At 38.9% G+C, this 72,089-nt stretch overlaps 2 protein-coding genes and 1 pseudogene across 4 annotated transcripts; 1 reads left to right on the plus strand and 2 right to left on the minus strand.

The window, feature by feature from the left end:
• Positions 1–3,019: 3,019 nt before the first annotated feature.
• Positions 3,020–20,501, plus strand: SERINC1 (serine incorporator 1). The gene is made up of 9 exons (XM_080938120.1): positions 3,020–3,151; positions 7,277–7,438; positions 10,032–10,201; positions 11,088–11,167; positions 11,399–11,536; positions 12,058–12,318; positions 16,595–16,739; positions 16,830–17,060; positions 19,020–20,501. Exons 1-9 carry the CDS (start codon positions 3,113–3,115, stop codon positions 19,153–19,155), a joined length of 1,362 nt encoding a protein of 453 aa, XP_080794246.1. The 5' UTR covers positions 3,020–3,112; the 3' UTR covers positions 19,156–20,501.
• A 3,704-nt stretch (positions 20,502–24,205) lies between these two features.
• Positions 24,206–48,883, minus strand: HSF2 (heat shock transcription factor 2). 2 transcript variants are annotated; one of them, XM_080937908.1, is made up of 13 exons: positions 48,694–48,883; positions 41,064–41,172; positions 40,791–40,918; positions 39,530–39,654; positions 37,641–37,716; positions 35,958–36,019; positions 35,138–35,225; positions 32,776–32,921; positions 32,151–32,384; positions 31,395–31,500; positions 28,641–28,694; positions 25,704–25,785; positions 24,206–25,307 (listed from the first exon to the last, which is right to left on the minus strand). In XM_080937908.1, exons 1-13 carry the CDS (start codon positions 48,784–48,786, stop codon positions 25,012–25,014), a joined length of 1,599 nt encoding a protein of 532 aa, XP_080794034.1. In that variant the 5' UTR covers positions 48,787–48,883; the 3' UTR covers positions 24,206–25,011. The 2 variants fall into 2 exon arrangements, with proteins under 2 accessions (XP_080794034.1, XP_080794035.1); XM_080937909.1 differs by lacking the exon at positions 28,641–28,694 and having other exon boundaries at positions 48,694–48,882.
• Positions 48,884–58,010: 9,127 nt separating this feature from the next.
• LOC308436574 (peptidyl-prolyl cis-trans isomerase A-like) lies at positions 58,011–58,687 on the minus strand (annotated as a pseudogene). The gene has a single exon. The product of its transcript is annotated as a peptidyl-prolyl cis-trans isomerase A-like (transcript).
• Positions 58,688–72,089: the final 13,402 nt, after the last annotated feature.

A 72,089-nucleotide genomic window follows, 5' to 3' on the forward strand; every position in this document is an offset into this window, starting at 1 on the left:
GGAAAATGTCTTCTAAATCTTGGGGCTGGAAATACGTTTTGAACAATAAATGACGTCGTTATGTAACTCAAAGGACAAATGTGCTAATTATGACTCTTAAAAATGACTTTAAAATTATGTCATGGTAGTGATTGAAGAATGTTATTTTACAACATGAAAAAAAGTAATCTCAGACCAAGGATTGAAATATATTTTTATAAAAGACGCATATTTAAAATTTATATGAGACTATCCATAAATCAATAAAAATAGGCAGATAAGCCCAATTGTAACTTTTTAAAGACTTGAAAAGAAACTTTATCTAGAAGAGTATGTCTCATGGGTCAGTAAGCAAAGGAAAGTTTTCAGCGTTCTCAGTGATCAAGAGTGCCAAGGGACAGCATGAAGGGTTTCGTCTTTGCCACAGTAAATGTGATAAATTCATGTTAACCAACAGCAGGGCATCACACGCACAAGTGGAGAAAGAGTGCATTGAGGAAGTTAATTTTAAGCACAATTTGCAACGTGATGGCAGTAAACTGAAGCTACCACAGCATAGACTGTTGGCTGTACACTAGCTGTCTTCATTTCTAACAAGAAAGTGGGGCATATATACAACCAGGAACAATTCTATTTGTAATGGTTTATTTCTTGAGGACAGAATGAGTTAATGATTATGACATTTCTCATCTTACTATGCTTCTAAAATATCTTGAAATGTTTAGTTTTTTAGTAACACGTAATTTCCTCTTTAAAAAAAATATTTATTTATTTTTATGTGAGGACACTGTCGCTGTCTTCAGACACACCAGAAGAGGGCATCAGATCCCATTCCAGATGGTTGTGAGCCACCATGTGGTTGCTGGGATTTGAACTCAGGACCTCTGGAAGAACAGTCAGTGCTCTTAACCAGTGAGCCATCTCTCCAGCCCAGATTTCTTCTTTTGATATGGCACATTTAAGTATCTAGTAGGCATCCATAGGAATCATTTTGTGTATGTAAACTTTTTCCTTGAAAAAAAAAAGATTTATTATACCACCAGTCTCTCCTCTGCTACCTCTCTCCTGATCCTACATAATTGCAGTCTCCAAAACATATTTGTAGAAGTCATTTATAATTAACATATCACTCTATTATCAAATATAGCAATCCATATTCTCACATAAATTATTATAGTCTGAGGAAAAAACATGACTGAGACCAGAAATCACAACTGAATAGGAGGTTTCTACATCAGCAACAAATATTTAATGATATCTGGGTCTCCCTCAGAAGTGTATCAAATGTCTAGGAAGAAAGCTTCCATTTTATATGTTAGCTGATTATATCCATTGCACAGATATAGACAAGGAAATGTAAAGGAACATGGAGACATCCCCTGAGGAACTGACACAACCTGTTGGGTGGAGGTTGTGCCCAACCTATTTTGGCAAATCACAGACAGCAGTTTGGGTAGGGAAGAAAGTAGGGAAAATAGCCTGTGTTGATTATTTATGGGTTCCTGTATGTGGTGCTAGCCTTTGCATTTATAACAACATGTGTCATATCATTTTCCCCTTACAATTCTATAATTGATTTTCATACCTGTACAGTATTAATGAAGACACTAACCTTTTGAGAAATTATTTTACTAATAGTATCTTGGCTTCCCTCCCTCCCTCTTACCTTCCTTCCTCCCTTCTTTGTGTTGTTACAGTGATAAAATACTCTCACCAAAGAAGCTTAGAGAGCAAGGGCTTATTTTAGCTCGTAGTTCCAGGTTATAGCCTGTCAAAGCTCTGTTCATAATTAAGGCCCACATAAATTAGAGTAATCAGGATGATTCCTCAAAGGTATGACCAGAGACGAATCTAGATCCCATCAATTGACAAAACTAATCATAACAACTGCTGTTTTTGCAACATATAATAAGAACTGGGTTTAACACATGGGTAAAGGAGAGTATAGAGGTAACATTATCGACCAAAGGAGGTACAAAGGATTGGTGTCTGTGTGATAGTTATGACCTGAAATGTTGTGCTCTGTCTCCAGGACTTCGAACTACAATGTTTCCCAGTGGTGATCATCTTCCACATGCATCCTCAACTACAAATGGAATCACTGTACACTTTGTGGCTCACCTTCTTTCAAGCTTGAAGTTCCAAATACTAGGGGACTCATTCCAGAGATTTTACAGATTGGCATGCTCAAAGCATTCTGATTATCTTTTGTTTGTAATTTCATCCCCACTTTTTGGTCTGTGTTAGTTTAACAGTTGTAGTTCTACCAGATTGATGAGGGTTACTCCGCCCCTATCTATGCAAATTTTGTCAATTTGAGACATCTTTATTTTAAAACATTTATAGTAATGGGTATTTCAAAGAGATGTCTGTGTGCCAAACCCTTCTCGCAGAATACTTTTAAGGGCAAATTGCAGAAAAATAAGAATCAACACTTTCCGAAGGACACATCCCAAACATACGCATCGGAACAAGGTTGTCAATCGTTATGTCCAGACAATTGTCAATAAAACCCCTACACTATAATGAATGTCTTAACTAAGTGAAGCATTTTCCAAGTACATAGCTTACTAGAAAAAAAAGCTAAAATGTGCATCAATAGTAAACAAAAGAACTATACTTGGGGAAAATAATATGCATATGTATACAGCAGTAAAATTTGTTTCACTCAGTGGCTGCAGCCATAAAATGCGTATGTGATTAGAACAACAAAAGGAACACAAAACTAGAAAGTGGAAATGAGATGGCTAAATCCCAAGAGGGAAGCAATGTCTCAAAAAGCAGTAACTGCTCAGAGTTCTTCTAAGGTCTTCAATAGTGGTAAGCACGGGTCTTCCCTAACACAGTCTTCTTTACTTGGCGAAGTAGGAGCACTCTACAAATCTATTTTTTTAGCAATGGTACTCGAAGGTCGCATTGCTGAAGACCACGCCCTTCCTCCCGGCAAACGCAGTGCGTACGCCCAGCAGCCGACTCCAGGTCCAGGACTGAGCGGAAGTGACGCACGCAAAGCTGAGGGGGCGGGTGCGTCTGCGCCGGAAGTGCCTGCCAGACAGTAAATAAGCTCAGAAAAAGCAGGAAAGAAGCTTGTCTCCATCTTGTCGGCACGCGCTGGGCTGGCGACGCGGCGACGATGGGGAGCGTTTTGGGGCTGTGCTCCGTGGCGAGCTGGGTAAGGCGGCCTGGGGCTTGCGGCCCGTGCAAGCTGGGTTTATCCGCCCTTCCCCGGTCTACGGCTCCGCTTCGGGGTTGGAGCCTGGGGAGGGCAAGGCCGGGCGGAGCGGGGCGTCACCCGAGCAATGGCTTTCGCTCTGGTGTGAGCCTCGGCCGTCGCCGGTCCGTCTCCTTCCTCCCGCGGGCCCCGAGTCTCTCGCTGTCACCCGGATTCCGGCGACCTCGCATTGCGGCACTGTCATTTCCCGAGGCCTCTTTGTTCTGATACGCAGCCGCCAGGGAATCGGGCCCGTTATTTTGGACAGCTTGACAGCAGTGTCGGTGTAGTTAGTCTTTTTGGTTTTGTTTTAAAATACAGTAGTCTAAATTGCCTACTGCCTGCCTTCTTCGACTTCGGTGGTTTGGATTCTTACATTTCCAAATTTATGTTTTTAGAAAGGGTGTTCAGGTCTGTGGTACTGAATTTATTTATTTATTTATTTTGGTCACAAGACATGAGCGTGCAATCTGAAAGTCGAAGCTATAGGATGGGTATGTTGCATTATTTGTGAGACAGTACAATCATTAGAACAGTGGCAAGATTTCATAACTCAGATGGCACAGACGACCCCGTTCCCCAATAGACAAAACAGTGGCAGTGCAGTTTATAATAAAAAGCTTCATTGCTTTCGACGAGGTATTTGGATTCAAATCTTATTGGTTGGCCTATGGTTTCTAAGTTTAACTCTTAATTCGTAATAATTTCTGACTAACCAAATCATCCCATTGCGTATATGTTAACCAGTGAACTGGCTAGTTTACATTGCCTCATCTCTTGAAAAATGCTTTGGTATGACTTGAATTATAAATGCTTAGTTTTTATTCAGTACTGCGTGGAAGCCCAACAATCTATTTGCAGCTGGATATGGAAACTTGACCTCAGAGATTAAGAGAGCCTAATTGAGTCCTTTGATACAAAAGGCAAAACTTGATGTAATAAAAATTAATAAGTAGGAGTTGAGATGATTCAGCTTGTTGCTTTTGCTAAATTATGGAGTTTAGTTCCTAGCACCTACACATTGGGCAGTTCACAACTGCTTGTAACTCCAGCTCCAGGGAATCTGACGCCCCCTCTGCTCTCCACTGACATTGGCTCCCATGGGCACATACTCCCACACAGACACGCATGCATGCACATAAAAATTGTAAGTAGTTATTATAAAGTGTATCCTTGTTTTGGTTAGGATGTTGAGTTATTTAATTTGTAATACTAAAATCAGCTTTGCTGCTTGGTTGTGGTGTGGTGGGCACACAGCAGTTCCATTGAGATCATAGAGCTAGAGGGATATGAATTTTCTCCATTTTATTATTTTCCAGTTTTGCCTCTTTTTTTTTTTTTTTTTTTTTTTTTTGGTCTCAAGGTCGGTATTTTTTTTTTCAATATTTTTTCTTTTTTATGTTCTAAGGGTTTTTTTTGTATATGTGTATTTTGAGTCAAAATAGCTTTGGGGAACATCACTGGATAAATTACATTACTGTGTCTACAACTTAGATTGACACTTGCAGTCACTAAAGGGATGTCTTGGATGAAACTGGTGCTGCCTTGCCAGTATCATTTTATTATACCTAAGTACACTGAAAAGGTGGTAACAATAGCAGGGTTAGGTATGACTGAAGCCAGTGAGCATCTCTGCACCTTTTATCCAACTGTAATACCTCCAGCCACTAATTAACATGCCTTTCCCCAATATAAAGTCAGCATTGGTGTTCTGAATGGATTTTTTTTTTTTATAACTAGACCTTGTAAACAATCACAATCATTTCTTCACCCCAAATAGTTAATATAGTTCAGTAATTAAGAAAGAAATAGGAATTACCAATATCCATTTCATTGCCAAGCTCTGTTCCATTTTTGTTTTGTAATGAAATGATGGTCGGTTTTTTGTTTTGTTTTGCTTTTAAGAAATTATTCCTGGTTGCAATGAGATACAAGACTTGTCAGCTTTGACTTTATGATGAGCTGACCAGTTTCACATTTGCAGCAGAAAGTTTATCTGAGGCTGTTGGTGCACCCAGAGAAAACTTGAAGGTTCCTGTCTGGATAGGATATTTGGGGAGCCCAGTGAGATAAAGTGTCACCTGCATATAAAGTCTGCTTTTATATAGTCAGTATGTTGTTGTCAACTCCCCTTGCTGGTCATCTGTTAAGAGTCTTGGGTTTTTTTTTTCTCTTCAGTTTTGTCTTCTGCTCTGAGTTTAGCGTCTTCTATTCCTGTCTCCTGTGTTGACTAAGCTCCTTGGTGTAAATGTGAAAATCCTTGTTGTTCTGCTTTATGGTATTGAGTTGATACACCTTGTTTTTATCTCCAAATATTAATAGGTTCCTTTAACTTATCTTCCATGTCTCCTTTCCATGCTCTAGTCCCCTCTACTGTCTGGACTGTAAAGTGTAGTTAACAGTATTAAAGGTCATTTGTACATGTTACCTTCCAGATTGGTTTGGACTACTTCGTCCTCATTGGTTGTGCTTTCCTGTTCTTCTGCATGTGAGGTTTTACCTTGATGAAGGCTTGATATACTTCCATGCTTAAAAACTGTTCTTGGGCTATATTCTTGGATATAAATGAATTACGTAGAGATGTTTATGGCTTTAATGTTTGCTTATAAGTAAAATGAGTCCATCCTGTTTTAGAGCTGGGATTCTGCCCTAAGAATGCTAGCTGCCTTCCCTTCTGTGAATTCCCAGCTCAGTCTCCTTAGGTAGACTACTGTGCTATTCTTAGTTAGAAAGATGGGCAACTTCTACGGTCTATACTAACTGCTTTCCAGAATCACTACTTTGCATTTCTTCTTTCCAGTTTTATTAGTTCATACTATATCTGAAATAATTGCTTGATTATTTTTTTTCCACTGTTAAGGCAAAGGGTAAGTCTGATCACTGTTACTTCATCTTGGCCTGCATTTAGGTAGTTATTCCAAGTACATCTCCATCTGCAATTCTGTTATCAGCAGTGTCTTGGTTCCTGGATACTATGCTTGTTCTTTTGTTTTTACCTTTTTTTTTTTTCATCATCTCTGATTCCTTTCATTCTAATTTGCTATTTTCTCATTTCATTTCTAAGCTAGTGTCTCATTCTCTGTCCTTTCTACCCCCCAGGTGCCCCTCTTGCCTCTTGATCCCTCCCCCACCTTTCCCTACCTCTCTGGCTTTTGTTTCTTTAGCTCAAGTGCACTGGCAGGATTTGTCCTTTTCTCACTGACTTATTTTTATATAAATGTCTTATTTATCTTGTAGCCATAGAATTCTTCTGTGTATGTTTGCATAATTTGCTATGTCATCAATCTCCGTTTCTGAAACATAATGTAAGCTGCTTTATGTGCGTCTTAGTAGCTATATTTGATATAGAGATTTGTTGTCTACAACACTGTTTCCTTGGCGTATCCTTGGTTCCTTCCCCCAGAGCTGCAATACTCTGGTACATCCAACCTAAAGTCTGACTGATGGAGTTCAGTTCAGGTTATGCCAACCCTTGTGAGATACTTAAACTTTGCCTTTTTGAGATATTCTTTATAAATGCCTAGACATGCTAAGCTCTCCTGGTCAAAAGCCTTCTTAGTAACTAGTTTAGCAAAGAGTTCATCGTTAACTAGTTTAGCAAAGAGAAAGTTTTCATTAGAGAAAGTTAGCTAGTTAAGCAGTTGTTGACTTACCCTTAAAAAACAAAAAACAACTACTTTTTCTAGTGATAATTTTATTGCTATTGACAGAAAGGTGGAAGAGGAAAAAGTAAGAATACCAATTCACTTCAGGGTTGTGGGTCATGTATGCTCCCCATCCCTCACCCCACCCGCTAGAGTTGAGAACTCCCAGAAACCTGAAGGTGGGGCCTGGAGGTGAGCTTAGTGGCTGTGCTACTTATGAATCTTCCATTTCTTAGATAAGTCTGGGTTGCTGATGGTTATTTCCCATTTTTTAAATACTTTTACTTGATTTCGAAGACAAAGGCTATTGATTATTTGACCTTGTTCCATCTTTGCTTTAGGTTTTAGATCATGTAGATAATGTATGCGAGCCAAATACCATTAAGCTTTTTGAATTAATGTCACTGATTTTAAACTATGCTGGTGTTTAATATTTTCCCAGATTCCGTGTTTGTGTGGCAGCGCCCCGTGTTTGCTGTGCCGATGCTGCCCTAGTGGGAACAACTCCACTGTGACTAGATTGATCTACGCACTTTTCTTGCTTGTTGGAGTATGTGTAGCTTGTGTAATGTTAATTCCAGGAATGGAAGAACAACTGAATAAGGTCAGCCTTTTGTTTTATGTTGATGAACTAAAATTGTAGAATATGCATAAAATAATTTTGGGGGTATTAAGCGTAAAGTAATATAGAAGTACAGTAATATGTAGTCCCAGTTTTCGTAGATTATAGTCTTATGATGACAGCATGATTGTTAGTTCCCACCAGAACAGGCGTAGATTCCATTACTGAAGGCAGACATGCTTTAGTCTCGGACTATGAGAAATGAGTCTACAAGTGGTCTGGGCACTTCTTTCTGCGACTGGCCCTCATCATAGCAGTAGCCGCTGTGCAGGCTGTTGTTGACTGTACACTTAATAGTACCAACCAGCCAGGCAAGATGTATCCAAGGGTATAGTAGTGAGAAGCCTGTTAGAGAGGCCCCTACACTGGAAGGAATTTACATGTTATTGTAAACTCTTACTATAAGCCTCGTCAAAAGCCTGCACTAGAGTGTTGAGCCTCCTGGGGACTACCATCGGATCTCCTTCTCAGTGACTGCTCTTCATGTACAGCTCAGTGGTACTTAGCTATGCTCAGAGAAGCTTGTGTTTCACAGTGGACTCCAGTACCTACAGAAGCCTAGAAACCAGTTAGAGTGTAGAAAATAACTTGATGATTGAATGTAGATGGGTTATCTGTGTCACTGCGCCCAAGGCTCAGGGAACATGGTTTATATAGGGGCAAAAAGAATGTAAGAGCCAGAGGAAATGAAGAACCGTGTCAAATTCTCACTTAGAGGCATAACATCCTACTTGCAAATTCACAGCGTCTATGATGTACAAATGGTTGGACCCACTAACATCAGGAGAAGGGAGGAGCTCACAAGGTTCTACACTCTTAGAATTCACATATAGTTAGGTAGTTGCTGGGGGAAGAAAGAGTGACTTCATTACTGTAGCTTGTGGTAAGGTGCCTGTGGTCCTGTAAAGAACCCTTGTGGGAGCAACTGTAATGAGAGTGTCATTGGGTCAAAGGAAAAAAATAAATAGGAAAACAGCAGGGATCCACAGGAGTGGGAGGGAGACAAGAAAGGATGGTGGAGTGAATACAACCAGGGCACATTTTACATAAGAAGTGTCATATGGAAGCCATAATGTATTAATGTATATCAATACAAAAGGAAAGAGCTGTACTTTGGGAATGTCATTCATTGTAACAGGAAAGCAGACTGTTTTCATTTTTGTCCCTGAAAAGGGGACATTTTAAAAATAAGTAAAACATAAGTGCAATGCCTGAAAGTGAAGCAGTAATGACTGGAAAGGTTTTGAGCAAAATACTTCTGAAGGTTGCCTTGGTAAAGACAGAAGTCAGGCACTTAGATATAGTGGCTGTTGCAGTGATAAGATCCTAGGGAATGGGCCTCAGGTGGATTTTATGGATGTTGTAGTAACTGGCATTCAGATATTGTTATTGCTAGGCTCGTAGCAGCCAGGGTCTAGTTCTTGGAAAGTAGGAGGAATGTGCTGCTTTTATCCTCAAATCAAGGGCTGGAGAGTGGGTTCAATAAGTTGGGGGCTCACAGCTGCCTGACCTCCACTTCCTCTTCTGGCCTCAGTGGGCCTCAGTCATGTGCACATACCCACACACAGACACATAATCGAAAATAAATCCTTTTATAGATTAATAGATTAGTTAATTATGTATTATATAGCACTGTAGAAAATGACTCAATGTCAGCAGTACTAGAACTTGATCAACAGCTCTCAAGGGTTGACAGAGAGGAAGGACAGTACCTGAAGAAGCAATGAGAAAACTGACAAGGATGTAGGAAGACTGTCAGTATACCAAGGATTAAAGGGGAGGAGTTAAACAGCTGCCAGATATGACTGCTTCAGAACTGGTATCTAAAGTGCAGTGTCCTTGTAGTTCTGTGACTAGATGTGGGAGAAATGGTTTATTGTTACACATGTGAACAGTGTGTGAAGTTCTAAATAATACTGCCACTTACCTCACAAAAGTTTCTTCTTTGTATTCTGAGTTCAATGTGACCTGTCTGAGAGTGTATGTTGGTGGAGATCAAGCCCTGGGCCTCTCTACTCCAATGGATTGTACCTCTCTGAAGTGGTCCCTGCTGTTTCTAGACATTCTCAATTACAATATAAATACACCGTCAGCAATAATCTCCTTATGATCATAGATGACATGTGTGATCGTATACTCAACATTAATATAAATAGCCTTGGCTTTAAAAGCCACTTTTATTGTCTAGTCTAAGAGGCGACTGTTTTATGTGATTCCTTAAGCTTTTGCTCGCTTCTTCCCACCTATTTTGCTGCTATAATTCAGCATGCCACAGTAGAATGCAAGTCTTAGGAAATTTGAAACTATGATAGTTTAAGTATGTACATTTTCTTTTTAATGTAACATTTTAAGTTACATATTTAAAGAATAAAAGTAAATCTTGAACTCAAAGTAATCATCCATTTTAGACTTGGCCACTGTTAGTTTATTATTTGCTCACCTGGAAGTTTGTGTGTGTGTGTGTGTGTGTGTGTGTGTGTGTGTGTATGTGTTATAGCCTGTAAAGCAGATTACAGTTTACATGGAACTTTCATTTATGAAAACTGTTGATCATAAATCCATTATGTTTATCTAGATTCCTGGGTTCTGTGAGAATGAGAAAGGTGTTGTTCCTTGCAATATTCTGGTTGGCTACAAAGCTGTGTATCGCCTGTGCTTTGGCCTGGCCATGTTCTACCTTCTCCTCTCTTTACTAATGATCAAAGTGAAGAGCAGCAGTGACCCTAGAGCCGCGGTCCACAACGGGTAAGCCTTGATGACAGGGAGGACATCTATCTATATAGCCTTTTCTCCCAGGAACTTCGACTTATCTAAAGACATTTCAAAGCAGACTTATCTTTTTTATTAAAAACGTTTTAAACTGTTGATTTTACTAGAGAAAGTCTTGTTTTGGATATTAAATAATAGTGGTGGGTCATTTATTGCCATCACATCTGATTATGTATTTTAATTTCAAAGGAAGCTATATGTGTGATTAAAGGAAGAATATTGGTGCCCCCTTTTTAAGCTTTTGGTGAACCAGTCCTATTATATAGATCTCTGAATTCCTAGATCTACAAGGCAGCCAACTAGAAAGAAAATTATTTATTTTTTTTGTAGATGATTGTTTTCCACAAACTAGAAAGAAAACAAAAGTGCTAATTTAATGTCTCCTTTACTATTATATCATCTGGTATTTTATTCGAATGATTTGAATTTTATCTGTTTCTTCTTATAAATTAGTTTTTCTTTATACGTTTTATTGTTTATTTGTTGACATGCTATGCCAAAGACAGGGAGTGAAAATGTAATGTTAGGATAATAAATACTGTTCTATAGCAGGTTTTTACCATTTTAGTCATTAGTTGTTTTAAATTACTATTTTGGATGTAGGCATTTGTCCTAATTTATTAAAGTCATTTGTTTGTGAACTGATAGTACTTTCTATACACACACTGTGCAGCTCAGTGCTTTGAGAGGAAGCCAGTCTTAAATGAATTGGTGGCACATCTTCTTAGGACCATCTTTACAATAGCCTACATGATGATTTTTTATGTTCAGTGTATGCTTAGAACTGTTGTAAAGTTTAACTGTTTTCTAAGTGGTTCTGAGTTGTGTTTGGGGTTCTTAATTGCCCTTGTTTCTGTCCTAGATTCTGGTTCTTTAAATTTGCTACCGCAGTTGCAATTATTATTGGCGCATTCTTCATCCCAGAAGGCACTTTTACAACTGGTGAGGAGTTTTTCAAAGTTCTGTGATAATCTTTTGTTTTGTATAGGAAACCATAGTAACTGCCCCCAGGAGTTCTAACTTTTTCTTGTTTGGTATTTCCTTTTTTACCCCAGTTGCAAAATTAGTTTACTTACAATTTTGTTTCCCCTTTTTGTATTAAGATTACTAAGAAAAATAATAAATATGAAAGCAGTCGTTCCTTTCCTTAAAATTCACTGTTTCTCCTTTCAGTGTGGTTTTATGTGGGCATGGCAGGCGCCTTCTGTTTCATCCTTATACAACTAGTCCTACTTATCGATTTTGCCCATTCTTGGAATGAATCGTGGGTTGAAAAAATGGAAGAAGGGAACTCAAGATGTTGGTATGCAGGTGAGTGTTTCTTCTGTCTTCAGTGTAGTCAGTGTTGGTGAGAGCAGTGCAGGCTGCAGGCACATCACTGAGGAGTTTTGTGTTGGAATGTCCTCTGAAGAGGATTTCAGTTGAAGTTTATGAGTGACTGTATCAGCAACTTGTTGAAAATTTTGTTCTTAATAACTAGGAATTTATCTAGGGACCAGTAAAGAAACCAAACAGTGCTAGGGGTTTATTTCTTAAAGCTTTATTTTTGCACCCAAATTTCCCAGTAGATTAAAGGTTTAAAGGGAAGACTACTAGAAATAAACAGTTATGTAATTGGTCAGCAGCAATACATAGCACAAACAGGAACTTTGGAACACTATATAAAAGTATAAAGGATGCCTAACAGCTAAGGAGATTTCTGTACTAGAATAATTATAGCAAGCTTGAACTGATTAGTTATGTAAGATGTAAGATTTATTTAGAACCAAGTGCCATGCTGAATTCCTGATATTTTTATAAAATCTATTAATTCAATTGTATTTCTTTCACAGCCCTGCTGTCAGCTACAGCTCTGAATTATTTGCTGTCCTTAGTTGCCATCGTCCTGTTCTTTGTCTACTATACTCACCCAGCCAGCTGTTCAGAAAACAAGGCGTTCATCAGTGTTAACATGCTCCTCTGCATTGGCGCGTCTGTGATGTCTATACTGCCCAAGATCCAGGAATCACAACCAAGATCTGGCTTGTTACAGTCTTCAGTAATTACTGTCTACACAATGTATTTGACATGGTCTGCTATGACCAATGAACCAGGTATGTTTTATTTGTAATGAGTCATGCAGTGTTTTTTAATTCAAACTTGTCATTTTAAGAGGTGAAGTTACTTAATCACTAGTAGAGAGGTAAGGCAAGTAGGTAGACCAGTTCACATTGTCTCACATTTTTTGTAACTATCTTGCATTAGATAACTGGCTTTGTATGGGTCTCTGTACTCCAGTTAAGGTGAGTCCCATGGGAAATAGAAACTGTGTTTTGAAGAAATAAAGAAATTACAATTTTTAGAAAATAATTTTTTCTTTTCTGTAAAATAATATTCATATAAAATTTTTGACTTATTTGCAAACTTAAGTTTGTCAGCTGTTACAGAGACAGGGATCTTAGCATGTATAGAGAATCTTCTCCCCTCCCTCCCCACAATAAGTAATTTTAAAAGATCCTAAATGATTTGCTTGAGAAGTTACCATTAGGTAGTTTTCATTAATGAAGTAGAGATTGGAGATTTGGATTTGTTGGAATTTCAAATGAAAATATACTGGATATTTGTTAGTGCCGTGGTTCTTAAACCTTCCTAATATACTGTGACTTTTTAATACAGTTACTCATGTTGTGCTGATCCTAACCAAAACATTATTTTTGTTGCTACTTCCTAATGGTGATTTTGCTACTGTTATGAGTCATATGTCAATCCCTGAGTTTCTGTGGTCTTGGGTGACCCTGTGAAAGGTGACCCACAGATTGAGAATTGCTGCTTTGGTGGATGCTTATCCTTTCAAAATGGTAACAGAAGTGGTAGAAAGGCAGTGTACTGTGGCTTAAAACACTGGCATTGCATTTCTTTTCTTTTTTTTCTTTTAAACATATGATGGATTTTACTTTGAGTTTTCTGAGGGTGATATGTTATGAACAGGGACTAAAGTCGTAGATAAGCCCTGATGCCTTAAGGATTCCCTGAGCTCTGAGGAGACCTTCCATTTAGGCTCTCTCCACATAGTGTGTGTCTGTGGGCATCTGTTCCCATCTGCTGTTGGAGGAAGACTCAGATGATGACTAGATAAGACTCTGCGTAGATCATGAGCACAGCAAAGTTTTGTTTGGTCTTCCTGTATGTCTCTGGATACTCAAGCAGCGTCAGGTATAGGAACTTCCTCTGTTGGAGTAGGCTTAGGTAAGAACAGACATTGGTTGATTACCCATTGGTTGCATTTTCCCTTAATGGCTAAGGATGTTGAATATTTCTGTGTTTCTCAGTCATATGAGTTTTCTCTATTGAGAATTCTGTTTAGATCTATCTTTACCCCATTTTTTAATTGGATTGTCATTTTTTATATCTAGTTTTATGTGTTCTTTATATATTTTAGATATCGATTCTCCATTGACTATGGAGTGGGTAAAAATCTTTTCCCATTCTGTAGGCTGCCAGTTTGTCTTACTGACAGTACCCTTTGCTTTCAGTTTCAAGAGGTCCTATTTATTGTTGACCATAGTGCCTGTGCTATTGGTGTTCTATTCAGGAAGTTGTCTCCTGTGCCAATGCATTCAAGACTGTTCCCACTTCCTCTTTTATCAGGCTCAGTGTATCTGGTTTTCTTTTGAGGTTTTTGATTGACTTTGTGTTGAGTTTTGTGCAGGGTAATAGATATGGATCTATTTACATTCTTCTACATGCAGACATCTAGCTAGACCACCACCAATTGTTGAAGATGCTTTTGTTTCCCCCCCATTCTCTATTTCTAGTGTCTTTATCAAAAATCAGATATCCATAGGTGTGTGGATTTATGGCTGCATCATTGATTTTATTCCATTCCATTGCTCGCTCAGCTTGTCTGTTTTTGCCAATACCAAGTGGTTTTTATTATTATAGCTCTGTATAGTGCTACCTCTTCTTGTTTTTTTTTTTTTAATTGTATAGGATTGTTTTAGCTATCCTTGGTCCTTGTATTTTCACATATGAAGTTGAGAATTGTCCTATCTAGCTAGGTCTATAAAGAATTGCGTTGGAATTTTGATGGGGACTGCGTTTTGGTAGGATGTCCATGTTTATTACTGAGCTATTTCTCTACTAATTCATGAGCATGGGTGATCTTACCATCTGATATCATTAAGTTTTATCACACAGATCTTTTACTTGCTTGTTTAGAGTTACCCAGGGATATTTTATATTGTTTGTGGCTATTGTGAAGGGTGTTATTTTCCTAATTTCTTTCTCAGTCTGTCATTTGTATATAGGAAGGCAACTGATTTTTTTTTTTTTTTTTTTTTTTTTTGAGTTAATCTTTTATTCAGTTATTTTTGAGTTTTGGCTGTAGGTATCTACTGGTAGAATTTTAGGGGTTACTTAAGTATACTATCATATCATCTGCCAAAAACTGTACTTTGCTTTAGTTTCTTCTTTTCCAATTTTTATCCCCTTGATCTCCTTCAGTTGTTTTATTGTTCTAGATAAAATTTCAAGTATTGAGTAGATATTTATGGACAACCTTGTCTTGTTCCTAATTTTAGTGGAATTGCTTTGAGGGTCTCTCTGTTTAATGTTGGCTATATATAGGCTTGTTTCAATGCCTTCATTATGTTGAAGTATGATATAACCCTTATATCCCCGATATCTTTAGAACTTTTAGGAGTGTTGGGTTTTGTCAAAGGCTTTTTCTGTATCTAATGAGATGATCTTGTGAGGTTTTCTTTTTTTTCAGTTTGTTTATTTGGTGGATTACATTTACTGATTTTAGTATATTGAGCCATTGAGATTTCTTGGATGAAGCCTACTTGGTGGATGATTGTTTTGATGTGTTCTTGGATTCAGTTTGCAAGTATTTTTGTAGATGTGTTCAAAGGGGAAATTAGTCTGTAATCCTCTTTATTTGTTACCACAGGGTAACTGTGGCCTTATTAAACCAACTGGGCAGATGGTCCTTTTGTTTCTATTTTGAAAGTCTGGTCGAATTCTGTGCTAAATCCATTTGGTCCTGGGGATTTTTTTCAGTTGGAATATTTCACTAGGAATTATAGGTCTTTTAAAATCTCATCTTTGGTAACTTTAGGAAAAGTTACCAATCAAAATTATCCATTTCTTTTAGGTTATCCAATTTGGTAGAATATAGGGTTTTAGTATGTTCTTATCATTCTCTGGATTTCCTTGGTGTCTGTTATAAACCCTTTCATTTCTCATTTTGCTAACTTGGATAGTCTCTACATTTTGGTTACTTTGGATAAGGGTTTGCCTATCTTGATTTTTCTCAACCAACCAACTCTGTTTCCTTGACTCTTTGTATCCTACTTCTGTTTCATTTCTGCCCTTGGTTTGGTTATTTCTTGCTGTCTACTCCTCTTGCATGTGCTTTACTTCGTTTTGTTTAGGACTTTCAGGTATGCGCTTCCTTCCCAATTTTTTTAAAATGTAGGAACTCCTCTTAGCACCCTTTTGTTGTGTCCCAGAAATTGGGTATGCTTTATTTTTTTTTTTTCATTTAATTCTAGAAAAGTCTTAATTTCTTTCTTGTTTTATTTTCTCATTCACTAGAGAGTTCTGTTTCTACGAGCTCGTAAGCTTTCTGTTCTTGTTGCTAATATCCAGTTTTAATCTGTGATGATCTGATAGGATGTAGGGATTCTAATTTTCTTGTATCTGTTGAGATTTGTTTTGTCTTCAAGTATGTGGTCAGTTTTGGAGAATGATCCATGAAGTGCAGAAGTGTATTCTTTTCTGTTTATGTGAAATGTTCTATACCAAATCTGTTAGGTACATTTAGTTTGTAACGTCTGTTAGCTACAGTACTTCTGTTTAGTTTTTAGGTGAGTGACCTGTCCACTGATTAGAGCGGGGTATTGAAGTTCCCATTAGTATGTGAGGGTCAAAATGTGATTTAAGCTCCAGTAGTAGTTCTTTTAAAAACTAGGGTACCCTTGTATTTGGGGTGTAGTTGTTAAGGACTGAAGTGTTTTCTTGGTGGATTTTTCCTTGTTGAGTATATAGTGTTTTTTCCTATCTCTTGATTAATTTTGGTTTGAAGCCTATTTTGTTAGATACTAAAGTGGCTACCACAACTTGCATTATATTTCTAAATGTATTAACTTTGGATAAGATATTGAGATTTTACTCATTTGTTGACCAAAGGATATCTTGGCTCTAAAATTGGAAAGAAAGTGATTTTAGTTTTTTAAGCACTTTTCTAAAGTCTCATTAGTACGTTCAAATTATGTTTATATATTGTTAATTTGTGCCTTTTAAAACCCTTTTGGAGGTTCCCAGAGTTAAATATGTCATAATTTTTTATATTACTGTAACATTTAGTGACTTTAATGTACTTTATAGAAACAAAGTGCAATCCAAGTCTACTAAGCATCATTGGCTTCAATACCACAAGCCCTATCCCAAAGGACGGGCAGTCTGTTCAGTGGTGGCATCCTCAAGGAATTATAGGACTCGTTCTCTTCCTGCTGTGTGTGTTTTATTCGAGGTAAGACGGGATATGAATCCCCTTTACAGGAAGTGTATTTATAGACTAAGGAATCATTTAAAAGCCTTCTCTATGAATGTCTTCATGCAGCATCCGTACCTCCAACAACAGTCAGGTCAATAAGCTGACTCTAACAAGTGATGAGTCAGCATTAATAGAGGATGGGAATGGCAGAAGTGATGGATCACTGGACGATGCCGATGGTGTCCACCGAGCTGTAGATAATGAAAGGGATGGAGTCACTTACAGTTACTCCTTCTTTCACTTCATGCTCTTCCTGGCTTCGCTTTACATCATGATGACCCTCACCAACTGGTACAGGTACTTACATTTCATGATCATTTCAGAGAATTGTGGATTTTTCATGATACATGGCAGTACTTGAGTATATGCATGTGTGTATGCATATGTGTGTATGTGTGTGGGTGGGTGCATGCATGCACCTGGTGTGTGAAGGCTAGAGAGGGAACTTGTATGTGTTCTTCAGGCACTGTGACCATTTCCTCCTACTGCTCTGGAGCACTAAATAAACTCGCTAGCAGGCAAACTCTAGTGAATTCTTCTGTTACCACAGTTCTGGGGATCAGACTTTTCAATCCTGGTGTTTGCAAGGCAAGTACTTTACCTCCTGAGCCATTTCTTGAGCTCCAGAGTACTTTTTAGTCCTTTGATGTATTTCAGTGGTTAATACGAATTCTGAGACATACAGACTTACTTCTTTGACAGTTATACAAACATAGTTGTTCCAAATCTTGAGGAAGCTTAAATGAAAAACTTCACTAAGCACAATTTTACAGAAATGTGTGTCAACTAAGTTGGTTTAACATACTAGTTTTAAAAAATTTTAATACTGTAAATTTATTCCTAACATACTATAATAACAGCATATAGTTGTTTCATATAGTTGTTTAAAAGAGAATTCTTTAAAATGATATTAAAAGATCTGAAAAACTGGGCTAGCAAGGCAGATTACTAAGAGCACTGGCTGCTTTTTCAAAGGATGCAGGTTCAATTTTCAGCACCCATATGGTACCTCACAATTTTGTAACTCCAATTCTAGAACATCCAATACCTTGTCTAGACATGGCACCATAAGCATAGATATATAGGATGCAGAATATATCACATAAAAGGTATCTGAATTCTTGATGCAGATGTTAATGTGAGTTGATCTTTAGAACTTCTAGTTTCTCCTCCTTCCTCTTACCCCAGTGCCTATTCCCCCACCTCTCCAGTCCGCTCCCCATTTTTTTCTTTAGAAAAAAGGGTATCAACCAACCATGGCATATTAAGTTGTAGTAAGACTAGGCACCTCCCCTCACAGTGAGGCTGGATAACCCAGTAGGAAGAAAAGGCCCCCAAAGCAAGCAAGAGTCAGACAGCCCCTGCTCCCACTTTTATGAGTCCTACAGTAAGACCAAGCTATTAGGTATAATTTTTGTTAATCCTTTCAAAATTAATATTTTTCTGATAAAATAAAAATAACTTTATAATTTGCTTTTAAAACGACTTTTACTTAAATGATTGCCAGAAGAATCTACACAAGGTTGACACTGACCTGAATGGTTAGACAAGTCTGTTTTATTCTTTTATATGTCTTTAAATATTAGTTATAGAGCCAGCAAAGGATGGAGAAAAACATTTTTTTCTGATGTATTTGATGCTAGTATTTACTCATTTTTATTATGAAAATATTTTATAAAACTAATTATATCTTATTAAGCTAAGAATTAAGTAATTATCAACAATTTTTAACTTAGTAACTATATAGCAAATATTGAACATTTAATCTAAGCCAGGCAGTGGTGGAGCACACCTTTAATCCCAGTACTCGGGAGTCAGGGGATCTGATTCTAGGCCAGCTTGATCTATAGAGTGAGTTCCAGGAAAGCCAGGACTACATAGAGAAATCCATGTGTTGAAAAAAACAAAAGTAAAAATAAATGAAAAGGTGTGTGTGTGTCTGTGTGCGCATGCTAACAGACAGACCAGCTAACTTCAGGATCTACTTCCTTCCCCATTTGTCAAATCTGAGACGGGGAGGGAGCTGAGGTAGAGAAGGGAGGGCCATAAACATTCCAACCAGGTACAGAAGTCAGATGACTTTACTCCATTCTCATCTACTCCTGTGCCTCAGGCTATGTGAAAGAGTATGAAGTGTGGAGTGTATGGCATGTTGCTGTCACAAACTTGTACAAAGGAAGCTTAAGTCAAGGGTAATAGCCTGATGGCTTAGTACACAAACCATTGACCTCCGGTCAATTTCTTCTCCAATTGCAGATATGAGCCTTCCCGTGAGATGAAGAGTCAGTGGACAGCAGTCTGGGTGAAGATCTTCTCCAGCTGGATTGGCATTGTGCTGTATGTTTGGACACTGGTGGCACCACTTGTTCTTACAAATCGGGATTTTGACTAAGTGGGGCGCCTGGCATGAGTCATTGTTTGACAGTAACAGTATTCCCAATTTTTTGTAAAGTTGTTTGTGTGTTCTAACAGTTTTCCTCTTGCATGAAATAGATTTACTCTGCCATTTTATCTATGTTCTTTGCTAAGTGTATTGATGATATGAATTGCAAAGGGAGAATTTTGAATATGGTGGCAAACTAGGGAAGATGGATATTGATAGGCATATCATCTGATCTGTACATATAGTATTAAAACTGCATACAAAAGTTCTTGACAATTGGGTTTCAAAATTATGTTAGAACTTATGCTATTTTAGAAACATTAATTAAGTGTATGGCTGCCTTTTGAAATACTCGATGTGTTGTTGCCTTACAGAGGACTACAAATGCAAATAGCTGTTTTAAAATTATGTAAATAAGCCACAAGCTAGTTGTCTGGAAACTGTATGTCACTTTAATTTTGTCAGAATCTTTTCTTACTAGGTCCAGGACGCTCCATGTTTGATGGAGAATAGCATAGAAGGGAGGGAAGCTAAGCAATAGACAAGAGCCTTCACAGGTCACTGGTAATGGGTTTTCAAGTAAGTGCTTAGGTCAGGATTTTCTCTTTAATAAAGTATGGCCTTCACCAAAAAAAAAAAAAAAAAAAGGTTTGCTCTTTGTGAACACACAATCATGGATTTCATGGAGGTGTTAACAACTCTGCATTTAGACAAGGTTTTGAAAAGGATATCGTGTTAGAAAAATTTAAAACTAAATGTTTCTCAAACAAAATGGGAAACCTTAAGAGGATATAAATAAAACATTAGGTTCAGGTTAGGTACTTTAGTCCAGTTTTTATTTTAAGTCAACTAGCTCAAAAGCTAGTTAGTGACAAAGTTGGATACCAAAAAAAGCCAACACTACAACATAGAAACTTTGTACTCAAAATATACAATTCACTTTATAACTTATTAATGGTAGTAATTTGTATAAAATGAATTGCTGCTGTCCAGCATTTTTTTTTTTTAATCCAAACGCAAGGCCAGAGGGATAATTAACTTGAGGAATAGACAACTCACGACACTACACTACACTACACATTTAACCATGCTGACAATGTTTGTGTTTACTGCTGTGCAACTGTGTAACAATTCCACCTGAAATCTGTATGCCAATTAATTTAGATAAAAATGCTTGGTTATTTGTTAGTATCTAGTAAAAAGCTTTTAAAGATCTACATGCTTCTTTAAAAAATATTTATTGTGCAGATGGAATATAGCAATTCATCTTAATTTTCCAATCTCGTTCTGTATTAACACTTTGTTTCACAATTTTGAATGGCTGTGTTCTATTAAATAAACGAATTCAAAGAAAATGTGGTGTTAGCTCTTTAGCATTACAAATTTAGGTGGATTTAACTCGATTTCTTTCTTCCTTCCACCATCTGGTCAGCATTTTTCTTTGGCCAACAGTTTGACTCAGGATTCCTACTGCTGTGATAAAACAATGACCATACGTAATTGGGAAAGAAAGTATTTATTCCATCTTACAGTCTGAAGTCCACCATCCCAGAAAGTCAGGGCAGGAACTGACTCACAGGAGTGCTGCCTTGGCTTGTTGCCTATGACTTGGTCTGCCTAATTTTTATACACCATTCCAGAACCACATGCCTGGGGGCTGGAGGGATGACACCATCTCAATTGGCTGGGCTCCCCTGTCAAGGTGATTTAAGAAAATGATCTTTAGGTTTGCCTACTAGCCATATATATAAAATTGGGACATTTTCTCAATTGAGACCTTCTGTTCCCAAATGTCTAGCCTATTTGATAAAATATTTCTGTCCATGAACCAATACATTAACTTCTGGTCTCTATAATGGAACACATAAGAAGACTTAGGAGGTTATTTTGGCTCATAAGTATGAAGACAAAGTGTCTTTATTTCTTTGGACTGTCAAGGGACTAGGATTATATCATCTTCAAAGTCTGCCCACAAGGTCTCACTTTCTGAAGTTCCCTGGGAATAGGCTGTCAACATGGCAACATTTGGCATCCAGTTCTAGCAGTTGCCAAACTTTGGTATATTTTACTTGTAAATTCTTTATAGTTTCTAGAGTGTTTAGGCAAGCAATTTGTATGTGGGTGTGTGAGAGAGACAGGAGGCCAGAGGAGGGCATTGGAGTACCTGGAGCTAGTGAACGGCCTGATGAGAACTGAACTCTGGTTTCTAGCCATGAGCTTGTAATAGTGTCTCGGTGGGTGAACTATTAAACATGGGCTGTAAGCTAAGCTGTAAGGAAATAGCTAATTCAAATTCTGGGTTAGTGAAAAAAAGTCATGAAATGTGGAAATGGCTTGTCTAAACTACTACTTGTAGCTTGCCTTTACAAACCAAACTTTAACCTGCGGACAACTTAGTAATAGACTTTGAGAACATTTAGACCCATGTGCTCATCACATGCTGTATACCAAGGCAGGTTAAGATTAATGTCTAACAGACAAATGCAATCAATTTTACTATACTTTACAACCCATCGATATGTACCATATTCCTAATTTTTCTTTTGTGGTCCACTCAGAATATTATACATGTATGTAAGGTGTGGTGGCTAGACCAAAGGTTATTTGCTGGAAGCAACTGTAAGCAACACTCCATTATATGAGTTGTAAAAGTTATTTTTTTATATATTTTTATGTATTTTCCACAATTTTTTTTTTTTTTTTTAGCTGTACAGTCACCTTTATTGGAGCATGACCTGTTTGGGTTTCCAACCCTTAAGCTCCACAGGTAGCTGGGGCAGGGATATTGTATCAAAAACGGAAAGGGTGAGCTGTGGGGACTGGCTGCAAGCTGCTGCAGGCTGGAGCTGCTGGGGCCCTGGCAGGTTCAGACTGAGGTACAGCAGCGTTAATAATACTCTTGGAGCGTTAATACTCTGGAGGGGGGCAGGCACTTAGGGGCCCTAGGATGTGAAGGCACTTGGGAGTCAGGGAGAGGATGCGGCTTGCAGTAGGACTGGGCAGGGCCATACCCAGGGTTTGGCAGGCACTTTGGGGGAGCTTGGGCCCTGAGCAGCCCAGAAGGCTTTGGTAGTGGCGAGCACAGTCTCTGGGCTGGGTCTGCATTAAATACACGGGGTTCCTTAGTGCTCGTCCCGAAGCTCCGAAGGCAAGAACTTGTACTGCTGCTGCCGGATCTGGGCAAGCTTTTTCCGAGCCTCCTCCAGCTCTCGCTCCTTCCGAAGCATCTCTTCCTGGGCTGCGATAATCTGGGCAATGCCGCCAACCATTTTCTCCTTCACCACCACTGTCTCATTTTCCTGGTCTTCGAAGGCTGCAGCCTTCTGAGCCGCCTTTACCAGTTATCCGAAGCCCTCTTCACTGCATTGCCAGCAGCCTGAAGCCGTTTCATTGCCTCAGAGTCCTGATCTGCTTTGACCTTGCAGGCCACCAGGAGCTGGGCTGTGGAGGCAGCTACCTGCTTGGCTGAAGAGATGAGCTTCTCCTGGCTAGCATGACCCTGCACAGCTGCATTGGCCGCTTCACACAGATTGTTGGTGGCCGCAGCCACCATACGGGCAGCGGAAATGAGGCCCTGTGACCACTGCCCATCATCCAGTGCATTGGCCGGAATGGCGCCCACCTTTCCCTGGGCCACCAGCTCCCTCTGGGCTGTGGACGCAGCCTTCACCAGCGCACTGGTCGCTGCGGCAATGGACTTAAAAGCTTCCAGGATCTGCTCCTCGAAGTTCAGGGACTCGTCGGCCTCCTCGATGTAACAGTTTCCCCAGAGATCAAAATATTGCATCCTATAGTAGGATGGAAGACTCAAAACAGTTTCAGGAAGTTTCTGAAACTGACCAGATTCACTAGGCAGAACCTATCAGATAAGCCCCAGCTGCCTGGAAGTAGAAACCAGGTAAGCTGATTTAAGGTTTAGATCAACTTGGAGTCACTTGGAAAGAACACTTACTCTGTAACTTAAACCTTACTCATATTCTGTACTTTCTGGCTGTTCATTAGTGATGATCTTTATACAGGAGTAAAGATCTGAATAAACCAGGCCCAGACTTGAGTAGATGGCATCAAGGGTCAGTTGAATGTTTTGTCTGTTACTTTTCACTGTATCTTTCTAATATTTTTCTTTCAAAAAAATTAAACATGCCTTGATAAATAGCTGAATATTCTAATGTAGAATTATGAAAGAATTCAAAGAATATTTACTATAACAAAAATTTATATTACTGCTTGTGATAGCAAAATCGAAACCAATGCTCCAGAGCCATTATTAAACTCTGAATCTTATTTACCCCAATAAAGGATGTATTTGTGGGGGTTGGGGGAAGAAAAAACAAAAACCTTTGTCTAACAACTTACAAAGTTCCGATTATTCTGTACCAGGGAGTACTAAAAGCTTTCAAAGACCAACCTAGAAAGCTCAATCAAGATGGTTAGTGTCAAGTATGCAGGAGGGACGTGTGGCTCTCCTATAAGCTGATTTCAAAGCCAAGTCAGTTCCTTTTTTAGAAGTCATGTACTTCTCCAGTCAAGGAAGGAAGGAAGCCAGTGCAAGAATACAGGAGGACTGTGAGGACGGTCAGAAAAGTCTGGAACGCAAGTCTTCATTTCTCCCGCAAACTTAGAACTCTAATTGACCACCTAGAAGAAAAATTCTAATACCTGGGACACAGTATGGCCCAAAGAAGCATTCTCGAAATACCTTCCTGCATAATTGTACAATTTAGGTATTAAACCCACTGCTTCTAGCCCTCTTGCCAGAATGGAGACTTCTCCAAGTTTTTAAGTACCCTGGCCTTAAAGCCTCTCCAATTCTTGAAAAGGACAACTTGATTTGATTCTCTTGTCCTATATTGAGGTAAAAAAAAATGCTGGGATTTGGTGGCATCCAGTGGTAATGTTCTCATTTTATTTGTAAGAACAAGAGGAATTTTTCTGTTGGTTCTTTATTAGAAACATAGAAAGCAAGCTAGTATACTTTAAACAAAGAACATGAAACACATTAAGGTCAGAAGCATCATATTCCTCCAGTATTCAATAGTCTTCCCCCTCACCCCCCAGGTAAAGCATAAGACCCTGATGTGACTACAGTGTGATAATGGACAACACACAGTTTAAAGCCACCTTCTTTCTATGAGAAGGAAAAATCACTTCATGTGGGCATCACTTCCAAAGACGACTCAACAAACAATAGTACTCGACATTCGCCATATTTATTTTACTAAATACCATGGTTCAAAAGAACACAAACCAGAAAACACACTTAAACTAGTCTAAGTGGGTGGGGTTAACCACACCTCGTCTCCACATTCTATGTGTATGTGGAGCTAGTACCACGCCAGAGTGACTGATTACTCATGTACACTTAACCTTTTGTTAATATGAATACATTTCTCTGAACATAAAAAAAGAAAAGTTCTCTGAACCAACAAAGACATGAAAAATTACAAGATACAGGCACTTTATGTTCCCAGTTTTAGAAATAAGCCAAGTGAAAAATATTTAATAAAAGTAACTGGGCCAGAGTTTTCTACTTTAGTTCTAGACACTTAAATTCAATTGAAAATAAGCAAGTTTATCTGGGATTAATGGTCATATTTGTTAAAAAAAAAAAAATCCAACGGGAGAAAATGGTCTTTGAATTCAATGTAAGATATTCCAATAATGTGCACTGAAGTTTATTTGCCTAGGCAGCCAAGTACCATCTGAAAGCTTTGTAAGAGTATGGTTAGGGAGAAAAGCAAAAGGTGCTTTTATTCCACAGTATCTGAGTAAACAAAAAGTAATTTACAAAACAAAGTACCAAATGATACTTTAAAATAAATATTTCATCATTTTGATGAATATATACAGTGTCCACTTGGGAGTTTAACTATCTAAAAGTGGCATATCACTATCCAGAGGCGCAGGGGCAAGTTCACACAAATAGAACAGCGTGGCTTCACTAGCTTCGGCTTCAGTCAATGGTTCCAGGCGGACAAGCTTACTTTGGGTTGGTTCTGGGTCCAGGCTGCTATCCAGGAGCTCATCAACTTCTATGGGTTTATCTACAGAGGATACAACTTCTGATGCTGCTGCCGAACTCCCCTGTTCAATAGCAGATGCAGGGTTCCCATCAAGGAATGCAAGAAGTGGAAAGGCAGTATACTGGATAAGCTGTTTATCTATAAAGATCAGAAGAAGTTTATTTATAAACCCAAATAAATTATTTATTTTATGTTACTATGTTTTAAAACCTAAGAAAAGCTAGCCTTTCATTCAAACAGCAGGTAACTGTGATATTTGTCTTTTAACGTTAAGGGGAAAAGTTTCAAACTGTAAGAACCATTACTTTACCATGGAAGTTTTAAGTACTAGAAGCCTGAGACACCATGCACACAGCCTCGTTGGCTTTCACTTGTTTATGTGGTTAAGCACTAGGGCTGAGCCAGGACTCTGCTATGCCAGAGCCTGGCTGTCTAGCTGCTGACTGACAATTTCTTTCACAGTTTGCATTAAATTCTATACTGAAATTCTTAAAAGAAAAACATAAAGAAAATTAAGACTACTTCCATTCCTACCTGGTTTAGATTTAGATTTTCTTCCCTCTTCTGAAACTTGTTGAACACTGCTCTTGGTAGCTTCTAATCCCTTATTGTCAGACTAAAAAAAAAAAAAAAAAAAAAAGAGAAATTACTTTTACATTCCTTAAAATGTTAATTATCAAATAATTAAAAATTAATAAAATAACTTCAACACATCTGAAATACACAGCAAAGGGAAACATCAGAAGAGAAATCTCATTGTAGTTAGTCAAGAAACTTGTCTGCAACCAGAATAAAGTTCCAAAGTAGGATAAAGGAAAGGACATTTCAGTAACAGGACAGACAGAGCTGTCACAGAGATGGGAGTAAATCAGGTGGTTTCACACGATAGGAAAGATGTAATTCAATCCCCATTAGAGATGCAGCACACACTGCTCTTCATGAACAGGACAGCCTGCAGACATGAACACGCTCAGGTCGCCAGGGATGACAGGGACACCTCTTAAACTGCCCCCACTCTTGGAAGCCTCAACTGTGATGGTTTCTTCCTGTCCTTAGGTCATTCACTTCATTCCAGTTGATTTTCCAGCCAGTCTTCCTTCCTTCTGGTTATGCTGTGGAGTTAAATCTACAATGCTGCTGACATGACAGTGAACTGGAAGTGCCCCAACTCTGAGGGAGATGAGCTCAACTGTCTCAAATAACCCTGCGTATCAGACACAGTCAGCTACTGCACCCCTACATGTTGCTCTAGCGTGTATGGAACAGTGCGCACCTGTGCAAACCCTATAGTCCCCGATAGCTGTAATAAAGTGAACGATAATGACCCTAAGATGAAAAGTAAAACATTCCAAATTAAGGAAAAAGAATTCATCATTAAGAAGTTGTAATACATAAATGTTAAAACATTTTTATAAATCTTAAAACAGGAGTTTCCCAAGAATGCCACTATTGATATTCTAAATGAGAACCAAGATTATAAATGCATTTTTTCCCATGTATGTTTTTGTTCATTATCAGTGGCCACTCAGTTACACTGTAAGGTACCTAGACTAAGAAAATATTGCTGCATGTTATATATGCTTGTCATGAAAATGAGATAAAAATACCAATAATTTTCAAATCTCAGAACTGTAATAAAACATCACCCTTAAATATATTTTTATAATCTCACAAAGAAATATGTAATTTTTTGTGTTAGTGGTAATTTTGACAATTCTACAGTTATTGGTTTCTAGAACAGAGTATATAATTAAAGAACATGAGCCAGTTTTAGGAATAAACAGCAAAGCATATTCACTTAAGGATGATATGACTTAATATTCAACACAATGACAAGATCTTACACTGTATACACAGGTAAATGATGGTGAAGTCAGCTTACTGCCTGTTTATTAAAAAGTCTACCAAAACAAAGCCACACATTCTTTTATGTATTATCCATATCTACTTCATCTACAATTATAGCATTCACTGTTGGGACGTACAGCTTATAAAACCAAAAATATCATGGACTGGAGAGATGGCTCAGTGGTTAAGAACACTGACTCCTCTTCCAGAGGTCATGAGTTCAATTCCCAGCAGCCACATGGTGGCTCACAACCATCTGTAATAAGATCTGATGCCCTCTTCTGGTGTGTCTGAAGACAGCTACCGTGTACTCATATAAATATAATAAATCTTTTAAAATAGCCTCTATGAACATCTAGAAAACCAAAAATATTTACATTTGGCCATTTATAGAAATATACATATGCAAATAACCCAACAATGCACTCTGAACCTCCTACTCTACAAGCTTATTAGTTCTGAGTCAGCCAAGGTGAACTTTCACTGGCCAGGCTGTCTCCAAATACAACAGGAAATTCTAACTCATCAACTGTATAAGCCTTCACATCTACTTGAGATGTCTTATTTGTAGATTACAAAGGACAAGCTCGTAACTGACTTCATTAATCCAGAAATTGAGCTTAATTTTAAAAAAGTAAGGAGGGCTAGAGAGATGGCTCAGTGGTTAAGAGCACTGACTCCTCTTCCAGAGGTCCTGAGTTCAATTCCCAGCAACCACATGGTGGCTCACAACCATCCGTAATGGGATCCGATGACCTCTCCTGGTGTGTCTGAAGACAGTGCCAGTGTACCCATACTTAAATAAATTAAAATAAAAATAAGAAAACAAGAATTAAACAATTTGCTATACATATTAGATACGGGAGTAAATGAGCCAGGACAATTAAGATGTACAAAAGTAACTAGTATTTTAAGTATCTGCCATTAAAGGCTGCCCTTAAGAAATCTGTCAACTTGCTAAGTCTAACTGGCTCTTTTGTTGAGAAAATTCTTACAGCATTATATATATATATAGTATGTATGTGTGTGTGTGTATGTATGTACGTATGTATATATGTATGTATGTATGTATGTATGTATGTATGTATATATATATATATCCCTACCTAGTAAAGTTGACCCTTGCTGTAGTTACTGCTTTTGTATGTATGTATGTATATATATATATATCTCCCTACCTAGTAAAGTTGACCCTTGCTGTAGTTACTGCTTTTAATGCTAACAAAGTAAAGAAACTTACAGAAGTAATAGGGATCAGTTATTTTCAACTCAAATTGAGAAAGTGTGAAAAGAAACAAATATACAGTGTAGAAATTATATTTTAATCTTTTTATTTCAAAGAAATATCTGAAAGAGCTGAGGCTAGGAGACTTTCCAGCACTACAAGGCTGGTTTCATACTGTGAATGAATTCCACATGTGCCAGAACTGGGCATGGAAAGACTAACCCATAACCACCTGCAGATTTTCCACCTAGCACTGTACTATCTCAACCACACACACAGGTGAGAATATGAAATACTTTTTGTATCTGAGAGTGATACTGCTTTCTTCCTACAGATGTTTATAGGACTCTTTCTATTTGTATAGCTGTGGGCCCTGAGCAACATGGATTAAAACTTACTTTTGTATTATTGATGGAATCTGTGGGATTCATCTGCACAGAACTAGTGAAAAGCTGAAAGACCAAACAAGAAAGATGATAAGTTTAAAAAATATTTTAAAAGATCTGTGTGTTAAAAATTTTTATACAATCATGGTGAGTGAAGAGATGTCACTCCTACATGAGGAAGTTTCCACAGATTCAATCAAGTTTGGAAAAGCAAGAAAGCAGAAAGAAAAACAAAGGCAGAACAAGCTGGCCCATGCACTGAATGGAATTTTATCTTGTAAGGATCTCTCCACAGTGGGGTAAACAGTTCCCCATAATTCTTATCCGTTCATTAATCCCCATTCATTTTAATAACTTTTATTTCTCTCTCTAAATGTTTGTTCTTGGCCATATGTAGCACCAAAGGCCAAGTCCCACGTCTTGATGCTAAGCATTTACTAAATATCTACTTATCAATTAGGTGACATATTCATCAAATCTACTGACAGTGGAACCTAGCATTCACATCAAGTGGGGCCTCCAACAATATGGCATACCTACTTTATTTCCTACGTAGCAAAGGAAGTTAGTAAGTGCTAAGACAATGACAACAGTCTAGCCAATTTATAAATACGACTTTGACGTCATAAGCTTCAAAATCCTAGCAAATCCCTTCCACAGGGTAAGAAATCTCTGGCACCATAAAAACATTTATCTCTGCTCTCCAGGAGCTTACAATCTAAAAGACAATATGGACATTACATAGCCAACTTATATACGATCCAGTTTTACAATTATAGAGCTTAAAAGCACTAATGAGTTTGGAGACCAAGAGGAAAGGAAAACATGAACACAGGCAGACACAGGACGAAACAAAAGGGCTGTAATAAGACTAGGTGCTACACATCATCAATCTGAGAAAACATCAGGAATTTGGTAGATGAGTATTTAGGAATAGTAACACCAAGAAGGTAGAGCATATTCTAGAAATGGTTGAGACCAATTCAAATAACAGAAGTTCTAACTTACAGTTCTATCCAACAGTTAAAAACAAAAGCTGAGCGAAGCTGTGAGTGGTTCAGACCTGAGAACAGCCTGAGCTCTGAAACAGACGGTAGGTTTGTACTGGATGAGAATGAGCAAAGCAAGAACACAACGAAATGCAGAGTTTAGTTCCTTCTGCTTCTGGTCTCTTGAGACACGGACTCCTTTCTTTAAAAGACCAGAGTTGTCACTGAAGCATCCTTGACTCTCTTTCCATTTCCCTCTCTTATCACAGGCTGCTGAAGAAACGGAGCTAAATTCCTGGTGGTAGACAACTACCATCTATATGCCAACTCAGCCTGTTCCTACTTCAGAGAACCCTGATACAATTCTACACCTACAGGCAGGACAATACCTGCTTGAAGCCAACAACACAAGCATCCTATTTAGGCTTGAGAGCACCTCTTAATACTCCTGGAAGGTAGATAGGGCAAAGTATACACAACCAAATCACATATAAAGGAACTGATGCAACTTAAATTCTAAGGCCCAACAGAGAGAACTGAACATTACAAAGTGAAGCCAGAATTCTCAATGGTTTATATCTTGAGCATCTTCACCATTTCAAAGAATAAGGCAAGCCAGAGCTAAAGTTAAGACTGGGGTTCATGGATGGACTCAGGGAGAACTGTGAAGCCACTGCTATCAAGCTAGAATGGGATATCCACATGGAAGGCCACTTAAATCAGTTACCATGGTAACAAGAACAGCATGTGAAGGAATCTTTAAAGATAATAAAATACAACCTTGTGTAGTATTGATAATTTGAGAAGGATGTTCATACTCTTTGATGGACTAATTTCATGAGATGTAATGATTAGACAGAAGAGGAGAAAGGACTAATTCCTTTTGGCATCACTAAGAGTTTCTTAAAAATGACAATGCTACAGAATCCTTTGATATGAAACAAAACTCCCTGTAAGGCATTTTTCAGAATGAAGAACAGATCTTAGAAAGAGAAAAGAACAAGAGTTATGTGAGCAGGACAAAGCCAAGTGAATCTAGAAAGCTCTGGAGGCCAAGAGAAGAAGGCCACAGACAAAAAGCAAACTGTCAGATCCAGATGCTCAGGGCCTGAAATCAACGGGAAAGATCATCATCGCAGACAACACTGGAATTCACAGAGTCGGGGACAAGGACTGCCACAGGGAATCAGATTCCACATTAAAAATATACAAATCAAATGAAATGTATTTGCTAGAAAAAACTAATTCCCTAAGTATTAAAAAGGTCTTTATGAGGCTAGAGAGATGGCTCAACGGTTAAGAACACTGACTGCTTTTCCAGAGTGGAACTCCCAGCAACCACTCACAACCATGTGTAACGGGATCCAATGTTCTCTTCTGTTCTGTCTGAAGATCGCATCAGTGTACTCACATACATAAAATAAATGTTTTTTAAAAAGTGTCTTCATGCTATTCCAACTTATATTACTAATCTCCAAAGGTCTTTATTAAATTTGTCCTAGAGAAGAATATACATACAGTAACACAACAGCAAGTCCGGACTAAACCTGTTTTTATTAGTGGTAATGTTGAAGAAGTGGCCTGTTGTTATAGGAGCAACTGCTCAGAGGCAGACAGTGACCACACGTCAATGTCCAGTGCCCATCTGCCTATGCTTCCTAGTAAAATCACTTAGAAAGTAAAACACAGAAATGTAGACCACAAAGAGTGTTGATTTAAAATGACACATGTAAGTACACAAAGCACCAGTATAGTAAAGAGTATCCAAAATACCTACATCAACCAGAAGATCTGGGTCTATGCTAAACTGTCTTCCTGAGAGCATAGCTTGGAAGTCCTCTAAACTGCAATCAATGCTGTCAAGGTAATCCAGCAACTCAACCCTAGAGAAAAAGAGTAACAATTTCATATTCATTAGGTGTTCTCATTCTTACATTTAAAGCCACTTTTGATAACCTAGCTTAAAAACCACTTTTGATAACCTAGCTAAGCGCTACAAAATAATCTTGGTGAGTCCTAAGTCCGTAACAGTTCTTAAGACATGCCATTTAAAATGTGGAATTTCTGAAAATTGACAAACTCATTACTTTTACACAAATGCTATTACTTTCAGAAAAGAGTTGCTGCAATAACAGTGTGCTTTACCTTTTCTATGCCACCTCATTGCTCCAATCCTCCTAATAATCAAATTACTATATACTATAAATTACTGTATTTAATACAGTGAGTCTCTTAATAGAAGCTATACCACTATATAAAACTGGCAGTTAAAACAAGAATTTCATTTTCAAAATCTAAAGAATTGCTCACCAAAGTTCCAAGAGTACTCATAGACAATTAAATCCTAAAAGTTCAGTAGAGGGTTCACCTTTGATCAATAAAGACAACACAGGGTCCACATCTAAATGGACCTTCACTGTACCACTTAAGCAACTAATGTTACTTTAAATGTATAGAAATGTAAATATTACTTTAGGTGCATTAATGAACTGAATACAAGAAAGTAATTTAAGACATCTGGGTGAACACTCACTTTCCTAAAAGGTTAATGTTGTCATTCAGAATGGAATCCATCATGGTCACAGGGTCTTCTGAGGTCATGTTGGAGGAGCCGTTTAGCTGGACAGCGCTAGACATGAGAGGGCTGCCACCAGCACTCCCCACACATAAGGACTCTCTGGCTGGCTCAGTATGCTCTCCACTCTGAATGACAGGAGCATACTCATCCTCGTTGTCATCTTCAACAATGACAATGTCTGGATACTGGCTATGGCCATATCAGCAATATGCGAAGACAAAACAAAACAATCACAGCTCAGATTTCCATTCTCTGGAGGATCCCCAAATCTATTAAAAGGTTTCCTTCTCTGGAGTAAGTAGCTTAAGCTCAATTTTTGACAATTCGTAAGAAAGAAAACCAGAGAACTAAGAAAAAAGGTTTAACTCCAAATAAAAGGCATCAATTTTTATTCCTTTTTTTAAAGGTAGGTTTACCTGCTTCAATAATTCCAAATATGTGAAAAAGATTAGTACTTCAAACCAAATGTGAGAAAAGGATTAGTTTAAAAACAAAACAACAAACAAAAAGCAGGGCTTTTCTATCATCTCATAAGAAAAATGGCCAATATTTTCCCAAATTTTATCTCATGATTCCTTACTTGGAGGAATCAACTACAACATCCTCATTTGTTTCTGGAATAACTGGAATATTTTCATCCACATTGTCATCAGTAACATCATAAATAATTATGTCATCTGAAATCCGTTCTCTTGACTTTAAACCTTCAGTCCTGCTGTGTGGAACCTAAAGAATCAGGAAAAAAACAAAAACATATAAACTACTACAAAGGACATCAGTTTAAAAAAAAGGACTCATCCTATTTACTAAATGTTGAGGACTCAATAGTAAACAAAACAGCTTTGTACTTCATTCTTCTAGGACTCACATTCTAGTAACGTATCATTTAACAGAGATACTAAGTATATGCCCATATTCTACTTAACAAACTACAGAAGAGACCCTGAAGATGAGTGACATGCCCAAACGTGTTTTTCTATGGAGATGTCCAAATTCTAATGTCTTTTTTTTTTTTTAAACAGATAAGCAACACACAAGTTCCAGCCTTCAGAAATGCCAATCATGATCACACAGCCACTGCACTGCAGTGGGTGTTCTATCTGAACCTTCGATGTCTAAAAAGGTTTCATTCTGACTCATACACTGACAGAAACACAGCACTTCAACAATCCCACAGTTAAAGGTCACACTGCCTATTTTACCAACAGCTGGGTTGTTTTAATCTTACAATGCAGATACACAGGTCCGACTGACTGTGTAGGCCTGTAACCTCAATTACTCAAGAGGCCGACACAGGAAAATGTTGAGTTCAATGCCCGCCTAGGCTACAGAGTGAGTTCAACAGCAGCCTAGACGGCTTAATGGAGCTCCCTCCCAAAAAGAACAAAGGTAGCAGGGGTAGCTTAGCAAGCAGTGGACCCTAGGATTGATACCCAGTAACACTAAAAGAAACTAAAATGTATAGGTACATTCAGGTCAGTTACATTGAGAAGTTCAAGTCTCTAAAGCAAAAAAGTCTCTAAAGTCATTACTATAATGCAAAAAATTTAAAGTCTCAACAACAGATGATACAAGCAAGAGAAGCAAAAAATTTTAAATATATAAACTCTAGGTGGACAAAAAAATCTAAACTACATGAAACCCTTCAATACTATATGAATGTCAGTTAAACTAAACCAAACCTTTACTTTATATAAGCTTTCAAACACTCATCCCCCACAGGTTTACAATATATATATATATATATGGTTTAGAAAGAAAAGGGGGCATCAACAAGGTGGGATTAGATATCTAACAGTCTGCCTATTTAAAACACAAACTATGCTGTACAGTTACAAAGTCATTGCCTTTATAGCACAGTAAAACATAACAAGACACACACCCAAATTAAAGAAAAAGAGTCTGTTCATCATGTAAAATAAAATCATGTCTATAAAATGTGGCTTAACAAAATTAAGTTGCCTTGTAAGTAGTTAAATTGAGTCATATTTTATAATACTGTTGACAACATGAAACATATCTAAATTGTAATATTATTATTGTTAATTATTGTTATTTCCCCATAAAATAAAAAATAAATGATTTACATATATCAAAGAAAAGGAAGGGAGGTGAACACTGAGATACGATGGCCCAGGAGGTAAAGTAAACTAAACTTCAATAGTTAATCTGACATAATCTTTGAAATTCTGACAGTTTAAAATAACAACAGTAATTTAGTAGGACCGCATTTGCCTTGCTGTTCAAAAACTCAGCTCTGATCTCAAGCACATCAAAAAATATATATATATATATATCAATGAGAGAGCAGTATCATAAAAAAGGCTTCACCTAGTTTGATGGTAGACTAATACACGGTTAGATGTTAAGACTGACAAATTATATAGTCTATAGCAAAAACAAAAGCATACAAAATATTTTGAAATTGCTAAAGAAAAGCACTTTAGTTGGCACATAATTATCATAAAAGATGAAAAATAGCAGAAAATTTTATAATCATGTTACACTATGATGACAACATCACACACTCTCCAACTTACACAGCATCACAAGAACTATACTTCTCAATTCTAAAAGTAAGGAACGGCCAGCCACACTGCTGAGATACAGCTCCCTGGTAACCTCCAACAGCACACACTGCAGAGTACCGAAATAACATCATCTCTATCAAGTTTAGATTTATGCAAAAGAACAGTAAGTAATATTTCTGAATTCAGCAAAAACAGTCATGGCAATAACACATATGAAAGCTTAGAAATACGCAACCATATATAAAATGATATTTCTTAATTACTCCAAAGCAAACAATGAAGCTGTCATGATGTAACGTAGCTGGGAATGAGCACTTACATTATTATTCACTAAACGGCTTTGACTGCATGAAACACTGCCATAATAAAATTTAGTTTGAGACAATAAATATAAAATACATTAAAATTTACTTTATGATGGTGATTATCAGTTGGTTCTTTGACTATGTGCTGAAATAGATTCTTCTTTGGGGCTCCATTTGTGTTTAGAAGTAGAGGCCTGTAAATAATAATTGGAATATTTAATTCCACCCCAAAAATGAAAAAAAAAAGGTTTCTAATAATTTACTCATCGCATATCAAACATACTTAACTTCAATAGTGAGAACTTTCAATAAGGAAATTTCAATTTCAATAGAAATTCTTTAGAACAGAACTATTCAACTCCATACAAGGTATACTCAGTTTATAAAACAGTAGTATCACAGAATACAAGGTGGTAGAACTTTTACTTATCAACTATCAGTCAGCCATACAGCTCACCATCATCTCCTCCCATCTATGCCCCTGTCAATTATCCTTCTAGTTTAGACGTGACAATGGCAACAGTAGCCAATATAGTTATTGAACTAAGGGACTATAAGATGAAATCTTCTGAGCCCTTTTAGCTGTACAACTAAACTATCTCATGTACAAAAGTAATATATATATATATATGTAAATATAATATAAAATATATAATTCTTTTCAGACTGTATGCACACAAAACACAAAAATTGGAACTCCAGACATAAATTTCATCATACGTTTTCAAATATCCCAAGATTGAAAAGAAAAATATTTCTACTATCCTAAGTAGTGTAGAACCTCCCCCTGTTAAGATCACTCTTGAGATGCTAACATAATTAACAAGGGAAAGCTGTTCTGTGGTACTAGGCATACACTCAGCAAACAGTTGAATTCACGATTCAACACTAAAGCCATTTGTAAGCCAAAACTCAAAAAAACTTACCTTTTACGTTTTAAACTCACAAGTTGATTATTCTGAACCAATGTAACAATAAACTGTACAATCTGAGAGGAAAACGTAAATAAAATTCTTTTATCAAAAACTGTGCAGATTATATCAAATCACATTAGTAAATATTCAGCTTTCTGTCCTCATGCATGTGCTCAATAAATGACTCTAAACACACACAAATAATGCTAAGTCATTATATTTCCCACAATCTAATATATGAGATTTACTTTTCCAGAAAGACAGCACCTCGAGGCAAAAAAGACAAGCTAGTGTTTGACAAACGTTTTCTAACAAAGCTAATATAATTAGAAGCAAAAAGAGTTACTAACTCAGAACAGATCATAAACTTCAGGTTTGAAAGAATGCACTGGCCAGTTTTATCATCCATGGAAGACTTACCCAAACTACAGACACAGTAAATCTTAAATATCTGCTTAAACATAGAGGAAACTTTATTACACAGACAGACATAACTAGCCCTGCTGCTGGAACACACGGCCAGCTGAGCCCATCCAGTTTCGTCTTAGACATTTAATCCTCACCTCACTACACAACTGCTCCATGTGAATTCTGATGGAGTCCAGCAATGTATGTGTTAACTAGGTGTTGAGGAATCCTTCTAGGTAACCCTTATGAAGCCACTAAAGCTTACAGTATGACCTGAAATTTTATCATCAGCTTCCTACCACAGATGCCAAGTAGAAGTGAAGCCTTCACGTGAGTAATAATGACCAGAGTGTTTTGGTGTCTGAAAACTCTGTAGGGTTTTATATGCTTTTTGCGATTTAATTACATGATTACAACAGAATATATCAACTAAGTCTATATTATACACCATATTCAAACTTCAAAGTTGAACAGAAAAAGTGCTGGTCAAAAACTGAAGTCCTGTTGTAACTTTACTAATTATTTTTGTTTTTGAAAAACAAGAAAAGTGCAGATTAAGTCAATATTTAAGCAAAATACCGTCTTGTAAAAAACTACCAGACTTTTCAAGTACAAAATTAAGGACACCTGTTATTTTAATGCTTAACAATTAAGGCCATGCATTAGAACTGCCTTCAGAAGTTTAAAACACAGACACGACTGAAACACTGGGAATTGAATTCAACTATATTTAACCTTAATGTTATTTTATAACACTAGTATACTGTTTTGATCATAGGCCACATGTGACAACTGTTCCTAAGGCTGGTTCACTGCATCCAAACCCTGTCAGTCATCAACTTATTTTTAGCTCAAGTGCCTTTTCAGGCAAGAACAAGATTCATCACTCCCTGCCCTCCCTTCAAAAGACCTGTTGCTATGAGCCTAGCATAAGCAAAAATAGATCCCTTTATTGCTCTCATGTTTCTTTTCTTAATAACAAATGGAAGTTGGGATACACAGATGAAATGACAAGGACACAATGCCAGGGGCAGATTCTAAGTCTTCTTTGAATCAACTCAGTATACTGAATTTATTTTATTACTTTAACTACACTATATAACAGACCCAATTATATAGCATGCACTGAAAAAAGCATCACTGAACTCCTAATCTGTCCAAATGACCTAAGAATTAACTATACCTATCAAAGTAAAAAGCAACAAGAAAAAGTCCACAAAACAGCCAAACAGAACACAGAACAGAAACAAGCAAATGCGGAGGACAGGGCGGGCCAGAGCTTCTTACCTTTCGGATAACTTGCTGCTGCTGTGCATGCTTTGCCCTCAATTCCGACACCTCCTTCCAAAGGGATTCATTCTCACTGTATTAAATTTTATTTTAAAACAAAAAACAACAAAACAAAACAAAAAAAACAAAAAAAACAAAAAAAAACAAGATTGGGTCAGAAGATCAAGTCTCAATAGCTTTTAATCAAGAAAGCCAGAGAACTTGAACTCAGAGGTGAGAGGAGGCAGGCAGAGATAGGAGAGCTACAGGTTCAAGGCAAGCTTAGGCTATGCAGTGAGTTCTTGTCTAAAGAAAGGAATACTAGGTAACTATACTACTTCTACACTATGACTATTTCTTAACTGTATTATGTACTAGTCACAACAATATGGGAGGGATACATACTTACATGTATATAGTAGTAGGTAATGTACTCCTTTTGATAACTGGGTTTGTTACTATTTGTTTAAATATATACTAAGTTTCAACAGGATAGCAAATATCTTCAGGCTTTGTTAATTGCTTCAGGAAACAAAGGAAAGTAACACTGACCAGCATGTGATGTTCTCCAGGCTCTGTGCTTAGCATCTTACATGTATGATTCACTAAACTTCCATAAGCACAGTCAAGAAAAGAATCATGTTCTTCACTGCATAGGTGCAGACACTGACATATGGAAAAGAGAAGGGACTTTGCCCTATATCATCGAGATAGATCTATAACTATTAAATATGAAAGTCTATTAGACCCAACAGCTATCTGAAGGTCTGTCTCAAACCCTCTAAGGAAGCAAAGGAACACCTCTAAGTGTTTTTAAGAAGAAAATTCAGTAGCTTATCCAATAGCCATAATTCCTTTCATTTCTCTCCTGCCTTGTAAAACTGAAGTTGTACTATGTAAATATTAGCAGGATTAATAGATAATCCAACTATCAAATACATGCATTCCTATTTATCTCTTAAGAGTTATCTTTCTCAATCTGTACTATTATAAAAAAAAGATAGCAAGTTCACATATGGAGGTATCAAAAAAGGAAATTGCTTTAAGCACTTACTAAACAATCAGTTTTAAAAAAATCAAACTTAAAAATGCTTCTAGCTGTCTACCAAGAAAGAAGATGATTACAACTAAGAGTTAAAGGGTGATTAAATGAGCGAATGCTTGAATTAGGTTAAAGAACACTGCTGACACAGACAAACAGAGCAAAGACCACAGCTGGTTAGATAAAATAAGCAAAATCGGAACGCTTTAGGCTTTTTCAAACAAGAAGTCAAAGTCCAAAGTTACTCATCATGAATATATTTGAGTTAAAAACGAACAGCCAAAATATAAGAATGTGTAAAATAACTATTCCTCGGGCTCTTGTTATTAAGAGAAAACCCCCCGATATATAAGAATAAAACATACCTAATCTGTATACATTATTAGTATGGCAGTAAGAAAATGCTCTTAAGTAATGCAGTGAAGACAAGATGAAACGTGCTCTTGAAGATACGGGGTTTGTACAGCCTCTCCTGCATCTCTGCAGCATCAAGTAAGGCAACTCTCCTATGTGTACTTTTTTATTCTTTCCCATGCCCTACTTCTTCCTAAGCCACAGTAAGACATACATTTTAACAAAGTCATTTATGTATGAAGGCCATATGAAAACTAATCTATGTATACTTTACTACACTATCTTAAAGATCAAAAATAAGACCTGCTTCATGGCTTGATTTATATACTCTTCTTACAGCCATATCATTGGGACAAAGTCTACAGCTACAAACTAAAAGTAAAGCAAACAAACAAACAGCATTGATCTTGGCTACCGAAGATTACTTAAAACGCCAGACAGTCTCCAAACCACAATACATATATCCCAACCTCTATAATATTAGGATTATATTTGGAAATAATATTTTTACCTTTTTAATTCTGAAAGCCTGGACTCAATAGTTTCTTGTTTTATTTGAACCTTCTGAGCACTACTAATAATTTTTGTTAAATCTTCCTGACGAATTTTACTTTCTTCTGGTTTTGAAGATGAAACCTTCCAAAATACAAATTTAGAAAATTAAATATATACTAAGCCCCCGTGATCATGATCATGAATCAAAACTTCCTGTTATAAGAAGTCTCTGTAGCCTATTAAAGAAGTGAGATGTGATTACAAATTTCTAGGTAAATTCTAAAACAAGAATATACTTTATAGCTCAATACAAGAGAAAGCACGGAATGATCATTTAATTTTTCCCTAGCCTACTTAGGAGTAAGCCATCTCATTATAACAAGATGAACAGGAATATGAGGGTCTTTGTTTATTCTCTCTGCCAAATTCCTTATCATTCCCAAGCCTCTTTATTATCACATTCCATATTTAATTCAAACGTGTGGTAATATAGATGCACACACAGTAGGTAACTTTCTTCCATGGGCTCTTCACCGTTTCATATTATTCTGCACAATTTAGGATTGAGTGGAAGACTTAAGCATGTTAGAGGAGACTTACAAATTTCAGCTATTGAGCTATGTGCATTCCTTTGCCTGCCCCCTCCCCCACCATCTCCCTTGTGTTCCTGATGAGAACTGAAGCCAGGGTTTCAGGGCACTGGTCAAGTGTCTTACTAATGGACTATATCCCCGTTCTTTATATCCACCATTTAGTAAAGACATTCATTTCAGCAAAAGATACTTGGTTCTGATTTTTCTCCTCAGGCAGCTCAGAAGCAAGTGCCCAAGATTTGTAGTCAGCCTCTGGCTCAACAGGGTAAACATTTCCTTTCCCTTGTTAAAATGAAGACTGTACCACTCTCAGCATCACTGGGCTTAGAAAATATGTGGTAGGAAAAGTCAGAGGACTCATCAATGGTATTATTCTAGTTTGTCTCAATGAGGAATAGTGCTGTATTCTGTATGTTCCTTTTCATTATGTCTTATCTGCTGTTATTGGGGGTTACTGAGACGGGGTCTCACTCCATTATCCAGGCTGGGCTGGAACTCACTATTTAGTCTAACCCGGACTCAAACTTGCATTGGTCCTCCTGCCTCCCAAGTGCTGGGATTACAGGTGTGCACCACCACACCCAGCTTGCTCTATACACTCTTATTTCATTTCAGTGGCTTAAAAAACATCTCGCCTCACATCCATAACCTAGTTATTAGTTCATGGCAGCAGCAGTAGCTCACCTTCCTTTTAATGTTCTCCAACAAGTCGTCCTGGCCTTGTCTGAAATAAGGATGCTGAAATTCAACAGGGCCATCTCTTTCCTGTTTGACAATTCCAGATTCGATATGTACTACTTTACGGAAGCCATCTGACAAAGATTCAAATTTATATGACTAACATTAGACAAGTCAAAAGTTAATGACGTTTATACAGAAATACACTTATTTTAATGAGAAGAACTGGCTTATCAGTGGTTGTTAGCAGCTCTCCAAGCAAACCACTATCATACTCACACATATTTAGTTGTCTCACAAAGCTCGCCATGTTATTGTGTTTGAAGTACTTGGGAAGAATTTCTTTTGCAAATCTTTGCTCATCCAAGACCAGGAAACTTTGTCCATTCTAAAAAGTCAAATGAAGCCCAGAAATGTCAATTAGTTAAGATCCTCTGACAAAAATCTAAATCAGCTCTGGTAAGTGTTCCTGAAAACCTCCACACCAACACTCTTTCTGATAAAAAGAAAAACAAAACAAAAAACTACAATTACAAATCAAATTACAAGAATGTTTTTGGTGTCAGCTTCAACCAAAAAGCTTCATCATATTCTGTGATGAAATATTATAAGAATTTCTATTAGGAAAGCAAAAGACCTAATAGATTAGCCAGTACTATTAAGTTATTTAAAAGCTAAATAAAGTAAATAGACAAAAATAAATTGGTAAATCACTATTTTACCCCTAGCCATAACATATACAACTACCTTTTAGCACACGACACTGAAAAACTATAAAAAAATTCAGGAAGTTTACTGGTTACGAGATGAATTCACTAGAGTGTGGCACAGGGACCTGGATTTGAGCTAGGCAACGCACGTACTTACTGAAATACACCTCTAGCTTGCTTTCTAATTTCTAAAGTAAGATAAGTAAGATTTCCTTAATTATAGGTAAGTATTTTGCCTGTATGTAGACCACATATATGTCCTGCTATCCACAGAGGTGAAAAGAATGTTTCAGATCACCTAGAACTGGAGTCACATACATGTACGTGAACACTGGGAACTAAAGTGCTCTTAAGCAGTAAGTCTCCAGCCCAGTGTGTCTGTGAGTCTCAATAGCTGTCCAGGCTGGCTCAGCCCTCTGCAGTCGGCCCAGGCTGGCCCCAATCAATTTGGTGATATTCATGACTCAGCCATGAGGAGCAGCAACAGGATACAGCACCACCACCACCAGGCCAGGCTGCTTTCTAGCTAAGCGTTAAAAGTCACTAAGTATTTTTCATCCAAAAACATTAAAACAATTAGAGCCTTAGTACAAAACTACAATAATCAAAACAGCATGGAACTGGAAGAAGAGCAACAGAAACAAACTAACAAACAAAAACACCAAACAAAACAGCCTAGTAATAAAATCTGCCAAAGAATTTTCAAGTTTCACAGTAACTCAATGGAAAATAACAAGTCGTTTTGGCAAATGGTATTGAAAAAACAAGATACACATATGTAAAACAATACAGCTCAACTCTTACCTGACATCATTTACAAAATTTAACTCAAAATAGGTTTAAAAAAACCAAAAACAACCCCAAACCCATTAGTATCAAAAACCTTATGACAAAAGAAAAAAAAAATCATGGCGTTGGATTTGGAAGTGATCTCTTGAATAGAACACTGAGATTAGGCAACATAAGCAAAACCAGAAATAGGGGACCGTATCGAGTTTAAAAACTAGTATATGTGGAATATCAGCAAGAATGTAAAAAGCAAGCACAGGATGGGAAAGAAAATTGTAAATCATATGTGACATGTATGTGTGACACACACAATGGATATACACCATCTACAATCCAAAAGCCAAAAAAGTTCATTAAGAATAAGCCAGGACTTTAAGCAGCATTTTCCCAAAGATTCATTAATTGCCAATAAACACACGAAAGATGCTCCTATTCACCAGTCATTGGGAAACTGAGACTGAAGCAGTAAGATACTACTTCCCAGCAATTCCGAATGGCTTTTATCAAAAACCACGTTAAAGGAATTTGAACTATTATGAATTGCTAGCACAACAGAATATAATACAGCTCTTGTGGAACTATAGTACAAAGGTTGCTAAAAACAACACACAAAAATTAAGTAATTACTAAATCAGTCAATAATTCCTTTCTATATAAACACTACAAAACAGAAAAGGAACCTGAAGAGATGTGAGTCCACGTGATCCCTGTAATATAAGTCACAAAGCCAAAAAGTAAAAGCTACTTAAGTGTCCATCATTTGATTAATGGCTAAACAAAATGTGGTGGTATACACATGCAATGAAATATTCAGATTCATTTGACATGTTTTACAAACTGGATGAATAGAAAGGACATTATACTACATGAAATAAGCCAGTCCAAGAGTGATATATACTGTATAATTCCACTTACATAAAGAATTCTTAAAAGTCAATGTCTTAGGTAAATAGAATGGGACTGTGGGTAGTTCAGGATGAGAGGTGACTACTGCTGCTAACAGGCAGGCACTCTGTAGCTGTTTAAATGAAAATGGCTCATAGACTTGAGTGATGGGTCCCCAGTTGGTAGAACTGTTTGAGAAGGATTAGAATAGAATGTGTGGTCTGGTTAGAGGGTTAAAACCAGAGCTTAGAAAATCCCAGCCACTAAGCCATAAGGCAGGTTAAAAGTGATCAATGGTTGTATCTTTTATCCAAGGACCCACCCGCAATTCAAAGCAGTGTAGACAAAACTACACACTACACCTTTTGTCTTTGTCTTCCCAAGTACTTTCTTCCGGCCACATGACTTTATTCTCAGTATTCACTGTTTCCACTGGGATGTCCTGATGGGAGCCATGCATTCAGAAATAGTTCTGTTCCTAGTAGTACATGTCTTCACTCCTTAGGATGCTAGGTATATGCATATGACTAAAGGTGGCCAACCAAATATAACCAGAATAAAACAATTCTCAAATATGGGTTGATATACCTTCTCCAAAATGTTTAGGATCAGAAGAGTTTCAAATATTTGTAAAAACCTCTTCAGTTGAACAGCCATATTCCAAAAACACCTAATTAGTTTATTATCCATGGACTTGTTATGATTCCAGAGAAGGCACACTTGTTCTACTCTACAGTGATCTCTTTAATTTCAAACATAAAATGTGATCATACAGAATCTGCAACTAACATGCCTCCTAATCTTTCACTATCTCAGGGCAGGCCAAATCTGAGTATCCTTTCCCTTCTGACTTTCTTCCCTCCCTTTCTTTCTGGAGGTGGGGAAGTAAAAGACAAGGCATTGAGAATGAAATCCAGACTAAAGCATGGAAGCTCCCTTTACTACTGAGCTATACCCTCCTGCAGGAGCTATTCTTAATCCTATTCAGTTTCTTCTCCAGTGAATTAATCCCCCACCAACCCTGGAAGGGTTGCCTTTACAATAGGTATCCAATCAAAGAATTTCTCTCACCACTCCAAGTGGTCTGGAAAACTGTCTCTAACTGGTTCCCTCACCTACAGTTTCCTTATGATACAGAAAGGTCCTTAAGATAAGACCCTAATGTCTCTTCTTTTGCCCACCACAACTTCACCTTCATCCTAAAGACAAGACAGCTACAATCTATCTGCTTCTCCAGTAAGGTACAGTGGCAAGCCTTGTCTTCACTACTTCAGCCTCACCCATCCATCCTAGCTAGCCTGGTCTCTAATTACATGCTCTTTTAGATTGGTCTTTCCCTTACCTGTCCTAAACTATCCATAGTTTCCACTCAGCTTATGTGCCAAGTTGTCAACTTCTTGCTGTAAACTCATTTATACTCTCTGATGTACAAACAACAGGGTCTCTTACATATCATTTTTGGTCACAATCTAACTCTTGAGTCAGCAGGGGATAGTGACAAACTCAGAAAGAATGGACTCTTCTTAGTTCCAGTGTATTTGGGAGCATCTTGTGCAATGCAAACAGGCTCATGTATGGTTAAGAAGAGCTAAAGCAGCATCTTTCCTGTCACCCCCTCTCCCTTGGGAGGTCTCAAAGCCGTGTTTCTAAGAAGGCGCCTCCTCGTTGTTTTCTGTGACGCTCTAAGATGGAGAATGGCAAACTTTTCAAAATGAAATCAGCATCTCAGATGTCCTAATCTCCAAAGTCCAAACTCAGCTAGGGCAGTATGTCAACATACTTGGCTATAAGGCTAAGGGTATGGCTTTAAGACAAAGAGGTTGCTTAGCAACCTGAGCATTCCCAGCACCACAAAAATAACAGTTCAAACAAATGAGCTTGGGCATGGGTACGTCCCAACTAAATTATATTCATCAAGCTGGTGGTAAGAATGATGGTTAGTTTTCTGTTTTGTTTTGGTTGTTGTTTTTTTATTGTGACAGGGGAGCTTCAACTGAGAAAATGCCCTCGAATGACCTCTAGGCAAGTTGTTTTTCTTGGTTGACCTTTGAAATGGAGGACCCAGTTTCCTGAGAACAATGCCTCTCCTGGTCAGACAGCCCTGACTGTAGTTCAGAGAGCATGATGAGGCCATAGGGAGCAGGGCAGTAAGCAGTGTCTCTGTAAGGCCTCACCCAGCCTCAGTTACCTCCAGGTGCCTGCCCTTGTTCCAGCTCACAGACCACAATGGCCTAGCACCCGGGATACATAAGCCAAACAAACCTTCTCCCTGATCATCACAGCAATAGAAACCAACTAAGGAAACAAGCCTGCAAGTAACCCCGCTGTTTTGTAGATTTCCAGTTACATTCCAACAGCATCAAATTAAGTGATTTTTTTTTTTTGGGTCAGTAACACAGGAACGTACTTTCCCCAAAGGTTTGCATCTTAGCCTTGTGAGAAGGGATCTTATCTCTCTCAATAGTGGCTGCTCTTTCTAACCAGTCTTATACTCTTTTGAGTCTGCCATTTCCATAAGCTTAATGTAGTAGGTCCACTGTTGAAAATATGACTTCTATGATGTGGCTCTACCTTCATTGCGAATACTGTGCTTATCCAACATTATTTTCATGTTTTGTACTTATTACCACCCAAGACTTCATTACTTTCAGAGAGCTTCACATAGAAAATGTTAATAAAAATAAAAGCTCTTCTTTGTCAATAAGAATTTCGACCTAACTTTCATCAACCCTTTCTGTATTGAAATTTCCAACTTGTTTCCATGCTAAACTGTTTGGGACAGTGTTTCATTAAAACATCTTCAGGGGGTCTAAAATTATTGTCTCTGTCCTAGATTTTGTTTACCAAAGCAAAAGACAGAACCAAACCCCCTCCCCCAAAACAAAACAACCCCTGCCGCACAAAACAGCTATGGAATACTCTGAAGCTCCAGGACATGTTAAAAACAAACGCCATAAAGGAAACTTTGTTGGGGAAGACTGAAATAAATACATTAAGAAAAAAAAGTCTAATGCCTACTATTTTGACTTGATAATCCATCCAGTATAATTTTCATAGAGCAGACTATCATAGTTTTATATTTAAGGACAATGAGAACGTTCTTTTTTCAACTTTGTCACGTAACAAATTTGTAGGAAAAGTGAACTTAAGCAGACTCGTAGGAGTCAAGGGTCCAGAATACAGGTGAGAAGGTTTCTTCCCTTGGTTTACGCTCTACTGTTGGAGAGGCTAGGGATCACATAGAGGTTCCTTAGTCCCCAAGCTTCTGCTTTTAAAAGACCTTAAAGTGACAGCCACAAAGCCAGTGTAAATGCTAAAAATCACGTCTTATAATTCAATACAAATGTAAAGGAAGCTAGGCACACAAATAGAAACTTTCACAAGACCACAGTAGAGCTTGAGAGAAAGCTCAGCAGCTGAGAAGAGTGACTGCTGAGAGAGAACCCCAGTTTTGTTCCTACCTCATGTGGGTAGGCTCAAAACAGCCCCAAGTCCAAAACTTGCAAGTCTGGCCCCTTCTTCTGCCCTCACTCAAACATGTATATGCACACACAGACAAGGACACGATTAAAAACAAAATCTTTTGAAAAAGAAACGAACAAAAGGCTTATTTTGGCTTTCCATCAACATGAGTTGGACCTCTCAGTATTGGCATTCCAAATAATCTGGGGTCTCCTTACAATATGACTTTGTTATCTACAAATGTTTTGAACCATATTCATAGCTACCTTAGGACACCTGTTAATCCATTCCAATCAAACCTGTTACATTTTCTAACTCAAACATTAAAGCACCAATTGTGTCTCTAGAACCAACACCCAATGAGTTTACGCTTTGACTGTCCAATTAGTGTATTAGAGATGGGCAGTTAAAAATATAAACTGAGACTTAAAATGATAAATAAAAGCAATTAAGTAGCTTGTTTCATTTAGAATTAGTAAGATTTCACACTTATGCACTAGTTTAAATTCTCCCCAGTCCATATCGATCAAAAGCAATAAAGTTATTAAAATGTTTTGGCTAATATCAGGCCATTTTACTATACTGTTTGATTAGAACCAACTGCCAATACATTTGTGTAGAACTTTTAAACAGTGCAAGTAAACGCCCTTTTCCACGCTCAAGAAGCTCAATGAACTCAGCTTGGTTGAGGGAAAGAATATATTTCAGTCCAGTTTCTAATGTTAAAAGACAGCTGAGCAGCAGTCTGGACTGATCCAGCCTGGTCAACCTTTAATCCTTATGACTGATGAAAAGCATGAGCCTTCTGTTTATTTTAAGTTCAGGCTGGTAGCTGCCTTTCTCATTTTCACTTCTTTGTATGAATGTATCAAATTAATCAATTGCTTAGTCTACACAACCAGCAGGGGGTGGGGCACCAGTGTGACAATACACAAGAAAATTAAATCCTAGAAATTTCTAAAAATTGTCACTAATACTCAGCAAAATTCAGCAACATGGCTGTCAAAATATCAAGTATGTCCTATTGCTGTTACCTATTAAAAGCACGAAAGGCTGAAAACTAGTTTTAACAACAGAAAAGAACTAAAGAAACGGAAGAGGTAGCATATATTTGACACATAGCTAGGTATTCCCCACTTACTCATCTCAAAAACTGTGAACATGAAAATACCCCAAATAAGTGATCAACTCCAGTAAGAGCCGATCCCCTTTCGAACAATCCAAGAATTGCGCATCTAGTAAATCAAAGGCACAAGTGATGTAAATAATCACTGTGCAAAGAATCTTTGTGTGGAACTGGGGGGAGGGGGGTCTTGGGTCACCTAGGCAACGCACCCATCTAACGCATAACTTAGACCAGGCAAGATACCGGACTTGATTAAGGTCATCTTTATTTATAAGGAGAATCTGGATCAAACTGATCAAGGCAACCACATACCACTCTGCCAGCAACTATTCTGTGAAATTTAACGACTCGTCTTTTAACTCCCCGCCGCTAAGTTACTAAGCGTGGTCTACAGGCACTTTTACTAGAATAATTATTTTAAAAGAAACGATTAAACAAATGACCCAGCCTCCAAACAATAACTGGGAAATTTCTATGTCAAAACTACGTAAAGTACACAGATAAAATTAAAAAGCTCACGGTAAGAGCAGTCTGAGTCTGCACATTTTTTCCCTTTACCATCATAAAAGATCCCAGACTAGCAATGATTTCTTTAGATAAGCCCGCTCGCCCGCCTGGGGTTCAGCAACCTCCGCTCCCCGCGGCGAGCAGGCGTCGGAGGATGAGTGTGCAGAACGCGCGGCCGGGGCCGGTTCCGAGCTCCCGGGGCCGGCGGGACCGTTACCAGGGCGCCCCTCCCCCACGGCGCGCGGCCCGAGGCGAGCGGAGCCTGCGGGGCCCGGCTCGCCGCGCACACAAAGCCTGGGGTCCGCGCGAGGTGGGGGAGGCCGTGCGCCGCCGCAGGCCGCGGGAGCCACCGAGCCCAGCCCAGCCCAGCCCAGCCCAGCCGAGTCGGTTCGACAAGGGGGACCCGAGGCCACCGCGTCCCCGACCGTACCTGGCTCCAGGTGATGAACTCGTTGGTGTGGGTTTCCTCCACAAGCGTCCACAGCTTGCTGAGAAAAGCCGGCACGTTGGAACTCTGCTTCATTGTTAGCCGGGCGCAGGGATTCCGAATTCTATTCCCGAACGCGGAGGTCGCGGCGGCGGCGGCGGCGGCGGCGGCGGCGGCGGTGGCAGCAGCTGCTGCTCCCGGGAACGCACACCACGCAGGCGCGGCGGGTCCCGGGCTCCGCCCCCTCGGCGCCGCGGGGCGTGCGGGGAAGGCGGGGAGACCCCGCGGCCGCACGTGATGGACAAGGCTTCGCGCTCCACCCCTGTGCTCCGCTCCCGCGCCCCGCCTCTGCGAGTCCAATCCAAGGCTCCGGGTGCAGCACGGAGCAAAGCGATTGGCTGCTGCCTCGAGGAGGGGTGGGTCCAGGAGTGGTTCAGCCTTCTCTGTTACCTTTTCGGCAGGATCCTCTGTAAAGGGAATGATGTTGGGTCCAGAGAAACCTTGTTTAGTGGGTTCATGTGCTAAAGGGTTTGGGTGCACCAGCTGTGTCTGGCCGAGTGCAGAAACGCCCAAGGGCAGTTGACTCATAGGTTTGGCGGGCGAAGAGTAATTTGTTCCAGTCTAAAGGAAGAAATACATCATATGGGGCAGGGAACTGCTTGTGAGCAAGATGTGCTAGGCCCCTGGTTGAAAAAAATCTTAAAGATATAGAGCCCTTTTAATACATTTTTTTATTGGGAGAAAATGGTTTATTTAAGACACTTTTATCAAAGCCTGAAGCATCGATAGTAGCTTGCTATTTGCAAAGTACTTGCTATTATATATAGTAGAAGTCAGCATCTGTTAAGGGCGTCTTACATGCTATTCTCAATTCAGCAGGAATCAGGTGCCCACCATAAACACAGTTCAAAAGCAACTAGTCTAGTTTTGGAGTATCTGAGTCAAAATGATTGTTCTGAATGTACTTTACAGAGGTTTTCTCTGGCAAAATGTGATTTAGAACAGCTTCCTTAGCACAAATTCCTATTCATTGACAGTAAGACTTTCTACCTATTAAAAGTAGCTGTAATAACGTAGATCTCTGAAAAAAAAAGATCTTTTTAAACCTGTTTCGCTTGTTTATAGTTGTTCATAGTGTCCTGATCCTGTAAGTCAAGTACTCAGGAGGCTGAGGTAGAAGTGTGGAACAGGAGGCCAACCTGGGTTAGATAGTGAGCTCCCGGCAATCCTGGGCTAATAGCAGAACACATCATATACTATACTGAACATAGTTATATTTGTTTGCTACATAAAAATCTGATATATGATGGGGTAATTGTGATGGACTAATATTTGATAAGATCTTATTTGACAAGGGCTATACGTGTCATATTTAATCCTCACAGCAAACCAAAAAGGAAGCTTCAAAGGGTCTAATTTAGGTTGCTACAAATTCTATTCAACCAATTACACAAAGCTAATTGGGATCAACTCTGTAACCAGATTCCCAAAGTGGGTTGGCCAGAAGTTTCCAACTACATTCCAACGTGATGATGTGTTGTCTCACCTCAGTTTGGGAATGTTTTCAGTCCCAGAGCCTCATAGATAAAATGTCAGTGAAAATCCTACTCTGGTTCCATGACAAGGTAAAGGCCTAAGAAAGTGTTTCTTCTTCTGGTCCTACATGCTTACAAATATGTTTCTGAACCACAAGTCTGAACAACCACTTCCAGACTGGAAACCACTCAGTGACCTTCCATGCCTTCCAGAATAAGTCCTGCCCTGTTAAAATGGCACAGATTTTTTTGTAACCCCATTACCACCTTCCAGAACTTTCATTGTCAGTCTCTGCTCATGTCTTTGATGACTCCCCCCTACCCCTCGTCTCCCCATCCCCCTCCCCCCCTCTATCTCCACATCTTCATGGCTGGCCTCTACTTCTCTATTCTCTCTCTCTGCACCTACTACCCTCTTAACTCCCCCATGCCCTGAATAAACTCTGTCGTGTGGCTGGTCCCTCAGGGGAAAGGGATTCTCAACATGGATCTCCCAGAGGCACCCCCTTTGCCCCCATCTCTCTGCACCACCATGGACCATAAGACATGCCCCCTCTTCCATATTTGGTGATGAAACCCAGGACATCTTCTTTATATACATATCACCAATGAGGGGTTTTTCTTGATCGAATAATCTGAGGTGGAAAGATGTACCCTAAATCCAGATCTTTTGAAGTGAGAGGATCCACCTTAAATCTAGGCCAAAACTTTTGCTGACAGCTGAACTAGCATATGGAAGATGGAAGGACTTGCTGCTTTCTCTGCTAGATCTTGCTTTTGCTGGCAACTTCATACTTTGGATTCCAAAGTAAACTGAAGACCAGCTAAGATATCCAGCTTCAAGGACGGAACAACTAATGAAGTCTTGGACTTCACTGAGGTAGAGAGCCATTTTGGACTAACCGGACCATAGCCTGTAAGCAATTCTAATTAATCCCAAATGTATGCTTGTGTGTGTAATACATATATAAGTCATACATAATGTATATATATATATATGATGATGTACATAAAATATATAAAATGAATATATGTATTCATTTTATCAATTCTATTTTTCTAGAGAACCCTGACTAATACAGAACACATGTTTTTGTAAAACCTTCTTTAACGTATCATCCCGTTTAACATAAAGGCAAATTTTTGTTCATATACTTTTTTTTTACTAGATTTACACTAGATTATAAAATATTTAATAGAAACAGGGTCCATAATGTCTTGTGTACATTCACCTCTCTAATATTAGTTAAATAAATCAATAAATACATAAGCAGACAAATGCTAGCCATCTGCTCGGTCTTCCATGACCCTCAACTCTGGATGAGTTGTACATCCCATGGGCTCCCACAGCTTTTGGAACCTTGACTTCATAAAGTTTATCATACCGCAGTTGCTCATTTACCCCCCAACATCCTCATTAGTCAGACAGACTGCTTACTGTGTGCACCCTGTATTTATCACATAAATAATCCCAGCTTTAAAAAGTCATTTGGATAAGATATAGTCTACCTAACCACCAAGAAAATGCCCTTTTAATCTATTGCCAGTCAGTACATATCTTTTCGTTCACCAAAGAAGAAACTGGGGGTGGGGGTAAGATTAGTTCATGTTGGAGTTATATGGTCAAGGAGCTATTATCTCTGAGAAAATATCGGATTCTTGCAAAGGCCAGATAATAACAAAATGTCATTGAAACCTAGGTTTGAGGTCATCTGTGGCGTCCAAACAAATGGCAGTGTAAAATGGTTAAGCACCGTAGGGAGGCATTTCTTTAAGCAGTGAACTCAAAAGAAGACTAGTCAAGTTCACTGAAAGTTTTCAAGAAGGCAGATGCCTCTATTGCCGTGATTAACCACCATCACCAAAAGCAACTTTGGAAGAAAACAGTAAGTTCAGCTTACGGTTGTAGTCCATCACGAAGTGTAGTCAGGGTAGGAGCTCAATGTAGGAACCGGGAGGCTGGAACTGAAGTGGAGGCCATGGAATGCTGCTCACTGGCTTGCTCCTTGCAGCTCGTCCAGCTTGCATTCTTAGGGAGCCCAGGACGACCTGTTCAGAGGTGGCACTTTACTCAGTGAACTGGGCTCTCCCACATTAGTCAAGAAAATACCCTACAGCCGTGCCTACAGGCAGTCCGGTGGAGGCATTTTCTCATCTGATAATTCCTCATTCTAACTTGTGTCAAGTTGACAAAAAAAAAAAAAAAAAAAAAAAAAAAGAAAAAAAAGAAAAGAAAAAAAACCTAACTAGAGTGACTGGCCCCTTTGTCAATTTGCCACATCAGCACAACTCTATTAGATAGTAAACTCTCCTTTTATGTTTATCTCTAAGATCCCATATCAATATCAACATAATAATATAAACATTCCAACTTTTAAAAGTCCTGTAGTATTTTAAAAATTCAAACACTGTAAAAGGTCAACCTCTTTAAAATATTTAAAGTTTATTTGTTGTGTTAGAATCGCGGCTCACGTCAGGATGGCCCACACCAGGGCAGTACCAGAGGTTTATTGTTGGAGGGAAAGGACAAAGAGAGCAATGGAGGTGAAGGGGGAAGGAGAGAGGGAGAGGGAGAGGAAAAGAGAGAGGAAGGGAGGGAGGGGGAGGGAGGGAGAAAGAGAAAGAGAGGGAAGAAGGGAGGGAGGGAGGGGGGCTCTAGGAGGGTCTGCTTTTTATTTGAGCTGTGACGTTGAAAGAATAAAAAATATAGCCTAACCCCAAGGACCCCAAGCTAAAGGAGCCTTAACCACCACCCCCAGTGACTTCTGACCGCCATTGCCACCCCCACCCAGGAGATCACGAAAATACAGACCTCTGAGACTATAGGGAAATGATTGGTTTGTCATTCACAGGTTTTGCAATGATTGGTGGTAACTCACAGGCTTTTGCTATGAAATGATTGGTTTGTGATTCGAGGGCTTTGCCATGATTGGCGGGCTTTGTTGTGAGCCATATAAAATCTGTCCCGATTCTCGATTCTGTGGTCCGTAGCCCTCCAACATGGCGTAAGGTTGTGGGCCCCCAGCGCGCTCGGAATAAAAGTCCTCTTGCAGTTTCCATCAAGACCGTTTCTCGTGAGTGATCTGGGGTGTCGCCTTTCCTGGGAGGTGCAGAGAACCCGCACTTTAAGGTCCTAGGATCCCCGACCTGGGAGTCCGCCCTTTCAGCGTAACCACTCACAGGTAGAGGTGGGAGGTGGACCATGTGGACGCTGGAAATGTATAGCACTTGCCAGGATAACAGATGCGTGTCCCGGTCGCCTATAGGTAACGTCACTAATGGAGTTGGAGATAACTGGCATCCGTCCGTCCGTAGAGCTGGTTCCTGATTGACAAGCCAGTTCTTGATGCCAACATTATTAATTGTGGATGTCTGGCAATTAAAAAAAAAAGAAGTTAAATATCTTATTTCAAGAGGGAAGGATCAAAGTCTAGTCGCAATCCAATTAGAGTCAAACCAAGCTTCAGTGTTGTAAATCAAATCCTATAGCTCAGTGCCTTGCACCTGAGGATTCCGGGCTCCAAAGAGCTTGGGCAGCTCCACCCCCCAGGGTCTGCCATTCACAGAACACGAAGCTTCTCTTGTAACTTAGGCCGACACCATTCAACACTTGCCGCTTTCCTTGCAATTGTCCTATGGTCCTGCCATCTCCAGCATGTTTTCTGTACTGCACCTGAGCTGAACCTTCACTAATAGCCCGTCCTGGGCCCTTTCTAGGGACTCTGAACCTGCCACGAGGTGCTAAACCTCGGCTCCTCTCTCTGACCCCTTAAATCCTGGGGTTGCCACTGAACTGAGGCTACATCTTCACCAATGCCCTCCCCCTGGCCTCTCACAGTGCCAAGCCTCAGTTACTCTCCAGGATCAGTTCTTGCCTTCAAAAGCCATGTCACCTGGTGGGGGGGACTTTTATACAGAACCAAATCTACCCGACAGCGTGAGTTGTAGCCTTGGTCTGTCTGGACCACAGCTTCTCTGTGCTGAGCAGGAGAAAATACTTCAAGAAAACTCTGCTTCAGTGATGCTGGTATCTTCTTAATGACACAGCGGACTTAATCCCTGCTAACCTGAGTCATTTGTTTCACTTCTGTGGTTTTGCTCTCTTCTTAATCCCAGCTGATTCTTTAGCTCCAGATGACAAGACACACTAAGATTCTTAATACAAAACATCACATGAATGGCTTCTATAGAAATGTTGAGGCACTCTCAAACTTCCCTCTGAAGTGTCTGGTCCCGTGCTAGACCTCTATTGTCTCCAAGACAATGCCTTGTTCTCACAGTTATCTTCCAAGTCTTCCCAACAGCTCCTCAAATCCCTAACCACATATTCACTCATTGTTTTTTTTTTTGTTGTTGTTGTTTGTGTTTTTTTGTTTTTTTGTTTTGTTTTTTTTTTGTTTTTTTTTTTTGTTTGTTTTTTTTTTGCCAGCCAGAGGGTTCAAACTCCTTCCACAACCCTCCCCTAAATCACAGGGCCAGATCTGCCAAGTCATTCCCTGCTCTTGGTACCAAATTTTGTCTTAGCTTTACTTTCTACTGCTGTGATTAAACATCATGACCAAAAGCAACTTCAGGAGGGAAAAGGGTTTTACTTCAACCTCTGCTTGTGGTCCAACTTAAAAAAGGAGCGAGGGCAGGCATTTCACAGCAAGAACCTGGAAACAGGAACTGAAGCCAGGACCATTGAAAAGTCCTGCTTACTCATTCGCTCCTATGGTATGCTCAGCCAGTTTTGCTATACGGCCTAGCCCAGGGTTGGTACTGCACACGGTAAGCTAGACCCCTCCACATGACCATCCATACCCGACAAGCAATCTGAGGGAGGCATTTACTGAGGTTCTTCTCAGAATCAAGGTGACTGATGAGGTAACCAGCACAGCTGAACAACATCCTTTTTCATGTCTGTGGCAGACATACAGATGTAGTAGGGAATGTGTTAGTGTGGTTTGCGGCAGACGTGGGTTTAAAATGCCATATTGTGTTGAATTTGTTAGAATCCAGCTGACTTTCGGGCAGTGATGTACTCTAGGCTTGAGCAGGGCATACCTTAAGTATCGAAAGTCCTACGCCCCAAACCAGAATGGTTAGATACCTCCTCTCTAATCTCTTCCAGTTATTGATACTGGACAGAAAGCAAAATTTGGCAAGTTAAGCATCTCGTGTGGATAGATAATGTAAACACGTTAATACTGGCTGCCAGAGTCACCAGGGAGGAGAGACCGTCAACTGAGAAACTGCCTTGATCGCTTTGGCCTGTGGCCATGTCTGTCAGACATTTTCTTGACTACTGTTTGACTTAGGATGGCCCAGCCCACTGTGAACCTGGCCATCTCTAGAAAGGCAGTCCTGAGTTCTGTAAGGAAGTTAGCTGAGAAGGCTAAAGGAAGCAAGGCAGCAAGCTGCAGTCCACTGTGCTTTCTGCTTCAGTTCCTGCCTTGGCTTCCTTTAATGACCAACTGTAACCTGTAATTCAAATGAACCCTTTCCAACCCTGGGTTGCTTTAGGTGATAGTGTTTATCACAGGAACAGAAACCTAACTAGACAGGTTTAGTTTAGCCCTTTTGGAAACAGAGGGATGGTGTGCTTTGACAGACACTTCTGTGGACTGCAGATAAATAGATGAAATCTCTGTGTCCTACTTGAAGTCCTGATAGAGGTTTGCTGATTAGAAAGAGAACAGGTTCAGACAAGTGAAAGGTCTGGAAGCCTCGGGAAAAGGTAGTTAGATGGTAAGTAAGTGACTTGAAATCTAAACCTTCTGTTATTTTCACCAGAACAGAATCTGACTAAGGCTACAGTTTCCATTCCTCTTCTTTCCAATTGAAGATGCAGGTAAAGGTAAAGAAGTTTGTGGTTCATCTTCCTAAATGATGGGATTTAAGTGATTTTTTATTCCAAATAATTTTGTCACAGATATCTCTGAAAACAGGACTACTTGACACCTCAGATATTAAATGATTTGTGTATGGATTGAGCTTAGAGGTATAGTCTTAATTTGAACGATAGATTAAAATGTAAATATTGGCTTCTGGAGGGTGCAGCTATTACTGTGAATACGTCACTATCTGAGAGGTGTTCACAGGAGGGGAACATTGCTGGAAGCCTGTCTAACACTTTGCTGTTAAGCCATAATGGCAGCCATCACATCAGAGTTTGATATCGTCTTAATTATGCATGACCTTGTAGGACGGGAGAATTAATTGCCAGTAAGGTTTATACCTCTGAGACGAGTGTTACGATTACTCTATTTTGCTGTAAAATGCCACTTAAACAATATTGTGGAGTGTAATAGTTCATTGTGATCTGTACTCTAGTGTGAGTTAAGACTTGAAATGTTGGAATGTTGAGTGAATGAATACTTTTCTGTCACTTAACTAGCATTACAAGCCTGATCAGATGCCTACCATGTGAAATTTTATCTTAATTTTTCTGCTTTTTTAAAAGAACATCGGAAGTTTTGTTACTTCTGATGATGGATGTAGAGATGGATTTTTGCTTTTTGGTAGTTGATATTTTTATGAAAAAAAAAAAGAGATAATATCTTAGGTTTTGGCACCAATGTTAGGAAAAAGATGAAGAGAGTGGGGAGGGGTGTGCTCCATGGAGGTGCATCGAGGTATGGGGTAAGGGGGATGCCTCTGGGAACCCATGTTGGGAATCCCTTCCCCCGAGGGACCAGCCACACAACAGTATAGTACAGAATAGAGTTTATTCAGGGCATGGGGAGGGGAGTTAAAGGGTAGTAGAGGCAGAGAGGGAAGAGAGAAGAGGAGTAGAGAAGTAGAGGCCGGCCATGAGCACCTGGAGAAAGAGGGGGGAAGGGTATGGGGAGGGGGGAAGCAAGGGAAGAGAGAGCAAGAGGGGGCAAGAGAGAGAAACAGCTCCCTTTATAGTGTCAGGTAACTGGGCAGAGCATACCTGGATGTTGCCAGGTAACTAACTGTAGGGTGCAGTTTACAGAATCCCAACAGTGGTCCAAATAAAATTCAAAGTATTTATATCAACTAAAACCAATGTTTTCTTTTGAATTGTTGGCCCAGTTGGGTGTCAAAAGTCTTGAATGACAGACAACCTGTGACCTTGTGAGGATAGCCACACCTTTGGGTTCTCCAAAGTTCTTCCTTTAGAACTGAGTGGCCTGAGGTCAAAGTAAAACAAAAAGGGGTGCACACCATTCCTAGAGCACTTAAGCCCATGACTTAATTTAGAAGGTGAGCACTTGGTTTGGTGATAGGGAACCTGCCTGATTGCGGTTCCAACCCCAGCCCAGGTATTTTTAAGGCAGTTTTTAAAAACTCACATAAAGATATAGAATTATATATATATATATATATATATATATATATATATTTTTTTTTTTTTTTTTTTTTTTTTTTTTGAGACAGGATCTTTCTATGAAGCTCTGGTTGGTTGGGAACTCACTATGTAAAACAAACTGGCCTGGAATTTGTGATTTTTACCTGAGCTTCATAGGTGCTGGGATTATGGGCATTCTCCACTGTACCTGTCTGTGATTTATATAATTACCAACCATATAATTCAAATCATATAACTGTAGCTTATAATTATATAATTATCGCTCTATGGTCATAGGATTACAATTATTGCTATCAAATCTTTATTTCAGAACAGCCACTGGTTGGTTTGTCCTTATTAAAGTTAACACAAAATTGGTGTTTTGTTGTCTATCTGGGCCAAATTATTAAAAATTCAGTATTTTCTTTTTTTAACAGTTCTTATTTAGTTTTTATTCATAATCATAAACTTAACTTTGCAGTCCAGTTAGACTTTAAGGGGAATGAGGAAAATACGGAACCCAAAGAACTTCAGTGAGAGCAGAGATTATAGGATATTGCGAGCAGATGGGGTGGGAGTGCTCTCCTGAGCTACAGAAGGAATGGTTTGATGGGTAAAATGCCCGCAAGTCAAAAGAAATTAGAGCTGTCCACAGTCGGAAATGGTGATATTCTTACCGGTCTTGCCATTCCTGGACCCAAAACGCTCCATGGCTTCCACCATGTTCATGCCTTCTTTCACCTTCCCAGAGACCACATGCAGCCCTCCAGCCAGTCAGTCTTGGCAGTGCAGATAAAAACTGGGAACCATTTGTGTTTGGTCCAGCATTTGCCATGGACAAGATGCCGGGACCTGTGTGCTTCAGGATGAAGTTCTCATCCTCAAATTCCTCTTCATAGATGGACCTGCCGCCAGTGCCATTATGGCGTGTAAAGTCACCACCCTGGCACATGAATCCTGGAATAATTCTGTGAAAGGAGGAACCCTTATAGCCAAATCCTTTCTCTCCAGTGCTAAGAGCACGAAAGTTTTCTGCTGTCTTTGGAACTTTGTCTGCAAACAGCTCGAAGGAGACGCGGCCCAAGGGCTCGCCATCCGCCATGATGTCGAAGAACACGGTGGGGTTGACCATGGCTGCAGCAAGAGGCGAAAAACGACAGCGGCGTCTGCAAAGCCAAATTCAGTATTTTCAAAGCACAAAAAAGTAAATGCATCTTCCTAAAATATAAAAGTAAACATTGAACATTGAAAATTATGAAGTTATGTTCCTGTGAATGAAAATTCAGATCTGCAAAACTTCAAACTAAATATAAATAAAATTAATAACTTTAAGTTTTGAAATAAAATTATCTACATAAAATTGATATTTTAAATGTAATGTTTTGGGACTATAATCAAGTTCTATTATGTATTTAAGGAAGTGAATTCTTTCCTTATACGGAAGCCACTCTGTGTCTGACACCTGCAGGTTGCATAGCCTACAAGTTTTGTATTCCAGGTATTTGAGACTCAAGAATTTTCCCGGAGTTCTCCATGACTGGAGTGGTGCAGAGGCTTTTAGGTTATTAATACTGAGTGCTGGACCACAAGCATTGTTTCTTAATACATTTAAAAGTTTTGTCAAGTGATTTGTTAATTGTTCATACGTGGCTCTGATATTTTCCAAATCCTTGCAGAGACCCAGATTTCCAGAATGCGAAGGTGTAATCATCATATTGCTGTTGCTGTAATAAAACACCAAGAGCCAAGGCAATGCACAGATATTCTTGGGGGTTACCATTCTAGAGAAGTAGGGCATCATGATGTCAGGGCAGATGGCAACTAGGGTTGTAAGCCAAGGACTTCTTACATCTTGCTCTGTATAAAGAGAGACCACACTGTGAAGAGTACAACACTTTGAAATCTCCAAGCTATGGTGACATTCTTTCTCTAGCGAGGCCACACCCTCTAAACTTATCCAAACAATACTACCATCTAGAGACTAAGTGTATTCAAATACTGGAGAGCACAGAGGTCACACCACCATAGAAGGCAATAGTTCTGTTTTGCCTACTCTCTTTCGTCCTGGAAGAACACCTGTAGTCACTGTAATGTCTTCTAGGCAACACACTTCTTTGGGTTCATAAATATGGTAAACAACGTTTTGTGCCCTCTGGCTGACTCATCTTTGTATGCGTGGAAGAATTCCAACTGAGATTTATGTGCCTGGTAACTTTCCACATTATTGCAAGATTTCGGAAGAACAACTGGCCTGTAATTCTTTGGGAGCAACCAAAAATATTCAGTCATTGTTAATATGAAATTAGTTGAATTTCATTCTTCTGAGTGGGAACATGACAAAGTCTCCTAGACTTGAGGAACAGAACAGAGTCTTCTTTCAACCATGAGTTGAGTGAGGAAGCTGAGTTTCCATGCTGGCTTGAAAAGTTCATTACATGTGACTTTGCAGTGCCTCTTAGTGGTTAGAAATATATTCCTAGATCTTACCAGCCAGCACTAAGAAAGCTTTCCTGTGTGATGAACTTCCGTCCTTTCCATAGAGTGAATCACATAATTTTTTGATGTTCTAGAAACAGCTATCACCCAATATCAGGGAAATTCCTTTGACAACCTGGTATCAGCTTTCTAGCTTTTCTGTATAATTGACAATTCTGCATCAACACATATATTTGTTTATTTAAGTAATATAGGTTATCTGTGCTTATAAACGTGTGTGTGGGAATTTATGTATGTTTATATATACATATAAGGGGTGGTGAGGGCTATAGGCTGTCTTGATTCCCAGGCCCAGTTGAGCTTCTTGCCTCAGAGTAACTGGGCCTACAAGCATTTATCACTGTATCTTTCTAACCTTTTTAAGGTTTACCCTTGATTTAATTTTAGTATAGTTAAATATTCTATGTTCTTCTGTGGCGGTGTTTTTGTTTTTGTTTGAGACAGGGTCTCCAGTCCCCAGGCCGACCTTGATAAAGGTCGACCCTAAGTGGTTGAAGATGCTCTGGAATTTCTGATTTTCCTGCCTCTGCTCCCTGAGTTATTGGTCCCTGGTATACTACCACACCCAGCTTATGTTAACTGTTTTAAGCACAAGGCTTTCTAGTGTTAAATACATTCAAATTATGCAGCAAAGCCTAAGAGGTTCATTTATCTCGAAAACCCAAAGCTGTGAAAGTTTGTACATATGAAACAACCACTTTTCTCTTCCTACCCATTCCTGACAAAGAGCATTTTACTTCCTGTCTTTATAAATTTGGATATTCTAACTACCTCTTTTACATAAAACACTGCGTTTGGGTACATTGAGTGAAGGTGTGTCTCTGTATATTCAGTTGGGGGTCAGAGAGCTGCTAAATACTTTAGAGATTCTGGTATTCCCATGTCTATGGCCCATTAACAGGTTTTCTATCTTGTAAAAATTCATTCTTCTTTACGGGACTAAGGCAATCTGGAAAGAATCAGAGATTGTCTCACTACTGATTGACTGTAATAAAAATCTGATGGCCAATAGCTGAGCAGGAAGTGGAGGGCAGAAATTCTGGGGGAGGGCTAGGACCAGAGGAAGAGGAGGGAGGGGAAGGGAAAAAGGAAAGGAGGGAGAGGAGAGAGAAGAGAGGTGGGGGTGGGAGATTCAGTCAGTGAACACGGAGGAGACAAACCAGAGCAGAGAGGTAGACATGGCCACACGGCAGGACACAGTGACAGGATTAGGCAGGCCGGAGGCTGCCCAGCAAAAGCCCTAAGCTTTAAAATATTACTAAGCCTTTGTGTCATTATTTATATTGCTGGCGGGTCCTAGATAATTTCACTATAATCATACTCTATTTTCTTTCTTGTTTTCAAGTGGCTTATTTCCTTTAGCACAATGTTCTTGTAGCGTTTGTTAGAATTTCCATCATATTTAAAGTAGAATAATATTACTTTGGCAGCGTATATTCAAATTGCCTGTGCTGGACATTAGTGGCTCCCCATTTTTGACTATTGTAAATAACAGGCTATGAACACTGGCGAATATGCACAGCTTGCTATATTTTGTTCTCTCTTGACTGCACATGGTAGAAAGTCTTTCAAGAGGACGCAGCTATACATACACTACTTATAATTAACATACCTATATTACTCCTTTTAATGATTTCATGGCATTCTGTGGTGTGACTAGCACACCATAGTCAGATGTTTAGCTACCAGAAGGCATCTTTGTCTCAAGGCTTAGATTTATTTTGTTCTTTAATGACAATGAATGCAAGAAATTTTTCTTGGACATAAGTCCTTGAATACGTATGTTTCTCTGCATTAATGGACTTAGGTTTAGATTTAGGTAAATCTAATATTGTAAAGCAGGCAAGAACAAAATCCTGCTGATTAAAATGTCTCCCGCTTGAGGCAACAGAATGTTATTATTATATGTGCTTCCAAGGATATGATGTACCTAGCAACCAGAAATGTCATCAGTATGCTTTTATGGCAATAACATATTTAAGCTTTACAAGAAGTGTCTAACAGTGAGAGTTCAGAGGAGATTTTATCATTTGCTAGAAATGAAAAGAGCACTTTAATCTTTGTTATTTTAATAAGATGTTATTACACTGCCAATAACTAAATTTTATTTCTTGTAACATTTTGGGCATTGGTTGCTGACGATGTAATCTTGCCTTGCTGGGAGACCCATTTCTTTCTGCTATAGTTTTCATTAGATTAATTTATAATCTTCCACTCCTATCTCTTTTGGTTCCACTCAGCTATGAGATCAAAAGGAAATAAGCAAGTATCCATAAAGATGTTTGTAGAACTGAGATCCAGAGGTGCTTGCTCATACTCTTTGGTTCACTATCATTGTGTATGTATTTGTGTTTGCAGTGCCAGACCATGTTTTCCTACTACTTTATGATTGGTCCCCTCTAGCTCTAAAGGAACCCAAACAAACGTCATATTCTAGGCCTGCTGTAGCTGATGCATCTGAAATGAGGCCTACTATGCACATCTCCACCCAAGATGGAAGCCTCTCCTTTTGCCTCCTCTCAAATTTAATAAAGTGATGTATAGATTTCTAATTTGTACTCCATTTTCCATGCAACCTGAAAACCAGGCATCCAAACCTACCCACTTGTCTGGGCAGCTTTCTTGGATATTAATTCTGTGCTGGTAATAAATGAATGTACTCGAAGATTTGAAAGGCCAATCAGAAATTAAGATTATATAAGAGACTCTAGTAAGAATTTACTTTCCTCTGCATGGTTTCAGTTTAATGATTTACACAATCTCAAAATCTGTAACAAATGAATCCACCTCTTCCAGGAACAAAAACATGTTCCAGTTCCTGTGCCTATCTTACATGTAAATAGAGTATCCCAACCTAGAGTCTCTCTTTACCAGACCGATCTCTTAGATATTGAAAATGGGCTTTACAGACTCATTTGTTTGCCCGTCCGGAAGAAATCTTCCTTGGTACCTCAGAATGTGACTGTAGTGCAGATAAGGCCTTTAGGTTATGTAATGAAAGCAATTGAGGCAATGTGGGAGTTCCTGGTCCAATGTGATTGGTATCTTCTCAAAAAGACCTTAGGAGACCTATGTAGTGTTCACTGAAGGGAACTATGTGTGGACACAGAAATGGCAACAATTTCCAAAGCCACAATAATATATCTCCAATAAACTAGATACGTGGAAACGATGTTTAATTCACATAGTGGTATTAGAAGATACCAATTCACATTTTTGGTGGCAGTCCAAATGAATCAATATCAGGTGAGTAAATGGAGCAGTTCAGCTATCTTCTACCTCCCTGTCATAGGGATCAGTCTCAGATAAAGTTCTCTATGCCCTCTGGATACGGCAACTGGATTTTCTGGATATCTAGTCTCAGCTGCTCTGAAAGACAGTTCCTTCTTTGGTCCTGGTTTTGAAGGAACCCAGGGGCTTTTGTCAGCCTCACATCCACTGCCTCAGGTCAAGGCTAGGCCAAGTTCCATTCTCCACCTACAGTTCTTAGGAGGAGCAGGAACATTCTTGAAAAACTGCAGAATGTCCTGGCTGATAGTCACCTGATCCCATGGCCTGTCACATGCTTGCTAGCCAATAGATTCAAAGGCTAATACTAAGTGTATTAATGAATTTAAATTATAACCTTGCTGATGTAACCTGTACCCCTAAAGAGTATAAAAACTGCTTGTAACAGCCTTTTGAGGTCGCCTCTCCTCTGTAGATGTGGGCCACCCCAGTGCACTGGAGGAATAAACCTCTTGTTTTTGCATCGGTCCCCAATCTCTGGTCTCATTCATGGGAGCCTCAAATAGATAAGACTCAATTTGGGTCTTACATTTTTATAAGTTTACTCTTCCAAGTTCTGATCTCCTCTGAAACTGCTAACAAGTACTCCCCAAGAAGTTCAATCAAAACTTCTGGCCACTCTGAGAGGCCAGCTGCTCTGTGTGGGAAAGCAACTCTAATAACACATTTTACTAAAATACTTGATCTCTAGTGGCTGAACACACTGAAAGACCATTAACATTTTCATTTTACTAACTGGAAGTTAATGAGAAAGCACTATTCTAAGTATGTAAGTAAAGCATTTTCAATTATGTTAACATTAAGGTTAATTGTTCAATATTTGTTAAGTACTATAAAAACTTCAACACATTTTCATATCTAAGGAAATAACTTGGTGTTTTGGATGATGGGCCATTTTCTCCTTTATTTTTGGTTTTGTTTGTTGTTTTTGTTGTTGCTGTTTTTTTAGGGTTTGAACCCAATACCCTCACAGATGATAGACAAGCACCTGACTCCTGAGGTACAACCTAAGCCCTTTTTCCATTTTTATATTTTGAAATAAGGCCTTGCTAAATTGCCCAGATTAGTTTTGAGCTTGCCACCTTCCTGCCTGAGCAGGATAGGGGGGGGATTACAACCGTGAGCTAACCACCTGCTTTTGATTTACTATTTAATAATATTTGCATGGCTTGGTGCTATTCACTTGGAAGAATACAGAAGATCAGGACCTGTCACTCCTGTCGTTTAGCCTATCCTGAATTGCAACTCTGGGTCTCTGTCATCCTGAACAGCAGACTCCAGGGCCTTTCTTCTTCCCCAAGGCGTGGGAATGCTGCTGAGCTCAGTGCGCATGCTTGCAATGCCACCACTAAAGAGAGAGGCAGGAGGATTGCTGTAAATTTGAGGCTAGCATGGTCTACTTAGTGAGATCCTGGCCAGCCAGTTCTTCTAAATAAGTCCCTGTCAGAGAAGAAAAGGGGAATGAATGTTTGCTTTCTTGCACTAGTGTACTATAAAATTCTAAAAGTGTGCCAGAACATCGCAGGTCCTCAACAGATACTGCTGAAAAACAAATGAGCAGACATAAGCAGATATTTATGAAGCATTTAATCAAGTTAGTGGCAAAGAACATGGCATGACTGTGGTTTATTAATTATTTTACCACAGAAGAGTCAGGAAATCATTCTCTCTTGGGTATAGAGGATGGAGGTTGATTCTTGAAAGCTAATATAAGCAATCAAATGCTTTGTTCTCAGAGCTTTGACTGTCTCAAAAACGAATGTTTAAATCTCATGTGAGAAAGCATGTTGTACTGTAAGATCTTCAAAACGAGGGCCTTCACGCTCTGTCTCAGGAAAGGCGACACCCCAAATCACTCGCGAGAAGCGGTCTTGATGCAAACTGCCAGAGGATTCCAAGCAGGGGTAGAGGACTGCGGACCCCGAGTGCAGAATCAGGACAGCTTTTATAGGGTTCACAACAAAGCCTGCGAATTACAAACTAATCATGACAAAGCCCGCGAATCATAAACCAATCATTTAAAATTATCTAAGCCCTCTTTCTAGGCCAATCATTGTAAACCATCTAAGCTCGCGCTCCGGAGACCAATCATGTTAAACTATCTAAGCCTGCCCTTCGGGGAACCAATCATGTTAAACTATCTAAGCCCGCGCCTGGGGACCAATCATGTTAAACTATCTAAGCCCGCCCTTCGGGGAACCAATCATGTTAAACTATCTAAGCCTGTGCTCCATGGACCAATCAGTTCCCTAACATCTCTGATGTCTGTATTTGCCAGGTGTCCTGGGTGGGGGTGACTGTGGCAGTCAGGATAAGGGCGGGGCGGGGTGGGGTTCTCTGGTGCGAGCAGTTTGCAGAAGCCAGGTAAGCGGTTAGTCAGCTTATCCAAGGGCCTGTCTTCGCCCTTTCACCCAGTTTCAAACAGAAAGTGGCTCTGGAACAACAAGGAGTGTGACCTGATATCTACTTACTGGCAGAGAGCAGGGTCTGGAATTTGAGGTAGTTAGGGCTTCTTAGGTGCGGGGTTAAGGCTTCTTTAGAGTGAGATAACTTGGGGTCCTTGGAGGGGTTAGGCTATATTTTTTATCCTTTCATTACTACTGAAAAATCTCGGTGTTGATATGTTTTGGAACTTTTGACAAACAAGAATTTCTAACCTACTTAATTATTTTATTTGTGCTCATAGCTCCCATACTATTCCTTGATTAAGTCTGTAAGTATGCCTTTTTCTTCATTCTTATGTTATCTGTTCATTTAATAATTGTTCTGCCTTACATATTGGCTTAGTATAAAAGTGAGAATTATTACTTCCAGTTTTCTCATGTGAGTGGAAGATGCTTACAGGAAAGAGTACACCCTTAGTTTACAGATATAGATAAGGATCTTAGCCCCCCCCCCCCATCACTGATAACGTTATGACTGAGAACCTCTGCACATCTCATTCTTACAAAACCTGCAAGGCTGTCATACAAATTGTAGTGATAAATTCTGTGGAGATAAATATTTAATAATAGATGTCCAGCAAATGTTTCCATTATAATTGAGCAACCTTGGAGCAGGACAGCCTGTCTGAAAGGGTAGTTTTTCTCAGTTCTCTTCCAAGCTTATGTGTTATTTTCACTTCCACTAACCAGCATGCACGCTGTTTACCTCTGAAACACTAATGCTTGGTGGGGTGAGTGCATTAGCTACTGTGTATCCCGAGTCCCATTAATTCTACGGAAAGTCAAACAAAGCTCTAAGATTACAATCATTCTAAACTCAGATGCCAGAGTCAAAACCTGAACAAAACATGCTGGACCATGTATCACCATTAGAGCTTAGCAGCTAAGAGTGGGCCCTGGAAACGCAATAGAGCTGAAGCACAGACAAGTACTTTACAAGGCTGGAATGATTATGTCCAAGAACCTTAAAGAGGATCTGAGTAAATCCACTCACTGAAATCTATGAAAGCACAGAAGCAGCAGGAGACAAAGAAGACAGCTCAAGACATGAGAGTTAAAAGGAACCTGAATTGCAGTTAAATTGGAATGAAAAACCCAAACAGAGGCAGAACTGGAGGTGAAAACCTAGGAACTCGAGTAGAAACCTCAAAACCAAGCCTTAGCAATAGAACACAATAGATGTAGGAGAGAATTTCAGGCATTGAAGAAAAATAGAAGTGGGTTCCCCAGTCAATATGTTTAGTCAACAACAACAGGAACAAAACATCCAGGAAATCCGAGACACCATGACAATAACAGATCTATGAATAGGAATGGAGGAAGGAGAAGACACCTTGGTCAAAGGCACAGAAGTAGTTTCCACAATGTCATAGAAGTTGACAAAGCTAAAGAAGGAGGGACCTATTAGGAGATACCAGAAGCACACAGACATCAAATAGACTGGCCCAGAAGTGAAATTCCAAATGACAAGAATAACACTAAGTGTGTGTAGGAAAGAATGTTAAAAGCTGTAAGAAAACAGGGCAGACCGATTAGAGTAATAACTGACTCTAAAAGCAAAAAGGGGTCGCCTTATGTTCCCCAAACTCTAAAAGACCACAGATGCCAGCTTACACTATTATACTGAGCAAATATTTCAATCACAACAGATGGAGATGTGCCACAATAAAACCAAATTTAAGCACTATCCAACCACAAATCCACTTCCACAGGATTTGTGTTCGCTGGAGGTAGACACGTAAAAGGAACTACAGAGATACTGAAAAAATAGTGTTTTCAAAATGTGTTTAAATAAATGTATATCCGACCTTTCCCTAAGCACATTTGCCTTTCTTTATATAATATTTGGCAGGAATAGGCTCCCATAGACAGAGTGACATCTTTGTACTTCAGAGAATGTGGAAACTTGCTATGGTGTCTACTCTCATGGTTATATCCTTGTGTGGTTAAAGTTAAATCTGGGCGCCATTGGGTTCTGGGAAGCACTTGTGAAGGCTTGTGGACAGTCACTGGATGGCTTTGCCTCTCATGCCCCCTGCTGTCCATATTATGTTACTGCTGTAACCCATCAACGCATACAGAAAAAGCATCTGAGGGAAAAAAAATCCAGTTTCAATATCAGATTCGCTATATGGCGCTTAAGCGGAGTAATTCCTTAATGTTAATTCCCCCAATTTTAAGTTCTCATGAAAGTTATGTTTAGAAGGTAATTTAGGGATCTGTGCTTTCTGAGATCAAAATTTCTCCCCTTATGTCAGTTCCCTTGTGCATAGCGATAAATAAGATCACATAGCACACATTTCTCTTAGAAGGCATGGCTTTACAAAAGCTACCTAGGTGGTGTTCCATGCTCACGGCTCATCTTCAGGAATGGGATCTCAAAATATTCTCGTAGCACGTAGGCATTTTAAAAATGTATTTCTTAAGTTGAAAATTGTGGCCGTTTTCGAGATGCCAGGAAACATTTCGAACATTGCAGTATACTTATTACATTTAATAAGTTGAATTTATATGGATATTATGGTTAAAAAAAAGTCACAAGAAAGCATGAACCACGACTGAAGGCTGTACTTTATTTAAGTGTAATGGATAAGGGCTGAAGGAATGGCTCATCTTGTTAAGAGCACTTGCTGGTCTTCCAGAGGGCCCAGGTTTGATTCCCAGCACCCACAGTGGGAGTTGCCAGCATTTTGTAACTCCAGTTCCAGTGGACCCAAGTCCCTCTTACGGCTACTCCAGGCTCTAATCATGTGATACACATATATACATGTGGGAATTCACCCATACACATAAAATCGCTGGTGTATAAGTCCATAAAATAGGTTCACTACTGAAAACATAAAATAGTTTTATAGTTTTTGTTTCAAATGGCAATTTTAATTGTATATGAACTCATTAACTTGTATAGGCTTTAGGTTTGGTTAATATTTTTGCAAGTGATTTTTACAATAAGGTTTATTTAAGATAAATAAAATATATAAATCTTAAAAGTGATAATAGACAAATATAACTAAGCATTCAAGGGATGTGGGTGAGGAAAATATGTGTTATTTTCTCATAATAAATATCTGTGATACCTTCATAAAACTAACACATCCAAACTTATTCCAAAATAAAAAAATTGTTTAAAATCACAACTCCTTAATTAAATGAAATTAAAGAAATTCATGGTAAATTAAAAATTTGGGCTGAAAAAAAATAAAAAAATTGGGCTTATGTGCCCGAAAATATTTATACTTTTCTATTTTTGCATTCGGTGAGCAGTTTTGAACAATTTAGAAAAATCGTCATTCTTCAGAATTTTGAAACTACTCTTTTTTTTTTCTTTCTGTAACCATATAGTTCTTACAATTCTGATGGTAGTCTGTGTTTATTCCTTTTATGGGAATCTACTTTTTCCTCCGCACTAGCAAATCATTTCTACTTTCGATATTTACTGTTTTTAGTTTTTTATTAATTATTTTACTTGTTTGCATTTCAAATGTTGCCCCCCTTCCTGGTATTCCCTCTGCAGCCCCCCCCCCCAGTACATGCCCCCTCCCCTTTGCCTCTAAGAGAATGCTTCCCCACCCACCCACCCTTTCCCAGATCACACCTCCAGCATTCCCCTTCATGAGGCAACAAGCTTTCACAGGACCAGGGCTTCCCCTCCCATCGATGCCAGACAATGCCATCTTCTGCTACAATAGCAGGGGCCATGGATCCACCCATGTGTACTCTTTGGTTAGCTGTTTAGTCCCTGGAAGCTATGTAGGGTTCCATTAATTGATATTACTGTTCTTCCTGTGGGGTTGCAGTTCCCTTCAGCTCCTTCAGTCCTTCCCCTAACTCTCCCATTGGGGTCCCCTGGCTCAGCCCAACGGTTGGTTGTGAGTATCTGCATCTGTCTTAGCCAGGTACTGACAGAACCTCTCTCAGAGGACAATTCTTTTATTGGTTAGAATTGTTTTTTGCTATCCTGAGTTTTTTGTTATTCCAGATGAACTTGAGAATTGTTCTCTCTATCTCTGTGAAGAACTGAGTTGGAATTTTGATGGGAATTGCATCGAATCTGTAGATTGCTTTTGGTGGGATGGCCATTTTTACTGGGTTAATCCTGCTGACCCATGAGCATGGCAGATCTTTCTATTTTCTGAGTTCTTCGATTTCGTTTTTTCAGAGACTTGAAGTTCCTGTCACACAGATCTTTCACTTGCTTGGTTAGAGTCACACCAAGACATTTTATATGATTTGTGACTATTGTGAGGGGTGTTGTTTCCCTAATTTCTTTCTCAGCCCATTTATCCTTTGTGTGGAGGAAGGGTATTGATTTGTTTGAGTTAATTTTATATCCAGCCACTTTGTTGAAGTGGTTTATCAGCTGTAGAAATTTTCTGGTGGAATTTTGGGGTCACTTAAGTATACTGTGATATCATCTGCAAATTGAAGTCCTAGCCAGAGCAATTAAACAACAAAAGGTCAAAGGGAAACAAATTGGAAAGGAAGAAGTCAAGGTATCACATCTTGTTGGATTTTTCCTATGATACGTATGAAGTGTCCTTTCCCATCTCTTTTGATAATCTTTGGTTGAAAGTATAGTTTATTGGCTATAAGAATGGCTACTCCAGCTTGTTTCTTGGCACCATTTGCTTGAAATAATCTTTCAGCCCCTTTGTCTGAGGTAGTGTTTGTCTTTGTCACTGAGCTGTGTTTTCTATGTGCAGTAAAAATCTGGATCCTGTTTAAGCATCTAGTCTGTTAACCTTTCATTGGAGAATTGAGTCCATTGATATTGAGAGATAGTAGAGATCAATGTTTGTTAGTTTCTGTTATTTTTGTTGTTAGAGGTGGCATGTTTGTGTGGTTCTCTTCTTTTAGGTTTATTGTGAAATGATTAATTTCTTGGTTTTTCCTTGCATGTAGTTTCTCACCTTGTGTTGGAGTTTTCCTTCTAATATCCTCTGTTGGGCTGGATTAGTTGAAAGATAGTGTTTAAATTTGGATTTGTCATAGAATATCTTGGTCTCCATTTTTGGTGATTGAGAGTTTTGCTGGGTATAGTAGCCTGGGGTGGCATTTATGTTCTTTGAGAGTTTGCATAGCATTGGTCTAAGATCTGGCTTTCAGAGTCTTTGTTGAGAAGTCTGGTGTAATTCTGATATGTCTACCTTTTTATATATTACTTGGCCTTTTCCTCTTACCACTTTTAATGTTCTTTCATTGCTATGTGCATTTAGTACTTTGGTTATTATGTGATGAAAGAATTTTTTTTCTGGTCCAATCTATTTGATGTTCTGTAGGGCTTATTTTATGTTTATGGCCATTTTTCAAATTTTGGGTTAAGGATTTTTTTTCCCTACAATTTTCTCGAAGATGTTTTCTAGTCTTTTGAATTGTTAATCTTCACTCTCTTCTCTTCCTGTTATTCTTAGGTTTGGTCTTCTCATTCTGTCCTGAATTTCCTGAATGTTTTGGGTTAGGAGCTGTTTGCACTTTGTATTTTCTTTGAATGTTCTGTCAATATCTCCTATGGTATCTGCTATACCTGAGATTCTTTCTTTGATGTCTTGTAGTCTGTGTTGGTGATGCTTACATCTGTAACTTATGATCTCCTTCCTAGGTTTTCTATCTCCAGGGTTACCCTCCTTTGTGATTTCTTTATTGTTTCTACTTCCATTTTTAGGTCCTGGACTGCTTCATTCAATTTCTTCACCCATTTTATTGTGTTCTCCTGTATTTCTTTAACTGGTCTTGCTGTTTCTGACTGGAGCCTGTCCCTCCTGCGAGCTTGGTTATGGCAGACCTCCTGGGAGTCAAGTTGTTTATAAAATAGTTGTTTTTATAAATAATAATTATTGTAAAAAATTAAGTACTATATCTGTATCCGAGGTTTATATTAAGGCTGCTTACTCCCAGAAAGCACATTAGCCATTTATTTAATGTACTTTGCTACATAGATGTGATGTGGCCAGAAACATCTGGGGAAAATTTCAATTTATCTTTTCTCAGTTTGGGGGTAATTTTGGCTCAGAAGTTTTTGTAATCAATATTTTAGGTATTTTTTTTCCTGTCATCAACACAAGCTTTGTTTTTTATAGGGAAAAGAAAGGAGAGATGGATTTTCCATTTAAAAATTATTATTATTTTTTTGGTAATACAAGTGTTCTGTTTAATTGAAAAAATAGCCTTTATTTTAAAGGTGAAAGAAAATGTGGTTGTAGGGTATGCAGTAAAACAATAAAACAAAATATTAAGTAACCGTAGCTGTAAGCAAGCACGTTATACTTCCACTGACATCTCTGACAGACCCGACCATGTCTGGGGGAAGACTGTGGAAGGACTTTGGAACTTTGGGCTAGA

The sequence above is a fragment of the Micromys minutus genome (genome assembly GCF_963924665.1).
Source record: "Micromys minutus genome assembly, chromosome: 25".
NCBI lineage: Eukaryota > Metazoa > Chordata > Mammalia > Rodentia > Muridae > Micromys > Micromys minutus.

Coding starts and splice junctions, on each gene's coding strand:
- SERINC1 (XM_080938120.1), top strand. CDS start 3,113: ATGGGGAGCGTTTTGGGGCTGTGCTCCGTGGCGAGCTGG. Junction 3,152..7,276: donor TGTGCTCCGTGGCGAGCTGG/GTAAGGCGGCCT, acceptor ATATTTTCCCAG/ATTCCGTGTTTGTGTGGCAG. Junction 16,740..16,829: donor CTGTGTGTGTTTTATTCGAG/GTAAGACGGGAT, acceptor GTCTTCATGCAG/CATCCGTACCTCCAACAACA.
- HSF2 (XM_080937908.1), bottom strand. CDS start 48,786: ATGAAGCAGAGTTCCAACGTGCCGGCTTTTCTCAGCAAGCTGTGGACG. Junction 39,655..40,790: donor TGGAGAACATTAAAAGGAAG/GTGAGCTACTGC, acceptor GTATTTTGGAAG/GTTTCATCTTCAAAACCAGA. Junction 36,020..37,640: donor AGCAGCAAGTTATCCGAAAG/GTAAGAAGCTCT, acceptor TTTTCCTCTCAG/ATTGTACAGTTTATTGTTAC.